Source organism: Nuphar pumila, chromosome 4, assembly GCF_984573655.1.
Source record: "Nuphar pumila chromosome 4, dmNupPumi1.hap1.1, whole genome shotgun sequence".
NCBI lineage: Eukaryota > Viridiplantae > Streptophyta > Magnoliopsida > Nymphaeales > Nymphaeaceae > Nuphar > Nuphar pumila.
This window is the reverse complement of record NC_143252.1, coordinates 37162191-37223138: the sequence shown is the minus strand read 5'-3', so window position 1 is coordinate 37223138 and position 60948 is coordinate 37162191. Positions and strand designations below refer to the sequence as shown.

General features: G+C 38.1%; 3 protein-coding genes across 3 annotated transcripts in view; 2 read left to right on the top strand and 1 right to left on the bottom strand.

Annotated features, from left to right (window-relative positions):
* The first annotated feature begins 739 nt into the window (after positions 1-739).
* On the top strand, positions 740-5265 carry LOC149840019 (auxin transporter-like protein 2). Its single transcript, XM_090002976.1, has 9 exons — positions 740-1252; positions 1381-1570; positions 1788-1973; positions 2136-2248; positions 2387-2570; positions 2674-2771; positions 3473-3680; positions 3788-4045; positions 4471-5265. Exons 2-9 carry the CDS (start codon positions 1400-1402, stop codon positions 4696-4698), a joined length of 1446 nt encoding a protein of 481 aa, XP_089859102.1. The 5' UTR covers positions 740-1252; positions 1381-1399; the 3' UTR covers positions 4699-5265.
* Positions 5266-9689: 4424 nt separating this feature from the next.
* NRPB12 (DNA directed RNA polymerase, 7 kDa subunit) lies at positions 9690-32255 on the bottom strand. The gene is made up of 4 exons (XM_090002979.1): positions 32153-32255; positions 13736-13800; positions 13539-13631; positions 9690-9956 (listed from the first exon to the last, which is right to left on the bottom strand). The coding sequence occupies exons 2-4, from the start codon at positions 13776-13778 to the stop codon at positions 9934-9936; spliced, it is 159 nt and encodes a 52-aa protein (XP_089859105.1). The 5' UTR covers positions 13779-13800; positions 32153-32255; the 3' UTR covers positions 9690-9933.
* A 21891-nt stretch (positions 32256-54146) lies between these two features.
* The window catches only part of LOC149840017 (large ribosomal subunit protein uL10), a 9735-nt gene continuing 2933 nt past the window's right edge, over positions 54147-60948 (top strand). The window contains exons 1-2 of the mRNA XM_090002978.1: positions 54147-54538; positions 54713-54781. Of these exons, the coding sequence (XP_089859104.1) occupies positions 54281-54538; positions 54713-54781 (327 nt within the window). The 5' untranslated portion in view covers positions 54147-54280. The remainder of the gene's footprint in view (positions 54539-54712; positions 54782-60948) is intronic.

Below are 60948 nucleotides of genomic sequence, written 5' to 3'. Positions count from 1 at the left end.
CCCTGCATGGAACTAAAGTGACAGAACACTTCCCTTTTCCTCTCTCTCTCTCTCTCTCTCTTAGATTTTTTTTCCTTTTTGGTAATGCATAAAAGGTCCTCCTCGTCAGGGCAGCCCTTGGTCATTCCACTAATTTCATCGATTTGTGGTCATTTGTTTATAATACGGATTTTCACCAACTCTCTCTCTCTCTCTTTTCTCTCGAGGTTTTTTGAGAATTTAAGAGTGCATTAGTCATGATTTTGGGGGTGGTAGGGTTTGTGGAAAAGCATCCTAAGTACAGTATTTTAATTTAAAAAAAAAAAGCCAATCACGAGATTACGAGTTTAGATCGAAAGATTATAGCTTTAAAAAGCTGACACCCAAAGATTCTTCTTTGTGATTTGATCACCGATTTGCCGAGGACGCTACCACTGTGGGCCCCATCCCCACAACACGCTGGGCCCCGCAAGATAACGAGCCGGCGAAGCCAATCGGCGCGGCCATCGCCGCTTGAATAACAACGTTTCACGGCGTGGCTTGAGCCGGCATCTACTCCCCACGAGCCGTTATGGCGGGTCCCGCTTACCATACAGCACCGAAACGCCGGAAAAAAAAACCAAAAAAAAAAAAGGCACCAGAATTCATGTGAAAAACGCAAGTAAAATGGAAAAAAAGAAAAAGAGGAAAGAGAATTATTTGAATGGGACGGGTGAAAAACGGATCCAAAAGCGAAGCTGTCTTTCCATTTATTTATAAAAAGGAGAAGGGAGAGAAGTAAGGAGAAAGAGAAGAGACCCCCAACTTAAACTGTTCATCTCCTTTTGCTGCCGTAATCTGAAGCTCGCCCTTGTTTCTTTCCCAAAAGAAAAGCCTCCGAAACAACTGCCTCACATCTCCTCCACTTTCCATCCCTCAGAACAGAACTCTCTCCGGGCCCAGAGGCATAAGGAGCTGGTACGGGGCTAGAGAAAGAGAGAGAGAGATCGGAGGCCGTTTCAGTACTGATCCCAGCTAGCGAGAGGGAGAAGGGAATCATAGGTTCCTTTGTTTGGGAAAGGCTCGTTTAAGAAACCGGACCCTCTTTGGGAAGTGGGGAGTCCGAAATTGGCAAATGACACTCTTACCATTGATTCCTAAAGATACGTTACGAGTATCTTGAGAGAGTAAGAGAAAAAGGGAAGTCGAGACAAAAGGGAAGGAGCTCGGACATCTCTCTTGTTTTGTTTGAGATCTATTATCGTTGTGGCTTTTCCGTCCTTCTCAGAAACAGGCGAGTCTGGAGGAGCTTTCGCTTTCGACCTCTCTCTTCGTTTATAGGATTTATGGCTTTTTGTTTTTTGTCTCGTTGAGGTTTTTGACTAGTTATTTCTCTTTCCATTTGTATTTTTCTTTTTACAGGGAGAAAGAGGACAGAGAGATGGTGCTGCACAAGCAGGCGGAGGAGGCGATCGTGGCCAACTACAACGAGACGGAGGGAGATGGGAAGCAGGAAGCAGAGAGGGACGAGAGCTCCATGGCCAGCGTCAAGAGCTTCCTTTGGCATGGTGGCTCCGTTTACGATGCTTGGTTCAGTTGCTCTTCCAACCAGGTAAGAACAGAAAAAAGAAAGAAAAGAAATCTCTCTCTCTCTCTCTCTCTCTCTCTCTCTCTCTCTCTCTCTCTCTCTCTCTATATATATATATATATATATATATATATATATATATATATATATATATATATACACTGTGAGTGATGCCGCTGGATTTTTCGTTAACTAATTGGGGTTCTTCCTTTTTGTGTTTTTAAATTTGGTGGGGACGCAGGTAGCTCAGGTGTTGCTGACGCTGCCATATTCCTTCTCCCAGATGGGGATGCTCTCCGGGGTCCTCCTCCAGATCTTCTACGGCCTCATGGGAAGTTGGACGGCCTACCTCATCAGCGTTCTCTATGTGGAGTACCGAGCCAGAAAGGAGAAGGAGAACGTCAGCTTCAAGAACCATGTCATCCAGGTGACTTCTAAGAGGATAGAAGGAAAAACCAAGTTATTATTATTTTTGTTCTATTCCTTTCATTCTGAAGAAAATCTCGATGATACCCAATTGATGGTTTTGCTTCTGATGAATTAAATATAATGTTTCTACGTTTTGTTGTGTTATGTTGGGGATCGTTAGTGGTTCGAAGTTCTGGACGGATTACTCGGACCCAAGTGGAAAGCAATCGGACTCGCATTCAACTGCACCTTTCTGCTTTTCGGATCGGTTATTCAACTCATCGCATGCGCTAGGTGAGTAATGAGTATAGGCATCATCACCATGATAACTCTCTCTCTCTCTCTCTCTCTCCGTGGTTCGGAGATGGATTTCTGATACAATTTACTTACCCATGTATTTTTTGGGGGGGTTGGTTTCGTTCATTGACGCAGTAACATTTACTACATCAATGACCACTTGGACAAAAGAACATGGACGTACATCTTCGGCGCATGTTGTGCTACCACCGTTTTCATCCCTTCGTTTCACAATTACCGCATTTGGTCATTTTTGGGTCTAGGCATGACTACCTACACTGCTTGGTACTTAACTGTCGCCTCTCTCGTTCACGGCCAGGTAAAAATACTTGAAAAAAAAAATAGAAAGAAGTCCTTGATTGTGATTTTTTCTTGTCATGGTTCTCTCTCTCATTGTTTTTATTGGTTCATTTCAATGACAGATTGATGGCGTCCAACATACGGCCCCCGCCAAACTGGTACTGTATTTCACCGGCGCCACCAATATCTTGTATACTTTCGGCGGTCACGCCGTCACAGTGTGAGTTTTCTTCTGTCTTGGTGGTGGTTTTGATACCTGCCTTTTTCCTTTCTGGGCTTTTTTGTTGGGTGTGTGTGTTGCTTTTTTAGCTTCCTGATTTGCTGTCTTGAGGGATCAGACGGTTGTGTGCTGTCAAGTGACCAAAATGGCTCCCCAACTTTCTGCAGACGCCATTAATGGAAACAAATATCATTGGGGGTGGTTTTCTTTTCCCCTTTTGAGATACCCATCGAAATTCCCGTTAGAGGGATTCGCCATTAATGAGATTTAATCATCTTGGTGTGGGCATTTCCTTCTCTCGGCCCCCTATCCACATCTTGAATTTAATGGAGAAGTACAAATTAAAAAAGAAATCTCTGCAAGCCACACATGGCCAACTCTTTTGCCTTTACCTTGGAACTTGTCTTGGTAGTGTGATTGAAAGATGGGCATCTCGTTCGGTGCTTCTTTACTGCAGTTGTATTTTTCATCACCATCATTTGGATAAAAAATTTTCATGTGGGTGTTTGTTTCTTCTTCTTGGTTGTCACCATATTTCAGAAAGAGAGAGAGAGAGAGTACTTTTTAGTGCTTAATTATTGAATTAAGGAGGGACGGATTATGGTCCATGGAGTAGTGTAGATTATAGGTGTTTACATTGGGTACCGATCGTTCCACTGATGGAGCTAAACTTCATTAGCCTGTTGTCTTTATGGGCACAGTGAGATCATGCACGCAATGTGGAAGCCTCAGAAGTTCAAGTACATCTATCTGCTGGCCACACTGTACGTGTTCACTTTAACCCTGCCATCGGCTGCCTCCGTCTACTGGGCCTTCGGGGACCTCCTCCTCAATCACTCCAACGCCTTCTCTCTCCTCCCCAAGTCGGGCTTCCGAGATGCTGCCGTTATCCTCATGCTTATCCACCAGGTTTATAGTTTTACCATCATTTTTTCCTCTCCTCCCACCTTTTCCTTTTCTTTGAATCCTCTGCCTAACCACAATACATCAACCACTCTGTTTCTTGTGCATTGCAGTTTATCACATTCGGATTTGCATGCACTCCTCTGTATTTCGTGTGGGAGAAGGTCTTAGGTATGCACGACACCAAGAGCATGTGCCTGAGGGCGCTGGTGAGGCTGCCCGTGGTCATACCCATTTGGTTCCTCGCCATTATTTTCCCATTCTTTGGCCCCATCAACTCTGCCGTCGGTGCCCTGCTGGTTAGCTTTACCGTCTACATCATCCCCTCCCTTGCCCACATTATGACCTTCAGGAAGGCTGCTGCTCGGCAGGTAACTGTCTATTTCCGTCCCCCACCCTTCCTTCAAAGCACCAAAGTAAACCTCGATTCTTACCTGTACTGTTTTCTACGCATGCGCCAAATTCTTTTTGGGAAATATGGGATGGTGACCAACAACCGTCTTTCATTTTGAAAATTCCCCACTTTTTTTATTACACTCTTTCAAGTTTTAACAGATCTGATTTGAATAAATTATTGAGGATTAAAGTATCAACTCCATGCAGTTCATTATTGGTCTTTTATTGATTACTTTGCTACGTGGGTGACACCGGATTTGGTACACTTGTTTTAAGGGTAACTTGGTCATTGTTTGTGTCTTCCAGCAAACTCCTGTTTTCATGAACAGATCTTGGGTTTGACAATCGATTTTGTGGGTATTTAATTACCCCATTTTTTTCTTTGGATGTTTTTGCTCAGAACGCAGCAGAAAAACCACCATTCTTCCTACCGAGCTGGACGGCGATGTACGCGGTCAACACATTCGTGGCGGTCTGGGTCCTGGTCGTGGGGTTCGGGTTCGGTGGGTGGGCTAGCATGACCAACTTTGTCAAGCAGGTCGACACATTCGGTTTGTTCGCAAAGTGCTACCAATGCCCCCCCAAGACCCATCTTGTGGCTGCTGCTCCTCCCCCGCATGCTCACTAGTCTCTTCCACGAAAAAGTCCCATCCTCAATACAGCTCATGCACCTTTTTTTCTTTCTAATCTATGTAAAAATACTCGACTCTCTCATAGGGAAAATTTAGCTAGTATTCCTATACTTGCTGTGCTCCTCTCTCTGTGTTTGCAAAGGCGATGCAGTGCAGTGGTGATGGAGAATGACTGCCTTAGCTTGAAAAGGATCAGTAGATGTTTTCTCTTCTCTTCTTTCTTTTGCTTGCTTTTCATCTTGGGCTTCTTTCTTTGATTTCGTGGCGGCATATCATGTCTTGAAGAGTACAAGAAAGATTAGGGTAGGCTTTGGTGGGATACTTTGTCAACACATGGGAAATGGGAAGATGGGGTTGCGGGATGCTCTTTTTCTTTTCTTTCTGTTCTTTTAACTTGATTTCTGAGGGTGATTGTTGTATAATATAATATTTTTTTTTCTTTTTAAACGCTTAGTTTAATTGTGTTGTTCTTGTTAATGGATGGATGCACATGGTGTCATGTGCATTGGCTTTATGCTGTTTACAAATTACAATTCCTGTGTTCAACGTTCCAATTTCAATTAGTAGTCAAGATGGGATTTTATTTTTTTTGTTTTTTAAAATTATACAGCATGTGTATGGTATTTGTTGGCATCCTGTATATTTTTTTTCTTTTATTTTGGGGTCCTTGAATTATAGTGAGGGTATTTTGTAGGTTAGCAAGCAACCATGGTGGCTTTCGTGCGCTTTTGTTTATTCTAACTTGCCTTCTTTTTCTATTGGTAAATGGTATTGCGAATCTTCCAATTAAAGGGGAAATATGTCTTGTATTTTTTTTTTCACCAGAAAAGACTTAAGGATAAGAGAATCCACTTCAGGTGTAGGGATGTTAGTAGCTGACTGACCTCAGATCTTGATCTCTAAACATTAAATAAGGAGGGTATCCAAATTCAAATAATGAGTGTATGACAATTGAAAAGTTCTTTATTTGACCATAATTTTGAAATTTAGCAGCTAACAAATTGTGTATAAAAAACCCACAAGAGCTCCATTATTTGGTACGGGTGACTTGTGAACTTCACCAAGTTAGCGGGACATCACGAGTTCCAAACTCACTTGGGTATCCCTTGCCGCGAGGCCAAACTTTGGGGTTCTCCCTAGTGGGCAGGAGGGTCCTTAACAGTTTTAGGCTATGTCAGTATAGGTATAGGCCCTGAATCGTTTGGCCAATGATTCAGGTGTATCAGTTGATACCGATACCCAAGTGCATCGTTCTGAATCGGCCAAAAATAATTAAAACAATATTACATTGTCAATCAGAACGTGACACATGTTAAAATTATTAAAATAATGCTAAAAGTATTTTTAAGCTATTTTTACATTTATTAAAAAATAACCAATTCAGTTCAGTATCGTATCGATTTTCTTGCGATACGATACGTAGCCGATACAAACCGTTACTAACAACATACTTTTAGGAACTGGAGGCCTGCCAATGTGCGGTAGGTGATGGATTGGTGGGTTTCCCTTGACCAAGCCCAAAAAATGTTGTGTACAAAAAGGAACTGATAATTGAAAGGGTTGTTCTGATGTGTGTGCACATGTAGCATATGTATATCATTCCCTCTTGATCTAGGATGGATTGACAGAACTGTTTTAGGTTCCTTTTATTCTGTTTTGTGAGTTGTATCACCCCTTTGTGCGTAAATGGGTTAATTTATTAGCATTTTATTGTTATTATATTATCATAATCTAATTTGTTATGCAAAGAAAACGGGACAGTACATGAGTCAATCAAGTACTTGTCCGGGTTGCTCAAGTCAATGTGTAGCATAGGTCCCGGGGGTAGGGGTCCTAGCCTCAGAGTTTATGGTGGGCTGAACCAGTGCGACCAGGGTGCGGTTTCTTCAGGTTATAAATTCAAAAAAAAAAAAAAAGTACTTGCCTGGGTTTGAGCTGTTCTTAACCCTTACGCTCTTGAATCCCTTTATTTTCTGCTAGGAGACCAGATTACGATTACAATTCCCCCCACTAGGTGTGCATTATACCTTAAGGATTTGCACAGGCTAGGTTAAAACCATCGAATATATCTCCAGTGGTTCAAAATTTTGAAAAAAGATGCTGCCAGTCTTGTGAGTATGACACTAATTGATGCTTATCTATCTAAAAAGATGGAATGGGGAATAATCAGCTCCGGGTTTCAAGATTCAAACCTAGCAAAGATTTTGGAATATAATAATAAAAGAAAGGAAGTGGGCCATGCAATTATCCATTCCAATCTATGTAGGCAAAAAAGATAAACTTTCTTAAACCCCAATTTTCATTTTAAGGTATAGATTGAAATATATATGAATCTTGGTCAAGCAAGCAAACATTCTACATTTTTAATATCATGAACATAAAGGCAAGAAACTTTGTGAATGGTATCCATATTCATGAATGAAAAGTCCTTTTTGGAGTTATTTATTTATTTATTTAGCATGAAGAAACCACAGCTAATGGTTTGGATGTCCTGCTATGGGCCGAGAGGTGTCATCTTGACCATGAACCTGAGTTGGTGTCCAAAGTGTAAAATTTAATGTTCATTTTGGGTACACGGTGGTTTAGAAATTAGAAAAAGAATACACAGTTTCATTTTTGTTCCACCGTTGTGAAAGGGTTGCATTATTGACAAGTGGTTAACATAGTGAAAGGAGCAGCTAGTTACTGTGAAGGCAACTCTTGGTAATGGTCCATGCCCTATTTAATATACGATTTGACAAACAACTTGTAACTTTTTTATAATGTTTGGGTGGGAGTGATGCAGGGATAACTTGGTCCCCACATGTGTTCATTGATGAAGGAATTCTGCATTCATTATGACCAAGCATCCATTCGATTATTTATAGACATCAGTATCATACCATGAACTGCATTTAAACCTTAAACCAACTTTTTGGTTTCTCATTTTCCCCCTTAATATTAGCTGAATGATTATTATCTGTAAAGTATCGTATGTTTAATGGCGACATTGACGTAACCTTGAGAACCTGCATTATTGGCATATTCATGTACTCATTAAAGTTCACACATGCTTTGGATCAGCTTTATCAAATGTAAGAATCATTCACACAGCACTACTTAACTTGACTGACGCTATGTACACATCAAAGGCTAAAGTTTTTTATTTTTTTTTGAAAGGCAAGCTGGGGTTAGGCAGACCCCTACAAGATTTCATTGAATGAAAATAGGAACATCAGAACAATAAGATCATATATCTCCCTTAAAAGGGAACCAATCTGGGGCGTGATCCTTCCAAGATTTTTTTATTCCCCCAGCCAATTTCTCTAGGTGTCTAGATATAAAGTTAGAATTATATTGTGGTGTCATCATGTACAACTATCCTGTTACATCTATAAAAAAAAAAATGCTACCTCATGGTACTTCCTTGATTGTTTCCATTAAAAAATTTGTGGATTTTATGTACGAGGTCAACCCTGCCCGATTCCAAAATTACCTTCGATCCCGGGTTGACCATCTCTAGAATACCTATCCACCCACACAAATCCTTTGTCCTCTGGGTTGTCACTAACTGTGATACTCCCTGTTGTCAAGAACTGACCAGTGTGGTTGGTTCCTAATGGAAAATCCAACCTTGTTACCTTCGTTAGCAAACTGCTGCAGTTTCCCCTCTGTTACCTTAGTTTTCAGTAGGAAAGCCAGGTCTATCTTGTGGCTCCTAAGAACTTTCATGATCTGTCGACGGGCCCATTGACAGCCTAGCCCCTGTATATTCCATGTAAGAAGCTTCATTGGGGGAATGTAAGAGGGTATGAGAATCGCACCGGGGGATCCGATCTCTGTTCCCCGTACTGTTCTGACTGCCGATTCTAACATGTCCCCTTTTCTTGGCGATGATTTTAAGTTCCTCCTAATCCTTTGTTCTTCGTTTCATCGTGAAATCTTCGAAAACTCTTTTTGTTCACTGTCCCCGTTCTTGACACTTCGAAAGGTCGAGGACCCCTTTCGGTTGAATAGGGCGTGGAAGGCACGGCCGGGTACAAAGTTTTCTTTTCCCAGAATTCCCTTCGTGAAAACCCGTTAGCATTTTAAGAAAGTGATTTGGCATCCTCACCATCTACCATGGGATCCTTGTGAGACGAATCAATGGACGGTGAAGATGAAATGATTTGACATATCACCCCTAATAATGAGCTGGCAAATCACATTTAGAAAAGTGATTTGGCATCCTCGCCGTCTAAAATATGCACAAAGACCATGAGGTCATTGTGAGATGAATCAATGGACGTCTAGATGTCAAATCAAAGTAATTTGACCGATCACCTGATATGATCTCCCCAATAAGAGATTGTCCATTTTTTAGCCTATTCAAAATTTCTCATTTTCCTGGATTCCTCCTTCTAATCAGAGATCAAAATATCTTAATCTTTTTTTTATCTAATATTGGGTAAATTTTGTTTAAAAATCTTTTCAGACTTCTTTAAACGGATGGCCTTTTCTTTTTTAGGCTCTACCATTTGAAAGCCGGTGTTGGAGGGGAGATGAGAAGGGAGAAGAAAATGGGTGACGAGTGGGAGGGGACAAAATGTACCCCACCGGTGCACGGTTTCTTTCATCTTTTTTTTGACATGCAAGGATCAGATTGGGGCCGGTCCGACTCTTGCGTCCCACCCACGGTCACATCTGACAATACAGACGCGCCCTTAGTGATTCATACAACTCAATTCTAGGGTCAAAACAAGTTATCAAGGTTTAATTGCGCCATAACTTACCTAATAAATATGCATAACTAGAAAATGACACTAATAATGATTTCAACAACTTGGATCCGAAGGGCCCCGTGAAGATTAACCCAACCAAAAATAATTTATGAAACAAACCAAATAGGAAAAAAAAACAGCAACTGACCTTCATGGAGAGAGAGAGAGAGCAGTGGTAGTCTAGTAGATGACAATGTCTGTCAATATTTGGCAAACAGCAACTAGTCCCCCAATTATGAGCAGGTTAATAAAAAAGAAACGACCTTTACTGCAAATTTTCCATTTCACACTATCACCGAGACCAGATGCCACATTTCAAATCAGCCAGCACACACAAGCAATTTGTCCAAAACCTTCCCGACAGCCTAACAATCCTTCATAGGGTCTCTTGTACACACTATACCTATCGCATATACAACAATCTCTAAGGACTCAAAAAACACTTAGACCCATACTAGGTTCACACTGATATACTGATCTTCTGCCCGATCCTTAGCGTGCCTCATATTGAACAACTGCAACAGATTCAACAGGAGAGATCAGCTAAAAACCCAAACAGGAAAACTTAGGACTTGAGACGCACATCCATGTGCATAAACAGTTGTAAAATATGTGAGGCAAAGAAAAATAAAATCAATTATAAAAAAAAGTCGAATTTATACACCTAATGAAACAGTAGAATTCATTTATTTCATGGAGATGGAAAACAGGCAAGAGAACAAAAAAGCTAAACTAAATGATATATTTTAACCCATCAGGTCACAATGGCTTCAATTAACTACGTGAAATAATGCTGTTGGCATGTTACTCGAATAAAAAGATACATAAAAGAAAGTCATGCCACCGTCATGAAACTGGCTGCCCTTCCGTCCAGTTGAGTAGTTCTCTTCTCCTATATCCGAAAGTCAAGCAGCTTGAAAATGTGCCTCTAGCACCGATCTAAGAATTTAGATCAAACTTAAATATGATATAAATTATAATGATGTTCTGAAACACGATACTAAAAGGCATCAGCTCAAGGAAATACATGTGTTACACTATTGTATTGCACTTTTTAGCAGAAACTCATAGGTGTAAAATTTATCTGATCAAATCTATTGCGTCCAACACGGATCACTTATTCGGCTCGAACCACTTTTGTCTATTTTCTCAAAAAAGTGATTGGATTGATGGGATTTGGTAGGATACTTATGAGATAGATCATATTGATGAGATTGATAATTAAATCTTTCTTAAAACATATTGATTTGACCCCATAAATGGGACCATCACCTAATAGAATGTAGCCATCAAATGCTGAACTTCGTATTTCTTATGGAGAATCTAATAATTGGTCCAGAGCAACTAGAAAGAGATTCTTTAACCAGCGACAATTCAGTTCAGGTGGAATCCATAAGTTTTAATAACTCAACCATGTATGATGGAATCATCAAAGAATTGATCCCTTCTAACTCTCAGAAATTCACTGGAGATTAGAGAAATAAAGAGAAGATGTGTACAAGCGAGATACCCAGCAACAAGAAGAAGCAAAAGTATTGAATAGGGGAACTCCTGAGCATTTGGTGATCTCATATGTGTTCATTTCAACCGAATGGATGACTCATTATTTCGATGAATTGTTTATTCAGGCAGAAGATCCCGTAAACACTTACTTCAAATCTCACTTATTAGACACATTGTGGAAGAATGTCCTACAATGAAATCTGAAGAATGGTCCATGATATATCTGATCAATGCATAATATCATAAAAAAAGGATACAAATTTGTGATTGCTACTTGGTATCTATAATGTGTCTGAAAAAGTATCTAAAAGGATGAAATTTTTATATTTGCACCCTGCCGAAATAATGATGTGAATTTTGGTGCACTATTGATCATTGATTAATGAAACTCTTAGAAAACCAGCCGAAATAATGATGTGAATTTTGGTGCACTATTGATCGTTGATTAATGAAACTCTTAGAAAACCAGATCGATCAACACAATTGGACCATCCAAAATATTTTTTCAGTTAAACAAACCATATAGACAATATAAACAGGGTTTAGAGTATAATACCATGTAGACAATATACATAATGCTTAATCAGATATGGTCAATTATTCCACAATGGAATCTGATGAGTAGATTTAGAGTATATATATTCCTTTCAATAACATTTTCTTTGTTGGGGGTTTCCCAACTCCATATTCCAATTCTAATATTCTCAGTAATATAATTCTTAATGCTAAGAAAAAGAATCAAGTTCCTCTTAAGTAAGCCATGGTTGTACTTGCCCTCATCACAATGCACCCCCTCCCTTTCTTTGCCTCTCACCCACCATTTGTTTCATGGGCCACAAGTTCACCAAAAGAGCGTTGGAGGGATGTAGCATTTACTGGACAGCGCCTTTATGACAACATTTTGGCACCTGAGTAGAAGAGAATGTCTACTAAAAAGGATGTGCCAAACCCTAGAGGTTTGGGCTGGAGTTCTCCAGCAATAGTGTGACTATGATATAACCAGGAACGGCCGCACAATGCTGCCATAGGTGGTTAGAATCTGCCTTGTAACTCTTTTTTCTTTTTCTTTTTTCACCCCTTACATTAAAGACCATCCTGCAGCAATGGGTGCCCAAAAGTTGTACTTGCCCTCATCACAATGCACCCCCTCCCTTTCTTTGCCTCTCACCCACCATTTGTTTCATGGGCCACAAGTTCACCAAAAGAGCGTTGGAGGGATGTAGCATTTACTGGACAGCGCCTTTATGACAACATTTTGGCACCTGAGTAGAAGAGAATGTCTACTAAAAAGGATGTGCCAAACCCTAGAGGTTTGGGTTGGAGTTCTCCAGCAATAGTGTGACTATGATATAACCAGGAACGGCCGCACAATGCTGCCATAGGTGGTTAGAATCTGCCTTGTAACTCTTTTTTCTTTTTCTTTTTTCACCCCTTACATTAAAGACCATCCTGCAGCAATGGGTGCCCAAAAGTTGGAAGCTAGCAGCATCTTCCAGACAGTTTGTGTCTACTCTCAACCAGATGATGGCTTGGAAAACTTAAGCCTTTGTATGGTTTTCAGGAGACAATGATGACAACAAAGGCAAAAACGATCAGCAGAATGTTGTTGACAACGATGATGATGGTGATGTTTGTACCTTGTAGTGATAATAATGATATTTTTCTCATGAAGAAGACCATGATGATCACAATGTGCAAAAAAAAATAAAGAATATATTAATCATCAATGTTGATAATGTTGATGATGAAGATGATGAAGACAAATAAGGTACTAGATGAAAGATATGATGAGATATTAATGACAAAGTTAGGTCAGTCACGTCTGGGAAATAGGTTTGAGCCAGGGTCAATAAGATCTAATCTGAGCAAACTACTATTTTTTGTTGTCCATGATAATTAAAGAACAAAATGATTGATTATGGCAGTATAATGAGTCAATGACTATGAAGAAGAAGAAGATGATGAAAACAATGATGTACACCTATAAGGGCAAAATGGATCCCAATCTTCACAAATGAACCAAAATGAAGGAATCAATTTTTTTTTCTAATTCTACACTGAATCCAAGAGGACTTGGAATGTTTTTGCATTTCAATTCTAGAATGGAGTCTAGAATCTGATTCTACTTGATTCCACAAATCCAAATACCACCTATGGGTGTCAATCTATTGTTGGGCATTGTATAGACTTATTCCATCATTGAAGAACTTCAAGAAAACTTTTAACCCTCTAACATCATCCTATACCACCAACGAATACAAGATCATGACATCTGTGTTGGCGCATAAATCGATCACTCGCCATAGTGCTAATATTGTAGTATTCACAACAGAAAGGTCCACTACATCAAACCCAAGTAAATGGCACGTCAGCTACTAATTTCACATGAGATGCAATAAGAACAAGTGTGTCATGCATCATATCCTAGAGAAATGAAGCCTAATCGAAATAAACATCCACTATAACCCCTGTGCAAGAACAAACAACAACAACCACGACCATGATAGCAAGAACAACAATGATGGAACATTCTTAAGGAAATCATGTATCAAGGAAACAACTACTTTCATATACGATGAAGAAGATACACGTACTCCGGCGTGTGCGCTTCTTGTACAAGATGCGGTACCCACATTCTCGACACTGAATCACATCCCCGGGCTTCAATGTATTCTCAGCCCCACAATCTACAGGCAAAAGTCATCCCGAACAGGAATATAATTCAACAAATTCCGAAGGACACCAAGAACAATAACATAGAGACCTCTCACAAGGATTATATTGGACTTACCTCCACATATGTAGCTCACTGGTTCAGGCTGCTGTGGGTCCATCTCCTTTCCGACTATTCCTTACCTATAAATACAAGAAACACTATAATTTCATTAAGGCATTTACACAGATTCATGCATTCAATGATAACTGTGGTCATTAGTGGCACTAAGAGTGCAGATACTTATTTTCTCATTTTGGTGGTTAATAACTATGTAATCAAAAGACTAGGCGCCCAGTCGCCCTAGGCGCAAGTCTAGCACTTAGTCTAGGGTGTCTAGGCAGTGGACCTGCAAGTGTAACAAAAATCCTGACTAGGCTGCCCTCACCTAGGCGGGAGAGCAACCTAGTAATTTAAGATTTTATTTCATTTTTATATATAATGATTATACAAGATTTTAAGATTTTATTTTAATAAAGGGGTACATGAAAAAGGTGGACCCGATCCACGTCGATCCATGGATTGTGTACAGCCATGTACACATATCCATAGTTATGTATTATAACCCACTTAGACCATCGGGTCTGGATACACCAGACCCGGATCCATATCACTGTGTTGTAACATTATAAGACATCTTTTAGGTCACGATTTTAAGTGATGAGAAAAACAGAAAGTGTAACAGCTGAAAAAAAACTTGCGTTTCTTCTTCGTCTCCCTCTCTCTTCCTCTCTCTCTTTTCTCTACAGGTGAAAAACTTTCATGGTTTCAGAGCATAGATCCGACTGAGGCTGAGAAGGATTCGGGCAAGAGCGAGTTCGGAAAATCGAGGTTCTTCTTTCCCCTTCTTCCTTTTTTTTTTGTTCCCTCTTTTCCTCTTTCTTTCTTCTCTTTTGTTCTTCCCCATTTCCTCCCCTCTTTCTGAAATCTACTGTGTACCCACACCTCACGTGGGTTTTTCTTTTGTTCTTCCCCATTTCCTCCCCTCTTTCTGAAATTTACTGTGTACCCACGCCTCACGTGGGTTTCTTCCCTTGGTGACACCGTGATCCACGTGACCTCTATTCACGTGGGTTTCATTTTTTGTGAATCTGTGATTCACGTTTACGTGAACACAGACACCCACAGTCTCTCCTTAATTTCAATCTGTGATTCACGTTTACGTGAACACAGACACCCACAGCCTCAGTGTTGTCTTTGCACATTTGTTTGATCTGCCTTACCTAATCTCCTCTAAGTCTGTCTTTGCATATTCATTTTTTTATTCTTTACTGCTATACTGTGAAACTTATCCTTTGATTATCGATTTCTATTCTTATAAAAAAAAGGGGTTTCTCTAACGTGTGAAGGCATCCTTCATCTCATCAATCTCAGTTTCTGGACTGCACAAAAAAAAGGTTCAGAAACCGAGTTCCCTGCATCCGACAACCTGCGATTCTAAAAAAAAAAGGCCTGAACTTTTTGTGAACATTCTGGTCAACATTCTCGTTGTTTCTTTTCAAATGGACCCTTATCACTCTCAATCAAATCTTTCTTCAAGCTTCCTCAACCAACTCGTCTCTGAAAAGTTGAATACCTCAAATTTCTTGATTTGGAAGAGACAAATTATTCCTTTTATAAGGAGTCAAGGTCTCTTAGGTCATCTGAACGGAACCACTCTTGTTCCACCAGAATTTGTCCCGAGAGAAAAGAAAGATGATCAAGGGGTGAGTTCGATCGTGTATGTCAAAAATGTTGAATTTCTCAATTGGGAAAGGAAAGATCAATCAGTTGTTGCATACATCACCTCAACACTGTCTCAAGAAGTTCTAGTTGTCATTCCCGACAATTGTACAGCGCTACAACTCTGGGAGCGACTGGTTCAGGCGTATTCGCAGGTTTCTCAAGCAAGGATGGTTTTCCTTAAAAGGGAATTTCAGTTGTTAAGAAAAGAATCCATGACCATCATGGAATATTTGAACAAGATAAAGACCATCACAGATCAGCTTGCAGTTATAGGATGTACCGTAGGCGACAACGACATGGTGCAGCAAACTCTGAGTGGATTGGGATCTGACTACAATATGATAGTCACTTTACTATTGTGCCTTCCTGCTCTTCCTTCCTTCGATGCGTTACGGGCGAAATTGATTCAGTATGAAATGACTCTGAAGGAATTCTCTGAAGAAACTCACATCTACACAAATTCTCAAGAAGTTTTTGCCACAGGAGTGACTTATGGTAGAGGACGAGGACGAGGAGGACAAGGGCGAAATGGATACGGAGGACGTGGTTTGCTTCCCACTCCAAATATGTTTGCCCATGCGCAGGGATCAAGATCCGTCCCCACTTGCTTCTTTTGTAACAAAAAGGGGCATATCAAGGCGAATTGTTGGCACAATCCAGAGAATAAAGGAAAAGGCCCACAGACAGAAATGAAAAGAAAGTTCACAAATACCAGAGATAGTGGAGACATCAAAGATCTACTAATATCTGTCTTGTCAGAGTTGAAATTGAAACAGAGTGATGAAGGCACTTGGTTTGTTGACTCAGGAGCTGCGACTCATGTGACAGGTGATGCAGGTAAGATTTCCAATCCTATTCCTTATTTTGGAAAAAGTAAGATTGTTACTGGAGATGGATCCCACCATCCTGTTACTCATGTTGAAAAACTGTCATTCCCATGTCACATTCCACTCTTACTCTTTTTTATGTTCATCATGCTCCTGACATTAAGAAAAACATCGTCTCTGTCTCCAAGCATATTGATGATAATAATGCTTCAGTTGAATTTACTCCCTTCTCTGTGCAGGTCAAGGACGTATGCACGAGGGAAACATTCGCTGAAAGAAAAAGACGAGGCAATATGTATGTCTTTGAAGAAGCTCCATGTCATGTTGTCCGCCCTGCTCATCTAAATTCAAAGCCTTCGTTAGAGTTGTGTTCATCTTCTTCTGCCAGTGTTTTTAGTATTTCTGAATGTAATAAGTCGTTCTTATGGCATAGTCGGTTAGGACATTGTGGGAGTCATTTCATTAAGAAACTTGTTTCTAATAATCTCATTCCAAAAGAAAGTCTTAACGGGAATGAGAGCAGTCATAAGTGTTCCAGTTGTCTTTCATGTAAGAGTCATGTATTGCCTTTCCATTCCATTAATAAAATAGATTCAAAACCTTTTGAGATTATTTGTTCTGATATATGGGGACCCGCCCCAATTGTCTCTGGATCTGGGAGCAGATACTATCTAATCTTTGTTGATAGTTATTCTCGATATACTTGGATATATTTTATAAAGAATAAGTCAGAAGTCTTCTTTTTGTTTCAAAATTTTCTTTCCTTGGTCAAAAATCAATTTTCTGAGTCCATTCAATTTTTCCAATGTGATGGAGGTGGGGAATTCTCATCCCGTGATTTTGTTTCTTTTCTTCGAAATAATGGAATAGGAAGAAGGTTGTCCTGCCCCCACACCCCTCAACAAAATGGGATTGCTGAACGAAAACATAGACATATTGTTGAAAGTGCCATGAGTATGCTTCATGACAGTCATCTCCCTATCAGCCTATGGACAGAAGTCTTTCATTCTGCCGTGCATGTGATAAATAGGCTGCCAATGGTTGTTCTGGAAAATAAGTCTCCTTATCACTGTCTTTTTGGAGCTCATCCTAGTTATCATGATTTGCGTGTCTTTGGTTGTGTTTGCTATGTGCATATTGATCAGTCCCTGAGAAACAAGTTTCAGGACAAAACCCAGAAATGTAGGTTTGTGGGATATGCAGATGACTACAAAGGATATAGGTGTTATGATCCCATCAGCAAACGTATCAGAATCTCAAGAAATGTTGTCTTTGATGAACAAAATTTTGATGACGGAGCTGATGCAACGATTATGCCAATTGAAGTTTATTATCCGTGGTTGAGTTCAGAACTTTTTGTTGACTCCAACGAAGCATGCTCCTCAGATTGTGTGTAGCAAGAAGAAGAGAGTTTTGAAGATACTGGGACGTCGAGATCACATAATACAGAAGAAGTACCAGGCAGATACAAAGGCATTGTCTATTCTAGACAGAGACCGACAACATCAAGTCATTCAGATCATGTTTTAGACGGCAATTCGACTCGTTCTCGTACTCTTGAGGTCAGAAAATCAAACCGCATACGACATCCCATTGACAGTTGGGTCAGCTATAACAACTTCTCATTGGATTTTCAACTCTTCTTAACTGCTCTCAATAAGGAAGAAGAGCCCACTATGTACTACCAGGCAGCCACTTTTACCAAGTGGGTAGAAGCCATGAATGATGAAATGCAAGCCTTGTATGAATGTGGAACCTGGGAAGTTGTTCCCAGACCACCTGACAAAATTGGATGTAAATGGGTCTACAAAATAAAGCACAAGCCAGATGGAACTATTGAACGGTACAAGGCAAGGCTTGTGGCAAAAGGATTCACTCAAGAAGCAGGACAAGATTATGATGAGACTTTTAGTCCGATTGTAAAAATGGGAACAATCCGAATTATTATTTCCCTGTCTGTTGAACATGGATGGAAGTTGGGTCAGCTTGATGTAAAAAATGCATTCTTACATGGGGACTTAAAGGAGGAAGTATACATGGAGCAACCCCCTGGGTATCAAGAACAAAATTGTAAAACTCATGTGTGCAGGTTAAAAAGAGCCATCTATGGTCTGAAGCAAGCATCTCGCTCATGGTTTGATAGCTTCTCGCTAGAGATTCAGAAACATGGATTTTCACGTTCCATGCTGGACCACTCATTATTTATCTTTAGAAGTCAGATTGTGAGCACTCTGTTATTAATTTATGTTGATGATATTGTCATCACAGGAAACTCTACGACCCACATCCAAGAAGTAAAAGATTTACTAGGTCAGAGGTTCAAAATGAAGGATCTTGGAGTTCTACGTTACTTTCTTGGCGTAGAAGTTGATAACCAGGCTCATGGCTTGACACTCACTCAGCACAAGTACACCGTAGACGTTCTCAGCAAGGCAGGCATGCAAGACTGCAAACCTCTGGGAACTCCGAGTGTGCTTCATCAAAAACTTAGCTCTCAGGATGAAGATCTGTGTGATGACCCCACCAGGTATCGAAGCATAATAGGAATGTTACAGTACCTCACATTCACCAGACCTGATATTGTTTATTCAGTCAATCAAGTGTCTCAATTTATGCATGCGCCACGTACTGGACATATGGAAGCGGTCAAGAGGATCCTTAGATATCTGAAAGGGACTATTGAAGATGGATTGATATATTCACCACAGTCATATGACAAAGATGAGCACGAACTCACTGTATATTGTGATGCAGACTGGGCAAGAGATCCTGATGAACGAAGATCTACATCAGGATATTGCGTCTTCATCGGAAAAAATTTAGTCTCTTGGAGCAGTAGAAAACAAAAGGCCATCGCTAGATCAAGCACTGAAGCTGAGTATAGATCTATGGTTGTTGCCACTGCCGAAATCACATAGATCAGGCACCTACTAACCGAAGTAGGAGAAAAGATTTCTCATACTACTTTGCTATGTGACAACCAAAGTGCTATCAACATGTCATTCAATCCAATACATCATAGTCGTGCCAAGCACATTGAGATCGACCAACACTTTGTGAGACAGAAGGTTGAAGAAAAAGAGATTGAACCTGAGTTCGTCAATACTGAGAGACAAGTTGCAGATCTATTTACCAAAGGGTTAACAAAGGATCGTTTTTGAATGCTTAAAGGCAAGTTGTTCATGGTCCAAAACCATGATCAACTTGAGGGGGGGTGAAAAAGGTGGACCCGATCCACGTCGATCCATGGATTGTGTACAGCCATGTACACATATCCATAGTTATGTATTATAACCCACTTAGACCATCGGGTCTGGATACACCAGACCCGGATCCATATCACAGTGTTGTAACATTATAAGACATCTTTTAGGTCACGATTTTAAGTGATGAGAAAAACAGAAAGCGTAACTGGAAAAAAACTTGTGTTTCTTCTTCGTCTCCCTCTCTCTTCCTCTCTCTCTTTTCTCTACAGGTGAAAAACTTTCAGTACAGAGGGGGTTTATAAACCCTAACCGTACCCCTCTCTCTCTCTCTCTGACAACGAAGAAGATGAAGAAGCACAACTGGCAGCTGAACCCCAGATACACCTCTTTCTCTCTCTATATATATATATATATATATCTTGTTCTTCTTTTCCTCCCATCTCCCCTCTTCTTCTTCTTCTTTTCCTCCCATCTCTCCTCCTATTCTTCTTCTTCCCTTCTCCATTGTTCTTCTTCCTCCCGCTTCCCCTCTTCTTCTTTTCCTTCCCTTCTTCCTCTTCTTCTATATTTTTTTTTTCGGCTGAACGGGAGTCTGTATTTTTCTGTTTTTCTGAATGCATGTTTTGAAAGCATGCTCGCATTAAGGTGTGTTCTAAATTTTGTGTTAGTATATGTCTTTTTTCTGTAAATGTATGAAGCATGATTTTTTTCTGATTTTATGGTTCTATCAAAGCATGTTATGTATTTTGCATTAGTATATGATTTTTTCCATTTTTAATTTTTTATATATCATGTTTCTGAAATGTTTCTTTGAATGCACATGATTCTGTTAAAGTATTTGTTGCTTACTTGCTTTAGTTGATGTATTATGTATACTATATATATTAATAAGATAATCTTGTTATTTACATATATGTAATATGTTTGATTCTTTTATATATATTCTGATTTCTGAAATGTTTCTTTGAATGCATGATTCTGTTAAAGTATGATTTTATGTTGCTTACTTGCATTAGTTGCTTGGCTGAATGAAAACACATTTACTTATTTGATGTATTATGTATACATCTTAATGAGATGAACTAGCTAATTACATTAACATATATGCATTATGTTTGATTATTTTATATATATTCTGAAATGTTTCTTTGAATGCATGATTCTGTTAAAGTATGATTTTCTGTTGCTTACTTTTACTAGCTTTAGTTGCTTGGCTGAATGAAAGCATGCATACTTATTTGATGCATATATAATATATATATATATATACTATGTCACCTGGGTACGGGTACGGGTGCGGGTGCGGGTGCGGGTGCGGGTGCGGGTGTGAGTGTGGGTGTTGGTGTGGGTGTGGGTGCGGGTGCGGGTAGGGGGTACGGTACGGCACGGCAATTCCAAAAAATGTGGGTACACGGCTAAATATATACTGAAAAATATATATAGTATCTATCTAAAATATGCATTATATATTGAAAATATAATATATAATATAATATAATGTAGGACACAGCAAATGTTGTGTCCAGGTGCCGTACCCATGACGTATATAATATAATATAATGTAGGACATGGCAAATGCCGTGTCCAGGTACCAGTACCCGTGTCAACATGGGTACGGCACCCAAAAAATGTGTGTGTAACGTTACTAATATATACATTTACATATACACATGTAGAGTCACTAGAATATGAAAACTGGAAATATAAGAACTAATGTGTGAACAGCAATTTGTATGAATTTTTTTATTCTTTTCTCTTGAATTTAACCATACGGATGTGATCTACATGCTTGGTTTCATACAGTGTTGTGAAAAGCGTTGAGGCGTAGCGAGGCGTAAGCCTCGAGGCATAAAGCGTAAGCCTCAAAATAATTTTTTTGAAAACTTTAAAAAAATTATAAAAAATATCTAAAAATATAAATAAATAAAGAAATGCTTTATTGATGAAATAACAATCAATAAGAAGTAGAAAATCTCAAATCACTACTAAAAAATAGGAGATTAACATATAAAAGTAACTAAAAACCTATGTCACATGGGTGCGGGTGCGGGTGCGACACGGGTGCGGCGCAATTTCAAAAATTTTGGACACGGGGACTCGGCTATATATATATATATATATATATATATATATAAGCAATAACATAGCAACAGAAAAAATTTATTAGCAATTTCATTGTCATTTATCAGTACATGAATATATAAAAATATCAAGTTTTTCAGTAGAGAAAATATGACTTGCATGTGAAAATATACATCTTACAGGAAGAGGGCACATTCATGTTTCAGTTACCTTTGCTCTGGCTAAATCCTGGTTGTATTGTATTTATATTCCTTTAAATTGATAAATTGAAAGATATTTCAAAGTATTGGTCCTGAACACTGAGAAGCAACTTTCTAGTAGGCAGCTCACCCTTCGTTGGAGGAATCACGCTTCCCCTTAAAGATCACACATCCCCAATCAAATGGACTGCAGTTGCATAGACTGTGCAATGCAGTCTGTGACTGTGCACAGTCACAGACTGTGCAGTTGCAGTTGCATAGACTGTGCACAGTCACTGCACAGTCAGACTGTGCAGTTGCAGGCAACTGCATTGCAGTCTGGTTATATATATATATTTTTAAAAAAAAGTTATATAAAAATTGATTTTTTTTTGTTTTTCGTCTTAAAAATGGACATTTTTGGACTCGGTCAAAGTTGACCGAGTCCAAAATGTGGACGCACTTGGCCTCGACTCTTTGACCGAGTCCGACTCGGCGTTGACCGAGTCCGACTCGGCGTTGACCGAGTCTGGGCCGAGTCCGAAGCCGCACCCGTGTCGGGTGCGGCGCCTCCCTAGCCGAGTCCGTGTGACATAGCTAAAAACTGATTACATAACTGGAAAATATATGAGATTAACCAAAAAAAGTTAAAATATACTAAGAAACTGATTACATAACTGAAATAACTGGAAAATATATGAGATTAACCTACAAAAGTTAAAATATATGAGATTATTCTAAAAAATATGAGATTAACATATAAAAGTAACTAAAAAATGATTACATAACTGGAAAATATATGAGATTAACCAACAAAAGATAAAATATACTAAGAAACCGATTACATAACTGGAAAATATATGAGATTAACGGACAAAAGTTAAAATATATGAGATTATTCTAAAAAATATGAGATTAACATATAAAAGTAACTAAAAACTGATTACATAACTGGAAAATACATGAGATTAACCAAAAAAAGTTAAAATATACTAAGAAACTGATTACATAACTGAAATAACTGAAAAATATATGAGATTAACCTACAAAAGTTAAAATATATGAGATAATTCTAAAAAACATGAGATTAACATATAAAAGTAACTAAATAAATGATTACATAACTAGAAAATATATGAGATTAACCAACAAAAGTTAAAATACATGAGATTATTCTAAAAAACATGAGATTAACATATAAAAGTAACTAAAAAACTGATTACATAACTGGAAAATATATGAGATTAACCAACAAAAGTTAAAATATACTAAGAAACTGATTATATAACTGAAATAACTAGAAAATATATGAGATTAACCTACAAAAGTTAAAATATATGAGATTATTCTAAAAAATATGAGATTAACATATAAAAGTAACTAAAAAAATGATTACATAACTGGAAAATATATGAGATTAACCAACAAAAAGATAAAATATACTAAAAAACTGATTACATAACTGGAAAATATATGAGATTAACCAACAAAAGTTAAAATATATGAGATTATTCTAAAAAATATGAGATTAACATATAAAAGTAACTAAAAACTGATTAGTTTCATAAGAACACACCCTTGAATCATCCGATTTTGATGCATAAATGAAATTTTTTTAAGGCTTTAAAATCAATGGCTCATATTCTTCATAAATAGTCAAGCATTCAAAAATGATATTTTTTAATCGAAAATAAACGATCCAATGTCTGATTCCTAGCAAATTCAACATGCCAAGCACATCCACATGGTTAGATTTGCAAAAAAAGTCTTGGAAATGCTCATATTTTCATTTCTCATATTTTGGTTTTCATATTTCAGTTCTCATATTCTAGTGATTCTACACATGTCTACATTTGGGTGAGCGAAAAAAGAGAAAAAAACAAACACAAATAAAAAAAATTAAAAAAAAAATTGGGGGAAGCACGCTTTCCATAAAAGGGAAACATGCTTCCCATAAAAAATTGCGCTTCCCAGTGCGTTTCGGAAGCGCGAAACACCCAGTGCGTTTCGGAAGCGCGATGTTTCGCGCTTTCGAAACGCATTTCGGGGAAGCGCGCTTCCCCACTTACCTAGGCGTTTTCGATAACTCTAGTTTAAACAATTTTTAGAAAACGAAGAATTTTTACATCAAAAATCGTGTCTTAGAACCTCATAACAAAACAGAATTTCAGAAAGAAAACACATACATATTATGAAAACTACAAGAACACTTCTTATTGCCAGAAATAAAAGTCCCTCATAAACCGCATTATATCTCATAAACAAGATGTCTTAAAAAACTTTGTCAAATGAAAGTTCCTTTGAAAAATTATTCAAATATCAACCTGACTATCAAAGACGAAGAATCTTTGGTTGTAAATGTTATGTCTTAAATGATAAAGGAGATAAACTATCCTCTAAAGCTATCCCATGTGCGTTCATTGGTTACTCTGACATACAAAAAGGATTTAAATGTTATGATATCAAACATGATAAACTTCTTGTCTCAAGAAATGTCAATTTTGTTGAAAATAAAAGTGGATTTGAAGGAAACACGTCACAAGACATAAATTCTGATTATTCTTTCTTGTTTAAATTGTTGTCTAATGATGAAAATAGTTATGTAGAACCTCCTATTGAAGATAGAACAACAGTTGAACCAATAGTATACACTAGAAAAAATCAAAATGCAACCAATGAAAGTGTAAATCAAAGTAACCATGAAGCATTAGAAATTCTTTCAGAACAAACCATCATTCTTAGATTTGAATGAACCTCAAGAATTCCAAATAAATTTGTATCTTATGACTTATTCTCCCCTAATCCCCTAAACATAGAGCATGTCTTATAGCTATTCATTCATATTTTGAACCCTCATGTTACAATGAAGCAAAAAATTTACCCGAATACGAATGGATAAAAGCTATGAATATAAAATTAGACGCTCTTAAAGAAGCTAACACTTGAAAAATTCTAAATTTACCCATTAGAAAGAAGACCATAGGATGTAGATGAGTTTTTAAAGTAAAAACCAAAACTGATGGATCATTGAAAAGGCATAAAGCCAGGCTAACTGCCAAAGGATATTCTCAAGAATACGGAGTGTTACGAAGAAACTTTTGCTCTTGTTGCTAGAATGACCATTGTTCAAATGCTTGTAGCTATTTCAGCTATTAAAAACTAGAATATATTTCAAATGGATGTTAAAAATGCCTTTTTAAATGGGAATCTTAATGTAGAATTATACATGGATGTTCCGCCTGGATTGATAATACCTTCAGGAAAAATGCTTAAATTAAAAAAAGCACTGTATGGTCTCAAACAAGCACCTAAAGCTTGGTTTGATACTTTTAACAATGTTATTACAATATATGGTTTTAAACCATGCTACACTAATACAGCTTTATTTATCAAGAATTCTTCTGCAGGTATTATAATTTTACTTTTATACGTTGATGATATATTATTATAGGGAGTGACAAAGAAGGAATCAAGAAAGTAAAACAGTTTTTTAAAAATTCTTTTGAAATGACAGACCTTGGGTTCCTAACATACTTTCTTGGTATAGAAATATCATACTCTAAGAGAGGGTACCTATTGCAAAAACAAAGTTTGCTTCAGATATTATTGACAGATCAGGACTATCAGATGATAAAGTTGTGGACACCCCAGAGACTGTTGGAATGAAGATATGAGCCAATGATGGAGTTTCTTTAGACAATCCAACCCCCTTCAGACATCTCGTGGGATCTCTACGTATTTAAGTATTACAAGACCAGACATAGCTCATGTTGTACATACGAGTGTAGTGATGAGGATTATCAAATACATTAGAGGCACAATAAATAAGGAAGTTTTTTTATCATCTTCTACATCCTTAGATCCTATTGCATACTCTAATGTTGATTGGGGAGGGGATCCAAATAATAGGCGCTCAACAACTGATTTTGTGTATTTCTAGGTGAATCGTTGATTTCATGGAGGTGCAAGAAACAACGGAAGGTGTCACTATCATCTAAAGAAACTGAATATAGAGCAATGACGACTACTACCATGAAAATCGTGTGGCTCAAACAACTAATTTTAGATATGGGAATTCATCTTCAGAATCCTATAATATTATATTGTGACAATAAGAGCTTCGTATACATTGCTCGAAATCATACGTTTCATGAAAGAACTAAGCATATAGAGATGGATTGTCATTTTGTTCGAGAAGAATATTTAAAGAAGACTATTGGTCTTCCCTATGTGACATCAAAATATCAACTTGCGGATTTCTTCACCAAGGCACTGTGCTCACCAAGATTCAACTTTTTACTTGACAAACTTTCGATGATTTCACCATAAGTTTGAGGGAGACTGTTAGAAAATAATACATATATGTATATACTTGAATATATATATATATATATATATATATATACATACTCTTCGTAATACAAGAGTATGTATATGTATAAGTATATGTATATAAATAAATATTTAAAGTATATACGTATATTCTTGTATTTTTTATTTTATTTATTTTCACTTTTTGTGTACTCTTTCTATACATTGACTTAGTCTAGTGTACAACAGTCAGCCACTGACTGTTGTACACAATAATTAAAATAAGAGTCGTCGGGCTATTCCAACGGCTCTAATTAGAATCGTTGGGAATAGCCCAACGACTCTTTAAGGGTTGTAATGCTTTATAAATAAGGGTTGTGAGCCCATTGTAATTGTAATAACAGCAAGAGGGGTTTTGTCCCCTTATGTTTATCAATATTGTGCATTTGACGCACTTCTCTTCTTTTGTGGTGTAAAGCATTTGAATGCTAATCATATGTTTTGAGTATTTGAAGTATCAAGTTATTTGAAAACTTGATTGTTTGTAAGGTTTTTCCACATTCATGTGCAGCACATTGTATAGATTTGATGTTGAAGGACATAGGGGAATAGATTGAATTGCAAGGTGTTTTCAAAAAATTAAAGGAGCCGGTAGTGTTCATATATATTCATACTCTGTCATTGCACATGATGAAAGCATATACAAAAAGGGAGCTACATAGGCCAGCAGTGATTCGTTTGGCCACGAGATTTTTTACTCTTTAGAGCATACATGAATAAAAAAAAGTTTGAGATCTATGTTTATTGGGGATGAGAGTAGCAACTCTAACTTGGCAAATACGGTTGGTGGAAAGAGATCTAAAAGAATAGTTTTACAAACTAGATTTGGAAGAGTGTGAGACATGCTTGCAGAGTAATGGGCCCTTTGGTTAGTGTGTTTCGCTTGGTTGATAGTGATGAAAAGCCAACCATGGGTTACACATATAAAGGCAATGGACCGTGCAAACGAGCAAATAAAGGTATGTTTTATAATTTATAAGTTCTAATCAATTTACTAAATAATTACTTTTATCGATTTTATTATATATATATTAACTTGTGTTGCTTACTTGATAGTTGACCATGAAAAATATTGAAGCACGATATGGTCCTATTTGGAAGATAATTGATAGATGGGAAAATCAACTGCATTGGTCGTTCCATGCAACTGGATTATACCTAAATCCAACAAATATACTCTGAGTACAAGGGAATAGAAGCAAATGCTGAAATTAAAGATGGATTGTATGAATGCATTGATTGTCTTGTACCAAAAAATGAAGATTGAAGCGCTATACACGATCAATTGCAGAAATATAGATCTATTGGAGATTTTGGCTTGGAGGTGGCAATAAGAGAAAAGACTATTTACCAAGTAATTTAGCATACAATTTTAATTTTACATATACTTTTTATATAATCATTTATTTAATGATTTGATTACTTACCTATTTCATGTTATTATCTTTATCTCATATAGTCGAGTGGTGGAATGCATATGGCTCTGGATGTGAGCAGTTGCAGAACTTCGCTATTCGAGTCCTTGGCATCACTTGTAGTGCTTCGAGTTGCGAGAATAACTGGAGTGCTTTCGAAGGGGTAATTAAAGTTTTTTAATTACTATTATTAATCTTTTTATATTAGACATTTTTATTGATATGGATTTTACTTTATGCAAATACATACAAAGAATCGAAATAAATTATTGCACATAAAGTTGAATGATTTAGTGTTTCTACAATATAATAAAAATTTGAGGCAAAGGTACAAAGAAAGAAAAAGCAAAGGAAAGATCAACACAATCATATTGAGGGAAGTAGATGAAAATGACGAATGGCCAAGTGATGATGACATGAATTCTTGGGTACTACACCAGGCAAACCCTATACACTACCAACCAACGTATAAATGAATGGGAGTGGTGATAAAAGGATTATAAGGAGAGAGATGAAGTTTCATATGTGGTTTGATTTCACTGCTGATTTTCACCACTATGCCATTCTTTGGAATCCAAGAGATAATGTGAGTTACTGTTGTTTCAATTATCGTCGTCGCTACTGTTTGGCCAACGTTACTTTTTGCTGACTGCTCTCTGCCTGTGTGAAGAGTGTGAGTGTCCTTTTGTGAATGGCTAGCCTATCACTTCTTTATCAGAATTAGGGGTGTCAAGGGGTTTGGTTTGGTTCGGACCCAGGTGACTTAGAAAAAAGAAAAAAGTCATGAGTTATAGAAATAGAAGAAGAAGAAGCTAGTTCAACAGAAAGTGAAGAAGAGGATCAATATGTTGATGAAGATGATTCTGATGATGATGTGCATGCATCTTCATCATCTCACGACTAGCTTTCTTCTTTTTTTATCCTATTTTGGGCATGTAATACATTATGATATATTAGAGTCTTTGACTCTCTGGAGTTTGACATGTATTGGCTATGGACCTGACTTTTTTGTTATTTGAATTATGACTAGCTTTCTTTTTTTATCTTATTTTGGGCATGTAATACATTATGATATATTAGTCTTTGACTCTTTGGACATGTATTGACTATACTTTTTTGTAAATTGAATTATGTGCATGTGTTGCTTGTTTTTTTTTTCTTTTTTGTCAAGTTTGTTATGTGTGTATATGTGTTGTTGAATATGTGTGTGCATGTATTTTTATTTGACGGTTAATTGGTTATGTTTTATTTTAAATTTTTTAATGTTGTCTTCGTGTTGTAGAGATGATCCTGCATACTAATACTGTAGAAACATTGATAATGAAGCAAGACTATTGAGATGAGTGTTTTGTAATGCTATTATTAGAAGTGGACTGCATATATTTAAGCAACATATTATAGGCCTCCGTCGGTTTGTACATGCATGTCATTCTCCATCTATTCCCACAACTTTCATGTTGATGTTCTTGTTGAGCTAGAAGGAATTGAAAGAAGAAGAAGAATGCAGCAATGCAAAGAACTACCAAACATTATTCCAGATTCTAAATATGATGATGATGACCCACCATGGAAAAATCGATTATCTTTAGATGTCAAAAATAGGTGCAAGTATAAAGGGATGGTGGCAGAACAATTGGATGCAATAATGAAGATTTTTTATCCTAATTCTTGGCCTATATAGTTTAGTTTTAGGATCTTTACAGTTTAGATATGAAGATTAGCATATGAGACCTTGGTTAAATGTGATGTTTTTAGTTATCATGAACTATCAATACTTCAGTTATGACATTTTAGTATGAGTTGGATGTGAATTTAAAATATTGTTAAGGCTTTAATTGTGTTTAAATTATTTAGCTGCCATTTATTCACATTGTTAGTTGTGTGGTTTGTTCATTCAATTATTCATTTTTTCTTATTTTTTGAGCAGGTTATGCAATATAATTGTTTTACATTGTTCAACAATGTTATTTTGTGTCTATTGCTTATTGTTAATTGAATGGGTTGTATAAATGTTATTAATTTGTTGTCTATTGCTTATTTTGTCTATTGCTTATTCACATTGTCAGTTCTATTGTCTGTTTATTCAATTGTTCATTGATTCCTAATTTTTTGAGCAGGTTATGTAATATAATTGTTTCGCAATGTTTAACGGCATGTTATTTTTTGTCTATTGCTTATTGTTGATTGATTTTATATTGTATACATGCTTGTTATTAATTTTAATAGTTTGTTTACATATTTTTTGTATTTTTATATTTTTCTAATTGGTGTACAGACTAGGCACCACCTACCGCTTTTGACTACATATGTTAATAATGATAGCTATCTTGGTTTTTCCTCTTCAAAAAAGAATGATACTATTATTCAAACAAAAAAGAGGTGATCAATCATTTGATAAATCACCAATATCATTTATGATGCCAAGAAATCGATGTAATCATTGAGTTAGGAAAAGACTATCATGTTCACTTCTATCATCATGTTCCCCTCCACTTGGATTATAGATTTATGTTGTAAATATTCAGTGCCTACCACCATGAATTGGCTCTACAGATTCAAGTATGTATTTGGAGCCTCCTAATGGATGTTGAGGCTTTATTGAAATGACAAATCACTTCAAAGTATAGGGCTTGTCAGTCAGTGTTGAACCTTTAGGCTTATGGTTATGAACAAGATCTCTGGAGATTCAGAACTGTTTATTTTGAATTCAAGGTGAGTCCTAACCTTAAGGGCTATGGTACCCGGACACTCTATTTTGCCCTCCGTACACGTGCACCCGGACATGCCATTTTACCCTTCATACATACAATTTTGTATTTAATTTAGAATTTATAATTATATTTTCAGTTTATAATATTATATTTCTAGTATATAATATATATTTTAGATATAGCATATATATTTAGATTATATTGAGTTTATTTTAAATTTATTTTGTATACATGTGATATTTAATATATATATATATATATAGCTGTGTCCCTATACCCACAGATTTTAAAATTGCCTTGTCATACCCTCCATATGCGTGCCCAGATGACATAGCTTAAGGGTTGTTTGAGGGATTGAATGAACTTACAACTTATGTGGGAATCCGATTAATAAGCTAAGGGTTGCATCACCTGTAAGAGAATGGGGCAAGCTTTACTCGTTTGCTATCCAACAGTGGGAGGTGATGACCAGGGTCACCAAAAGCGCCATATAGCATGGGGGAAGTGTGCTTCTCCAAAGTGCATTTCGGAAGCGTGAAATGTGGCACTTCTAAAACATGCTGGGAAATGCCAAAAATTGGGGAGTGTGCTTCGCTTCCCCTTCTTTTTCATTTTTTTGTGTTTTCATTTTTTCATTTTTTCGGTTCTCCCTCGATTCCTAGTTTGCTTCCGAGACGATTCCTGCTTCGCTTCTAAGTTGTCCCACACTTCTCGCTTCCTAAATTTTTGGAAGTGCCTCGCTTCCCATTTCCGCTTCCTGCTTCCTCGACTGGTAACTATGGTGATGACAGATGGTGGACTTGGATTCTATAATGGGTGTTTCTGCCAAAGTCTAGAGTGTTTATCTTGGCCCTAGCTTGTGTATGAACCTTTTTTGTGCATACTTTTTCTCTTTTTGTGTGTGTGCAAGCAGGTGCGTGCCAGCAAAGCAAACACGTATCCCATCCACATATTATCCATCGTTGGGGTATGTGTGTGGGTCTTTTTCTGTTTTCAATTTTCCAAAAAAGAGTTGTGATTTCTTTTGCTTTGGTAAGGTGTTCTTTCCTGTTGCAGAGGTTGTGATTTCATTTGCTTTGGTGAGGTGTTCTTTCCTGTTGCAGAGGCCTGCTTGCATTAAATAAATTTTTATGCCTAAGAATGAAATTCCTGTTTCCTGATGGAGAAAAGTAGGACTCAAGTCCATGTGTCGATCCTGTATGATGTGGAAGTGTAATATTCTTCTGACGGCAGCTATGATTCTGTGCTTCAAGCTGCAAACCAGTTATCCTCTTCCTCACAAACACTCCTAAGTGGATTTCTCGCTCATACCTGTGAATTTCTCCATTGGAATTTGCATTTTCATGGCCATACATAAGGATATGTAGTCAAAATCACTAGGCGGTACACCCCTAAAAAGACTATCCAGTACCGCAATTATATATAACCTACTAAAATTTTTAAGAGCAATTGAATAAACGAACCAAACTGACAATATGAATGAAAGCTAGATAATTTAAACACAAATTAAAGCCTTAACAATATTAAGTTCACATCCAAGTACTAAAATGTCAAAGAAACATTGTGTGTACACGAATTAATCAATAAAATAAACAATTATATCATGCATTCAAAGCAACATGGAATAGGAGGAGGAGGAGGAAGAAGAAAAAGGGGCGAGAAGAAGAGGGAAGGTGAGGGAGGTGAAAAGGGAGAAGAATAAGCAGGGGGCAGAGAAAAAGAAGAAGAAGAAAGGGCGGGGGAGGAAGAATAAGGGAAAATAAAAGAGAAAAGGAATAATAAGCAAAGGGCAGAGATGAAGAAGAGGAGAGCGGAAGGGTGGAAGATGAGGGGAAAAGAAGAACAGAAGAGAGGAAAAGATGAAGCGAAGATGAAGAAGAAGAAGGGAAGAAAGAAAACGTGGGCGAGAAGAAGAGGTGAGGAAGAAGAAAAGGAGGAGAGAAAGAAGAAGAAGAAATTTAGTGGAGAGAGATGCGTACCAGTGAGAGGATACCGAGAAAGAAAGGGCTGCTCCCTTCTTCTTCTTCTTCTTCTTCTTGTCGATAGAAAGAGGTTAGGGTTTCAACTTTCAACCCTTGCCTCTCCCGGTTCTTAACATTTATTTAGTAAAAAAAAAATACACTGTCAGTTCCTGCGCCTAAGTGGGGACAGCCTAGTCGGCAAAAATAAGCCATCAGGTAGGACGGTCAGACGAGCCAAGCCGAGCCAGTCCGTTATGGACCGGGTTTGGGTTTGGGTTTGGGTTAAGGTTTTAGACTCGAGCCCGTTAGGTAACGAATCGAGACTGGGTCAGTTATATTCGTGGGTGGGATCTGGGGCACTTCGATGGACTTGAGTCATTTATTAATTTTTAATAATATAAAATTTTAAAAACAACTATTGTATAATACTTGATAACTATTGTTATTTATCTAGTTATATTAATTTTATAGCAACTAAAAAGATAATTAATTGATTGCACAAAAAGTTGAAAACTTATTAATTATTATTATTTACAAGTGAATTTGAGTTGGGTCAGCACAAACCCGACCCGCTTCACATTGATCTGTTGGGCCGGCACATGGGAATGGGATGTTCTTTAAATATGAGCTCGTTAGTAAACAGGACAAAACCCGACCCATTAGTTAACCGGACCACACTTAAAGACCAGTGGGCCGAACTCTAAACAGGTCGGGGTTAGGGTAGGAAGATGCCCACCCTACCCTCCACATGTCATTTTGAATACAAGAGAAGCAACTTCACAATTTTGTCAAGTTTTTTAGATGTTTTTTTAAGTTTTTCAATCTATGAGAAAATGAATTTTGGATGAACGCATGGTCAGATTTTCCTATTTTAATCTTTTAGGCCCTGCTTGGATGACACACAAAACCCGATTTTTAAAATGATTTTGCGTGAAAATTCAGTTTAATAGCTAAAACCAAGTTTCAATTCTGTTTGGATGCCAAAGACACAAAACTTACACTTTTGTAAACCAGGTTTTCAACTGAACCCCGTTGAATCAGGGGTAAGGATAGGGATGGCAGTGGATCGGGGCGAATGCGGGATAAGGTCTCTACCCACGCCTCGTATCAAAATTCTGCCCTCCATCCCTGCTTTCATCCTCGCATGGGTTTTGATTTTAACCTCCATCCTCGTTTCATGTCCTCCATCCCTGATGCAAACGAGGCAAGGTGGAGCGGGGCCCCGTTTTCCCCTGGTCCACTGCCATCCATGAAGAAGGAAGTCGAATCGTCAGAGGGTATTTTAGTTGTTTTAGTAATGAGGATCGAGGACGAGGCAGGGCAGGAGAATGTGCAAGTCCATCTCTGGCTCGTTTCCCACATGAGTTTTGATTTTAACCTTCAGCCCCACCCCCATCCTCACTTCATGTCTTCTATCTTTGGTCCAAATGGGGCGGGGCCCGTTTCCCCTTTATCTATTGCATCCCTATATAAGGACTCTTAACTACCTCCACATGAGAGCGGATCCTATAAAATGCAACACGAAATTAGCAATCTCATCCAGCGTTTATGACCACAAACCCCACCACTTGTATTGTAGCTGCGTTCAAGAGGTAGGGTTTATGGTTGTAAACATTGGGTGAGATTGCTTCTAGGATCCATAATTTTTTTAAAAATTTAATCAAACTAAATAGAATTTTTTTATGACAATTTCAATCTATGAAATATTGATAAATTAGGTGATTTAATATTTATCCTGATTAATTAAGATTTATTAGCATTTATTGAATTAAAAAATTAAGCATTTAATTATTAAGTATACTTAATTAGTATTCATTTGGTAATTAATACAGAGTTAATTATAAACTATGCCTAAGTAATATTAAGTGAATAATTACACTTGAATTATGCATTAATTTATAAATTTAAGATAAGAAAAATTTGTTAAAATATTAATAAAAATTTTATTAGTTAAAAGAGGTCGGGGTAGGCCTAGGAAGACATGGATGGAGGTGATAGGAAAGGATATGAATGCTTTGAACCTCACCGAGGACATGGCATTGGATATAAATGATTGGAGGAGAAGGATTCATGTGGAAGACCCAGAATGGTTTTCTTTTTTGGTTCATATCGCCGACCCCAATTGTTTTGGGATGAAGGCATAGTTGTTGTTGTTGTTGTATTAATAAAAAATTCAATATTTCTTCTAGAGATTATATCTAACTTGGATTTGGATCAGATTCAATTGGAGTCAGGTCCAACTAGAAGATCCAATGTGGAAATTTCATAATTTAGAGTTTAAACAAATAATAATAATATAAGACTTAATGTGAAAAAATCATAAATTAGAGTTTCTAACAGTAATAAAAAAACTCAAAATTTGTAAATAATATATCATTTCAAAAAGATAACTAGAGGTTGACCTAGTTGGAATGAAACCAACTAGTGACCAACCAAGGGGAGGGCAATTTTGATTTAGTTCATACATTGAAAAGTGTGAGGGGGTGAGAACCAACGAGACTCCACATGGATCTTAATGTAGAATCTCTACAAATCCTAAGAAAAATAAACATGAAAAAAACTAAAAATGATAACATTTTGTAGCTTACCAAATATGTGCGAGCCATCACATGACTATAAAGAGTCAAGGGTTAACCTTAAAAACATTTCTTTAGATGAGGTTTAGACTTCATCTCAACGCTCAATCTCCCTTCATGTAAGTTCAACAATACATCTCACCTACACATGAGCATTTGTCAATAAATACCACTCAAAAAGTATAAGAGACATTCTTGAGCTCTTTCTTTCTTTTTCTCTCTCCTCCAACATTTTTTGAGGTTCTTCATTTCTCTCCACTCAAGTGTATTATAGGGTGCTTTATAGAGATTCCATCCTACACAAGTTGTGGTAGCAGAATACATTTTTTGAAACATCAAGCACCACTATAACAAAGAAAAAAAATATAAGTTAATTTGTATCCATTATATATTGAGCTTTATTTTAAAGCTTCTCTACTTTCAATCCATACAAACGTGCATTCTTTTTGTGCATATGGGTATGAACAAGGATTTTCATTAATGAAACCATGAATATATATATATATTCTATGTGATTTTCTTTATTCTTTGTATAAATGCATGGTTGATGGAGATGTACACGAATACTAATGGTGTTTGATCATTTTGACCCATGATTCATATTAGAAACATGGTTCATATGTGATTCATGTTGCTTTATCATATTAAAAATATTTTTTGTGTATAATATATGGTGTGCTGTCATTTTTTGAAACACATTCATCGTTGAATACCATGTTTATGCAAAACGTATATTGTGTTGTCATTTTTGACACAAAACTAAGGTTAAATACCATGTTTATGCAAAACCTATAGTGTGCCATCGTTTTTAAAATACATTCATGGTTGAATACCATGTTTATGCAAAATATATAATGTGTTGTCATTTTTTAAACATATTCATAGTTAAATATCTTGTTTATGCATTATGGATAATGTGTTGTCATTTTTTAAACACATTCATAGTCAAATATCTTGTTTATGCATTATGAATAATATGTTATCATCTTTTAAATACATTCATGGTTAAATATCATGTTTATGAATTATGAATAGTGTGTTATCATTTTCTAAACACATTCATGATTAAATATTTTGTATATGCAGTATAGATGATTAAATATCTTGTTTATGCATTATGAATAATATGTTATCATTTTTGAAACACATTTATGATTACATATCATGTTTATACATTATGTATAGTGTGTTATCATTTTTTAAAAATATTCATAGCTAAATATTTTGCTTATGCATTACAGATTGTGTGTTGTCATTTTTTAAACACATTTATGGTTAAATATCATGTTTATGCATTATGAATAATGTGTTATCATTTTTCAAACACATTCATGGTTGAATATCTTGTTTATGCATTATGGATAATGTTTTATCATTTTCGAAATACATTCACGATTAAATATCATGTTTATGCATTATAAATGGTGTATTATCATTTTTTTGAAACACATTCATGGTTGAATGTCTTGTTTATGCATCACTACAAGAAAATAGGTTATTAGCGACGAAATTATTCTATCGCTAGTTAGCGATGGATTAACGAGAGAAACACATATGTCGCTATAATCAATGAAATTTACGAAAATAGCGATGGAATATATCCCCTCGCAATAGTCGCTAATTAGCGACGGATTTTGTGAGGTAATATTTTGTCACAATTTAGCGACAAAATTGGTGACAAAATATATTTCGTCGCCATTTTTGTGTTTTGATTTACGTCGGCTTAGCGACGAAATTAATTCGTCACGAAGCCGTCGCTAAATGTCGCATAACCCCTAATCTCAGCCCTTTTTTTCTTTTCTTCTTTCGCTGCTCCCGCTCTCGCCCGCCGCCCTCTCCCTCCCGCCGCCCTATCCGTCGACCTCTCTCCAACCCCCACCGTCCATCGTCGCCGACTACCGATCCTCGTCAGCCTTCCGCCGCCGCCGCCAGGTAAATTTTAAAATTGTTGTTCCAGCAGGGGGGTTGACCCCCTGTTGTTCCGGCAGGGGGGTCGACCCCCTACTGTTCCGACAGGGGGGTCGACCCCCTACTGTTCCTCCGACTGATTTTTCCAGCCTCGTGAGTAGTAGTCGTGGAGAGCGTTGTTGCACGAGAAGACGATAGGAGATTGCCCCCACAAGGAGGCTTGTCCGTGTGTTGTGGGAATGAGAATTTGTTTGAGATCTTCGAATGTTAACAATTGAAATTAAATGTCATATTTTGTTGGTTAAAACTGAAATATCGCTGCTTAGAAATCTGTACTGAATCGTGCTTAATGTGTGAATATGGTGTTTCTGACAGAATCCTGTTTGATACAGTGTGTGTGGGGTTTCAGTTCATAAGACCCTGTTGTAGGAGTCTTATATACGTTTAATATTGCTTATTCATATGGGATTGATATGCTTATGATTGTTTATTTCATTATTGCTAGATTAAATCAGAAAACTGCATGTTAATTGTTCAGTATTTGTTTTATATGATATATCTTGTTGTTTTCACGATTTATCGTGTTGAGAATTGCAAGAAAATTCATGCCAAAATTCTGTTTCGAGGCACACACCACGTGTTTGATGAAATGGCTCAATGAACTAAAATTTGTCTTGCTGATATGAATTTTGTCGTGTGTTTGCAGATTCATATTCATATATGTTGCATGCATTCAGGGATTAAAATTTTGTGCTCAATTATATGCTTAATTAATTTGTTTCCAAAACTCCCACGTATAGTTAATTTGTGGTTGATAGTGCTTCTTGTTGGGTTGGTAGTTTGTTAAGTGTGCGTTTGTGAGTATTCATTGTTTGGGAACAAGGTCATTTAGTGTAAGGTCTTCACAATAGGATCGTTTCTTCAATGATATCATAATCCACTAGTGTAACACCCTGATTTTTATAACCCGAAATTGGTGGATTTTTTTTTTTGAAATACATTTAAATCTTTTAGCAGTTAACAGCGGAAAAACACATTGGGCATAAAACTTGGCGTGCTACTTCAGATGAATGCTTGCAACCATATAATTATGAAATTTAAACTTTAACAACTAATTAACCATGCATGAAATAAAATCAAGTTCCATAATATCCAAAATTTATCACACTTGTCATTGAATTGAATTAAAGTAAAATCAGAGTTCAGAATTCATGAAGCAGAGGAAAGGTAGGCTCAGTCCCCATCACAAGCTTCCGCCTTCGCACGTAAGTACCTACTCATTACCTGAAAAATTTAAAACCATATAGGGTCAGACAACACGTCTCAGTAGAGTAATTATGCTAAACTTGTAAGACAGAATAACAAGACAAGGATTTCAATAGAAATTTCATGGTTTAACATTTAATTTAACTTAAACGATCATACAACAAATCATGCATGTTTAGATTTTTCATATTTAACAGAAAAACATAAATCCATACATTCAAAATACAAAATGCATCAACCATTAAAATGCACGACTTACCATATGCAGAAGTTCTTTCAATGCATGCATATTTTCTTATATTTAGTTACATTTTCTAAATTAGATGATGCATGCGATGCCAAATTAATGCACACACTATTTAAGTTACCACTTCTTAGCCATGCTGATACGACACAGGCATACATTCTCAGATCAGGACCATGACACAGGACGTGTTTTACATACAGGGGTGACTTTAGCCTGGCCAGGTCCATTCACCAAGACGGGGTGATGGACGTTAATACGAGAGAGATTTCCAACACCTTTCAACCCGATGCATTAGTTTTTCCTCATGAGTACTATAACCTCTACGCTGCAGTCTAATGCAGAGGTTTTCCCCCTAAAAACGTAGGAGGGGAGGAGCAACCTTCCGTGCCCGTAACAGAACTTGCCCCACAAAGTTTTGTATCACCTGCTACTCTCCAAACAAGTATCTTGAGTTTAATGTCACATGATTACTTGATTACAGCCATATTGTAAAACTCCGTTTAAAAAAAAATGGACCCGGGCCCCTTTTTTTTATTAGGGTTTTAAGTAACCCGAGCTCACCCGAGCTTTCGGGCGCCGCAACCCCCCCCCCCCCCCCTTTTATTTCCCTTTAGTTTTCGGGTGGATTAGGGAAACCCACCGAGGTTTCCCCTTTCATCACCCCTGGTGCCTTTAAGTGAGGCGTTGGAGGGCGAAGGGAGTCACGCCTCCCTCTCGCAGCCCTCGCCCCCCCCCCCTCGCGCCGGTCTCCTCCCCTGCTGCGCACGTCGCCGACGCCGGCCACCGCTCCCAGGTACGCCATCCTCCCTCTTCTCTTCCTCCCCCCCCCCCCCCCCTCTCTCTGTCACCTCGTCGGGAGGCCGACAGGCAGCACATGACCCCTGTCGCGCCCTCCCACGTCCCCTGTGCCCTTCGGAGGGTCGACAGGGAGACCTCAGGCCCCTGTCACCTTTCTTCCCCCCCCCCCCCCTTTTTCTTGTGGGGCTGTCGAAGGGCCGGCAGGGGTCCAGTCACCCCTGCGGCACCTTTTTGCTTGTCGTCATTTTGGGGTCGCCGTGACTCGGTCTGGCAGGGGCTGAGGCCCCTGCCATTCGTTGACTCTACCAGGCAGGGGCCAAGGCCCTGCCACCTCACCGCCATCGGCAAGGGCCGGGCCCCTGTCGTCTCGTGTCTGTCGGCAGGGGCTCAACCCCTGCCACTTGACGTTGCTGGCAGGGGCTCAACCCCTGCCACTTTTCTATTGTCGACAGGGGCTCAGCCTCTGCCACGTAATTGTTGCTGGCAGGGGCTCAGCCCCTGCCACATTCATTTTGCCGGCAGGGGCTCAGCCCCTGCCACTTTCATTTTGCCGGTAGGGGCCCAGCCCTGCCACCTTTTATTGCAGGCAGGGGCTCAGCCCCTGCCACATAATCGTTTCTGGCAGGGGCTCAGCCCCTGCCACTTGGCTGTTGCTGGAAGGGGCTCAGCCCTTCCCACTTGATTGTTTTTGGCAGAGGCTCAGCTCTGCCACTTTAGCATTTCTGGCAGGGGCTCAGCCTCTGCCACATTTATTTTGCCGGCAGAGGCTCAGCCCCTACCGCTTCTTTGCGATTGGCAGGGGCTGACCCCCCTGCCGCCTCGGTATTTTTTTGACAGAGGGCTCAACCCCTGTCACCCCGCGGCTATCTGCAGGCAAGGGCTCGCCCCTTTTCGTTTTTCTGATTTCGGCCAGCAGAGGCACACCCCTGCTGCCTCTCTCTTTTCCTATAGGCAGGCTTGCTTTTATATTTCTCCGCATAATAATTAACGTAGCACTGTTGCAGACCTCGCATCGGACTCCCGCTTTGGCTCCACGGCCTGAGCCTCGTATCATCTACACGCGTAGACGCACTCAGCTGCACGACATTCCGAGGTAGGGGAAAGTCGCACGAAAAGTTTGTATGAACAAAATAAAATAAGACTTCTGAGATATAATAGTTATTTTACATACCTGCTTATCTGAAAAAGTATTGGCTGATCAGAGGTTACTCATTTTGATTCTTTTGAAATTGCATGCTTAATGTAAATTTTGTGGTTAGACTCATTCTAGAAAGAATCAAGTAGTTTAATTGGCATACCTGTTTACGTGTAGGATTACTTAACTCATGATTTTCTGTTCGGCATGCTTATACTTTTGAAACTGCATACTTAAGGTAGACTTTGTGAATAGACTCATTTCTGGAAAGAAAACCACTGCAATTACTGTTATAACCAAACCTTAAGGCAGGTATGGTATAAATTTGACAAGAGATCATGGAGAACCTTGAATTAGGAACTCAACACTTTATATAGATGAGTTAATGTTGGCCACCACAGGCCAATTTTTTCGAAAGAGCAATACATGTCATTTATGAACCAAAAGAATCATAAAACTTTACATGTTGCCCTCTCATCGTAGTCATACCTCTAGGGAGGTACAATCGTACTTTTGGACAAGTACGTCCCATGTGGGTTACGATGGTTAAAGGATGAGGTTGTAACAACCTCGATGAGTGCAATTAGCACAATGCTGAGATCACATAAATGGTGACCATTCGCCTTCACAGGCAAGATGTTCGAGTGGGTCTAATGGACTAGAGCATGTAGGATGGGGTGACGGTTAAGAAACCCCCGTCGTACCCATCCGATCTTCACGGTTCATCAAGGAAGAGGATGGATGGTATAAAGACTCCGATGGACAGGTTGTTAACAACCACCCCACGGGCAAAAGACTCGGTTTTCCCCAGTCATCGGAGTTAGGGGAATTGGGATTACCATAAATTATCCTAGGTGGTAACTCTCAGCCACTTCTGCAGAAGTTGGATGCATCCATGGGCCACGAATGCCTTTAGGGATTTACTCTCTTGGTCACTGACCATCCCCTTAGGAGCAGACTCAATCAGCTATCCGGGTTCATGAAAACACCTGACATAATAAACCCCCGGATCGGTCTCGGTTGTTTCTACATTTCGCGTCTGTGCGTACCCACAGGCCAGTTAATATCAGAACTTAAGGAATATCTTCATGAATAGTTATAGATGACTGAGACTTACACTGCTTCAACTAACAGCTCTTTGCACTTATTACATTTGTTAGAATAGACTACAATTGTTTTAATTGCTTAAATATCATAATTGCTTATCTCATGAATGTTCTGTTTTATTTTCATTCTACTTATCTGTTCGTGCACCTACCGGTTTGTTATGAAACTGACCCATTTCATGGGCAGGTGAGGAGTAGGACTTTACTGGCGGTCGATGGCGTGGTGCAACATAGATCAAGATTTATCTTCTTTCTGCTGGCGGCTTGGCTCTGAGTCTTTTTTTATTTTTCTTTAGCTTTATTGAACTTTGGGACAAAATGCTCACTTTGTAATAAACGACAAATTTTTAATCTATTGCCTTATTTCTTAAATTCCTTTAAGTTGTTGTACATGTGAATGATGGGTTTTCAGCTAACGTACCCAGGATTGTTGACTTGTGTCCCTTTCTAAATGTCTTCCGCTGTCGTTTTTAAAAGTTAAAACTTAAAATCTTTGAAAGGTTTTTCGATAAGGTTTTCGAAATCACAAGTCAAAATTTTGGGGCGTTACACATACCTTTTATGCAACATCAAACTCAAACCACTTTATGGTCATGGATGCATTCTTATAAAGCATTGGACAAAGTCATATAATTAAACTTATAACAGACATTTGAGCACATGCGTAGCATAAACATCTTATTCATTTTCACACATCATAATGCATATGCATGTACATGGCCAATGCAACAAGGAAAATATATATGAACATCCATATCAATGAAACAATCATATCATCACGATATCATGGACATACATGTAATCAACATATTTTTAGAATTTAAAACATAAACTTGTATTCATTGGACCTTTTGATCATAAATCTTTAATGTGTAACCTTCCATTTATAATTCATGCCATAATCATATAAGATTGCATAAAATCATATCTGCATAATCATTCACATAATGCATACTAATTCTATAAAGAAATTGAATAAAAACATATATACTATGCACCCTTTGAGCCTTTATTTATGAATTTGCCCTAATTTTTCCAATTTCATAACTATGTCTGACTGGTACAGAGCTCACTGAAAATTTTTGGCTCCATGAACAGAGCTGAAATTTTTACAGTATATAGGAACTGTTGTCAGCTATCCATAGCTGCAAGCCGTTTATAAAAACCTTTTCGTATGAGAGAGTTATGCATGTTTTACTACAGACCTATCAGTTTTTGTTTCGACTGTCACAGAGACGTGCTCGATCTATGAACAGAGCCTAAATTTCTACAGTAGATGCACAATGGAGTTAGCTTTCCAATACAAAAATCTGTTTGTCAAAACTTTTTTGTACGAGGGAGAAACAACCATTTTACTGAACGGAGGTCAAGTGGAAAACCTGGAATTCCGAGATTTGCATTTGGGTGAATCAAACTGAGTCACCCGAATCCCAAGAAAAATTAAAAAAAAATAGGGAATACGCATGAAATAAAATTCCGAAAATTCTAAAATATTCACAGTAGATGAAGCACTTCATAATCTATCAATCTAAACTAATATTTGCATAAAAATCATGGAATAAATCAAATACAAATATATTTTACGAATCTATTTCTAAGAAACCGATTTTTATGATAAACCTAATTTCAAAAATGGTTTTCTTTAAAGAAAAACATGTTTTTGCCATGGATCATTAGATCTGAGTTAAATCCACGGTTAAGAGAGTTTGATCATGATCTACACTCATGAAAAAGCATCAAAATCCATGCCAAGAACTCCGTTCTTGCAAGAAAAGCATAGAAACCCTACATTTTGTTGAAAAAATGTATTTTCTTGATGGATGAACGACCCTTTTTGCTCGATCCACCGATCAGCTCCTCCTTCCAGCAAGGTGAGGACCTTAGATCTCCTCGCCACACCCCTTGAGGTATGGATCTTGCACTCAAGAACCAAAAGAAACCCTAAAAGAAGAGAATAGGGAAGGGAAAGAGAGGAGAGAGAAAAGAGGGTTTTGGGGGGAGAGAGAAGCTCTCCTTTTTTTTCCAGCACAAATGAGGGGGGCATGGGCTATGGGAGGGTTTTATAACCCTTCTTAAATTAGGTTATGGGCTGGAATTAATTCCAGCCCTTGATCTCATTAATTAAATTCATTTGGAGCCCTTGATCTCCACTTTGACTTTTCAAACTTTAAATAACCTTGAAAATCACTATACCTTTATTTTCAATTTGAATTTGAAGTAAGATTCCACATAGGATGAGACGACCCACCTATGGGCTCCTACTAAACTAATAAAAAATGGATTTTAATTTATAAAAAAAAACTATTATATTAAACTATTATTGAATAATCATGAAATTCCAATTAAAAATCGTTTTTGTTTTATATAACCACAACTCATGTGAAAATGTAAAGACATTAATTATCCACTAATTACAACTTATTAAGCATATTAATATGTATATGTTCACAACCTACTTTTGTTAATCCACATTATTTAATTAACTTTACTTAAAGAAAATTCAACATTTTCTTTTTAAGAGAGACATTTTCAATTAGGCATCACTTAGGGTTTTCTCAATTATTCAAACCGTGTAGGGTTTATATTTACTACAATTCAACCTTATTAAACCCCCTAAGCCTTACAAATATACTCGAGCATTAATTTTTAAAGAAATTAGGGTTCTATATTGGCACGAAATTCAAGACATTTCACAATGCTATAGAAAAGAACTTAAAATTTTTTGGATATTACAACTAGAGTTCGGTAATAGGGCCAACATACCCACTTTGTCACATTCTTACATAGTTTAATTTAGGTATTGCTTGCATGTTTTAGCATAGATTGTTTACATTTACTGATTTAGGACAGGTGGGCTTTATTGACTTCAGTATTAATCTCTAGTTCTGGGTATAATTAGTATACATTTGTCTAATTAGGCATCGTTAGTTTGGGGCATATATGTTATTTATGTACACTTGTGTCGTTTAGCTTTCATGTTCCGTGTCTTAATTATAGATTTTGCTGCCATCACTTACTCACTCTCATCTCTTGCCGACAGGTACTCTCTCTTGTTTGTCTCTCTCTATGCCTCTCATCTCTCTCTTTGTCCATACTTGATGTGAATTATTTGAATGTATTGTATGACATATGTTATTTGTTAGAATATGGTTCGTGGAGGTTACAGTGGTCACTCATCCAGTAGTAGCCAGACCCAACCTTCATCTTCACGGGCTCCTATGATAGGTATAACATTTAACTAATTGGATGCTTGATTAGTTCAAATGCGCATTCTGAGAATTTCCAACGTATTTTTTTACAGATGATGTTTCGCCTGTACACAACCCACCTACACCAGTTGATCACACAAGTCAAAAAACACATATAATTTATGATAGAATCCCATATATAACTTTTTGCCTGCCTTAGAGCATATATGAGCATGATAGAATCACATATAGAGTTTTTTGCCTGTCTTAGAGCACATATGAGCATGCTATAATCACATATAAAGTTTTTTGCTTGCCTTAAAGCACATATGAGCATGATAGAATCACATATAAAGTTTTTTTATTGCCTTAGAACACATATGAGCACATGATAGAATCACATATAGTGTGTAATTTATTTTATTATATTTTGTTTATCAATACTGACTGTTCTTTTCTTGTGTAAGCTGCTAGCGATAATCAGCGTAGCGGAGCTGAAGGAACAGATAAAGGCAATGAACAAGAAGACGCACAAAATCTTGGCAATGATTAGAGAACTGTGTTGAAGAAGTTCTATTTTTTTTGTTTCCTAATTGTAATTGTTGAATTGTAAATAATTAAACTTGTTAATTTTAAGGTGGAACGATTAATTGTTGTAGTTTCATTTTATATGGATTTTTTTTAGTGTAGTTTGTTTTTTATTTACAGGAAATATAAATTGTAAAAAAAATATAAATTGTACCGTTCTCGGTATTTAATTTTCAAATAATTTTTTTTTTCGTGTTTGCGACGGAAACATCCGTCGCTATGCAAATAAATCTAGCGACGGCTTAGCGACGAACGTAAATCCGTCTCCAAGCCGAGGTTGCCATTTAGTATCGGCGGATTGGCGACGGAATACATCGCTCGTTATTCCATCGCAATTAGTGCCGGACCTAGCGACGAATTTATTACGTCGTCAGTTAGCGTCGAAAAATTCGCGACGTAAACATACCGTCGCCTCGTCGTCGCTAAGCCTGTTAGCGAGGGATCAACGACGGAATATGGTCGTCGCTAATCCACTGCTTTGTTGTGGTGCATTATGGATAATGTGCTATCTTTTTTTTGAAAAACATCCATGGTTGAATATCTTATTTGTGCATTATGGACAATGTTTTATTATTTTAGAAACATATTCATGGTTGAATATATTGTCTATGCATTATGGATAATGTGTTGTCATTTTTTAAACACATTCATCTTTAAAAACCTTGCTTATGTATTATACATAAAATGTTACCATTTTTTAAACTCATTCGTAGTTCAAAACATGATTTATACATGAAAGACACTTTTGAAACCCATTCATGGTTAAAAAATTTGCTTCATACATAAGACATAGTTTTAATACTCATTCATATGTGAGTTATAATCTTTAGAAATAAATAATTTCCAAAACAAAATCTCAACTATGATTTAGAGACAAAGAAAACTTAAAAAAAAAAAACAAGTTTTAAATATGAAGCAAGGGCTCACCTTGCTGGCCAGCCTGCTTGAACCATGCCACGGTTCAAACATGTTCTAGTCAGACCTGACTGGATCTGAACCATGTCATGGTTCAAACCAAGGCCTGAACCGATAGACTCAGTTCAATCTAGGCCTGCCCCTGACTTTATGGACTGGTTTTTCCAAGACTAGGCCAATACTTGGCTAGGACTAACAACCTGTCAACCATACACCTGAAAAAGGAAAAAAGAGGTTAATGTTTATAACTATGCATTTAAGATAATTTCAGTCTATGCAATGAAATGAAAATGTTTATGACAATGCATATCATATATGTTTACAAATAATTTCAAATGATGCATAATGTTTATGAATATGCATATGCTTTCAAATAATTTTAGTATATGCAAACCATGAAAAAATGTTTATAGAAAATGCATATCATATGAATATGCAATCAAGTGACTCTAGCATACGCAAACCATGAAGAAATGTTTATGAAAAATGTAACTTCTGTGCACACAATTGCGACCACCTGCGACAATGCCTTGGAAGGCACCACCCTTTGCACAGTTGGTTCTTGCATCAGAGTGCACAACGGACTTGGCGCACACCACAGACGGTGTGCCTTAGCCTAGTGCGCATAACTAAAGATGTGGGTGCTCACACAACAACAACAAGAAGAGCCATATATGCCTAGGCTTGTGTAGGGTTGGCAATCGTGTCGGGTTGCCGGGTCAATCCGATGGGTTGGAGGGTCAGCATACCTCAACTCGAACGCGACCCGTTTATTAAACGGGTTGGTTGTGGCAAACACGAACCCGACCCGTTTAATAAACGGGTAACCCGACACGACCCGCCAACCCATTTAATAAATGTGTTGGGTCGGGTAAACGGGTTCTCAGGTTGGCGGGTTGACGAGTCGGGTTGGCAGACGGGTTGGCGGGTTGACTTGGCATACCCCCAACCCGAACCCAACCAGTTTAATAAACGGGTTACGCGGGTCTACCCATTTATTAAACGAGTTGGCTTAAGCCCAACCCGAACCTGCCTAAGAGGCGGGTTGGCGGGTCGTGTCAGGTTTTGCCACCCCTAGGCTTGTGACAGGGTCAACCACGTCACATTGGAGGCATGCCTTTGCAGATTCACCTATGCATTTGGAGATCTTTCTCGTGGACTTTGCTGGGCTTTACGTGAGCCCCTTTGTGCACAATAGAAGTGCGTAAAGAAGGAGCTGAACCCCTTGAAACACTAGACACCTGTGATGCGGACCCTACTGAGAACTTAGCCAATGAAAGGAGAGAATCTAGTCACGGCAGTGATAGGGCGAGCAGGTCAGCATAGCCTCGCATGAGCAACAGCCGGGTCAGAGCAGCCGCAGGGATTGAGTGTGCGCACATTGGGTCAGTCATCTAGTCGGGTGAGCCTAAGTGCGAAATAGGGTGGACAACACCGAATCAAAGTAAGGGCAGCACGATTTCAGCTTAGAGGATAGGGTTGTCAGCACCAGGATTTGAAGCTTGGGCTGCCCCAAATCATGGTGCCAAAGTTGAGGTCAACGCTATAAATATTGTAGCTTTTGTAAACTTGAGATATCTTGTGATTTGTAATCTTGAGACTTTAGAGAAATAAAATTAGATTTTTCGTGGCTCCTTTTGGGAGATTGGCCTCCACATGAGGACAGATTCTTGCTAGCTCAATTCACGATCTAGTGAGAGATCCACTCCATTCCTTCAACCTCTCATCTTCGATTCATCCTCAAATCCACCGTTTGAAAGTCATCCGATCATCAAGAAGCAAGTCACTAGCCACGCATACCGGGCGATCTTCGATTAGCAGCCGCACTTGCTTAACTGTGCATAGTGACATGATTCCTTGAGCAATTCAGCTCAAGAACGTCTTGATCATCCTGCAGATGAGTGCAATCACATTTCTTTCTTTGCTAGCGTCAATTTAGTTCATAACGCGCAACTGATTTATAGCTGCAGAATCGCTGTCGTCTAAGTTCCAAGTTCGACAGGTTGATGCGACCGATCGGCATGTGCTAACTGTCCTTCAAAGATATTGTGCTTCCGACGAGTGATGAACCATCCGCTCATATCATCGATCATCTGATTCAAGCTAAGTGCAAGATCACTGTCTTGAGTTTAAAGTTCTTCACGATGTACTTTCGTTTGCCGTGTGGATGCAGGACTGGAGCGCAATAAGCTTATGAGGGTCGATCTTGCAGCTGAGGCTCGAACATCGTTAGATCCATAGTGTCGATGCAATATGCAGGTTATTTGTGCGTCAGTGCACTCTAACTAGCCGAGCGCATGCGTGCGCACTCTAACTCACACACGCGTATGTGTGTGTCTTCTTTCACGCGCTTGCGAGCGCCTTCCATTGCGCGCCTGCGTGCACCTTCTTTTGTGCACCTTCCTTTGCGTGCCTGGTTCCACCTTCTTTTGTGCGCCTTGCGCACCTGCGAATGAGCGCCTGTGAGCGCTGAGCGGTCAAGTGCCTACGTGCACCTCGTAGAAGTGCTTAGTGTGGTAGGAATCAGTGGCGGAGCCAGAAGTTTTTCCTTGGGTGGGCAGACTTCGGGTCTCGGGGACAATGCTATGGTCTTGAAGGACGATCCATTTATTCGGACTAGTGGTGGAGCCAAAAAATTTCGCTAGTGGAACAGTCATTCGTGGAGAGATAAAACTTAAATAAGCCTTTGAATCAAAATAACAATTGTTACAAACACAAACAACTAAATTTAAACATAATAAGATAAAACCTTAAATTGTACTTTTAAACTAAAATAAAATTTGTTCACTTAAGAAATACAAACAACTAAATTCATGAAAATTTTACAATTGGCATCTTCTATTTTTCATATTTTGAAAACAATTCATAATTGCATCATCACTGATGGTATCAAATGTCTCCTTCTCTATGTAAGTAACCAAAGCATCATTGATTCATTCATCTCCCATTCTATTACGTAGACGACTTTTGATATTGTTCATAGCTGAAAATGCTCTTTCAACACTTGTTGTTGCAACTGGCAAAGTTAATGCCAACTTAATCAATAGATACACATGAGAAAATACAATGTGCTTTTGAGTTGCTACCATCATCTCTGCTAGCTCTGCTAAAGATTTTAAACTTGAAAACTGATCACTGTTTCGCATGTATGCAATATATATATCCAATTGATTTTCCAGTCTAATTATGTTTACTTTAGAAAAGTCCTTAGGGTAAAGCTCAGCAAGACGAATCAACTTGTCTTTATCAAAAGCAGAAAAAGAATTCTTTGGACTCAAGCATGCCATTGAAAGGAGGAACTCTGTATTTGCTTCAGTGAAACGATCATTCAACTCTTGAAGTTGCAAATTAATAATAACATAAAACACATCAATACGATAATGATGCAATGTGGTGATCTTTTCAACCTTACGTCTTGGTCGTCCTTGAGGTGTATATGAGTCCCCTAGATCAGGAATCAGAATATCAAATCTCTTACAAAATATGAACACTTTGTTTATAAGAGAGTCTCATCCATTGTCTCTCAGACCTTGAAGGCACTGTTTTGATATAGTGACTAAACTCATAGCATTCACAATGTCTTGATCTTTTCGCTGAAGTGCTTGTGAAAGATCATCAGTTATTCCCAAAACTTTACACATCAAATGTAAGCAAAACACAAATTCAAAATATTGCAACTGATGATATAAAATAATTGCATCTGAACTTTTTCCTGAATATGTATCTTCTGCAATGAAATCTAACACTTGAATAACAGAAGAATACATACTGAGTAAATTAACCAAAGCATCGTAATGAGAACCCCACTGAGTATCACCAGATCGTTTGGAACTTATTTCTTGTTTTAATCCTCGTCCTGTTTTAAGTTCACCCAATGCAAGTGCTTCGGCAATTCACATAAATTATGCTTCTCGAATAAGCTCAGATCTCTTGCATAAAGTGGAGAAAAAAGTTGACAACCTACCTAATATATTGAAAAACACATTAAGAAATGATTTTTTTTTAGCTACACCAACTAGTGCCAATTGAAGTTGATGTGCAAAACAATGAATATAATATGCAGATGCATTTTCATGTAATATAAGACTTTTCAATCCATTAAACTCCCCTCTCATATTACTTGCTCCATCATAACCCTGTCCACGCAAACTTGATATGCTTAATTTATTCTTACTGAATGCTTCTTCAACTGCTTGTTTGAGTGACAGAGAACTTGTTTTAAGAACATGCACAAGAGTAAGAAATCGCTCAACCACTCGACCTTTTTCATTAACAAACCGTAAAACAATAGCCATTTGTTCTTTAGTTGATACATCACAAGAATCATCAAGTAAAATAGAAAAAAAGGTATCTCCAAGTTCCATGATAATAGCATTTGTGGTTTGTATAGAAGCAGCCTTGACAATATCCTTTTGTATATCAGGAGATATCAATTTGTTATTTTCTAGAGCACTTTTCAATACAACTTTATTTATGTCATCATTGATCTTTGCAAATATCTTCAACAACTCAATAAAATTTCCTCTATTAAGAGATTCTTCAGCTTCATCATGCTCTCGAAATGTCAATCCTTGACTTAACAAGTATCTGAATGCATTAACAGTTGCCCAAATGCGAAGTCTATATTCATCTTTCTGTCGAACACTTTGTTGATAAAATATAGAATCAATATGTTGTTTTTGTTGCATCAAATTTTGACACTTCATTCGTGCTGAATTGTGAAAACTATCAGAGCTTCCAACATGTTTATCAAACTTCTTCTTGTCTTTCCAGTTATCAAATCCTTCAGATACGAATGCCTCTACACTAATCTTCTTTGTGCTTTTCGGCCTGAAAAGATAACACTGCAAACAATATGCTTTATGCTTACTTGTACTATACTCCAACCAATCCTTATACTCATCATACCAAGCTGAAATGAACCTTTGTTTTTGGTGGTTTAGTTGAAACATACAATCTCGAGGTTGACAAGGACCTCAGATCATATATGCTCTACGAACATTATCTTGGATATTAGGATGATAACTAAAAATAGAATGACGAAGTGCAGGGTCTGCAGGTAACTCTGATTCATCATTTTCTGTTTTGCATATTTTCTGACTTGGTTCTCCTTCTCGAGTTACAAAAGATTTATCAAAGATTGACCTTTTCGTTATAAACTTATCCATTCCTACGCAACGAAAAAAATTATAACAATGTTATATAAGCCAAATCTCATTGCAAAAAATGATCGAGTAAAATGAAATGACAACAAGAACAAGAACAAGGCAGGGGGCAAAGCCCCCTATTGGCAATCAGAGGAGGCAGTGGAAGCAAAGTCCAGTGTCAGTCCAAAAAATCAAGTTCTTGATGAATGATAATTCATTTAGCCAACTCATAACACATCTTAACTTTTAATAACTTTTTTTCATAAAAGTAAATAAGGCTGAGCCTAAAACTAGAGAAACAAAATAATGAAATATTAGGTACATAAGCTTGCTAGCCAATACTTGTTTACTTAATTAAAAGGAATTAGGCTGAGGGCCCTAATTCCTCCACATCGGCTATGACCAATTACAAATATGTTCCCAACCTCTACTTAGAATGAAATCATCAAACATGAAGAAAAGGGCAGTCACTATGATGAAAAGAAGAAGCAATTAATAGCGGGAGAAGAACAAAAGGTCCTTACCTCGAGAGTATTCACAGCAAATTCAAGGGATGCGTTAGTTTCAGATGGCCCGCTCTGCAGAAAACCAGAATATTCAATAAAAATTCAATATATGAGAATATCTATTCATAAACTGATGCCTTAGGTATAAGGTATTGCAATTTAGAAGAAAAGAATAAATATCTGTCAGAATCCTATAACCACCAAGCAAACAGAGTACCTCAAATGGGGGGATCAAATTGGCAACATTTCGGATGGTAAATGCTTCACCAGGCTAAATTCCTAAGATCTTGGAAGGACAGACTCTGGAGTCCGCACATGCAATTACCATAAAGTGCATCCAACCTTGTCATCTCAAAACGAATCCCCAACATTGTTCAGGTGATAAAATGAATAAAAACACCCATCGAGAATGATTGATTATTAGTGCGATGGAAAACATGGCCAGTGCTTAAAATTAGAATGTATCATCACCTTCGGAGCTTGGGCTTCGGCAAGGTTTCCAAAATGGTCCAAGTTTTTCCTGTCCAAATATGCACATTTGGGTGGAAGTTAACTGATAAACCAAAGATCTCTTGAAACTCTCCTGAACTTTTTCTCACTACCACTTACATAAATTGCTGGTTTTTGAAGGTTAGAAACCTATGCTTCATCTCCTCAAACAAATCAAACCCATCATGGTCGCGCTTTTGGGTTCAGAAACTGCAACTTCTTGGGTCAATACAGAAACCTCTCAATTGTATAAAATCAAAGACAAAAAAAATCTTGGTCATTGAGAAATGGTAACTTCTGATTCTTCTGAACAAGTTAAAATCATTTCAGCTTTGACACAATACAACTTGTCAAGGAATCAGAAATTGCAAAATATAGGATCTCGAAAAACATATAAAATAAAAGTTTCTTTGCATAAACAGACCGTTCAAGATGATCCCTTTGAAGGCACATGCACCACATTGGGAACCAATTTCTCATTTCACCGGTTATTTACAAAGTTAACCAATTTCACAAACCAATTAGATCTGCATCAAACAAGCTTCAATGTTGCTAAGGATCACAGGCAGATTAGACAAAACTCCATCCACGCAATCACAAATATGTGGATTTCATCGAGCTCAAAACCATGTTCTGTGGGTACGCCCACAGAAGTTCCTATATCAAATGGGAAATGCCCCATCTTTGAGCGGCAATTTGAACCACAAATTGACTGAAGTAACCAATTAGGTAACGTAACGGGAAGAAATGAAACAAGAAATTGAAGTGTATGACTACACAGGCAGGGGGGAGCGAAGCCGACGGCTAGCGATGGGGGTAGGGAGGTTACCTGCGGCAGTGCGACGGCCAACGGCTAGCGATGGTCGCCGGCGCGAAAGGAATATGACGGAGGAGGAAGGTTCGGCTGCGACACCGGTGGCTTGCGTCGCCTGAGCTTACAACAGAGAGGGAGAAGCTCAGAGGGGGCACCGGCACCGTGGGTTCACCGAAGGGAGGTCGGCGGCACAATCGACGGTGGCTGCAGAGCACAGGGGAGGAGCAGTGGCGGAGCACAGGGGCAAAGCACAGAGGAGAGGAAAAGTGGCGAGGGTTTTACCCCTCGCCCTTTCAGCCTGCGTCTTTAAAGTGCAGGCTCTAGACTTATCGAGAGCCCGGGTCTCGAGTCGACTCGGTTTCTCGAGTCCCGAGTCAACTCAGTTTTCTGACTCACGGGTCGACTCCGTTTCAAATGTTAGGGTGGGCGACCACCCACCCATGCCCACCCCTGGCTCCGCCACTGGTAGGAATCCTGGTGCTGCCGCAACACCTGTGCACGCGCGATGCTTTGCACAACAAGGTGCCTATGAACCTCCCTTGGCTCTCAAGTAGATCCTATTTTGGACAAACTTAAGAAGGCTATCTTCCTCCTTCGAAAGAGTTTTTGGGCTTTGGTTGGCGCATTGGAAAGTTGGTCTGGATGAGCATCTCTGGTCCAATTTGCGCACATGGAATGTTTGTAAAGCTTGAGTTGAGACTTAAAGAAGCAAGCCGTGTACTTTAGAGCTAGCAGAACCGCGTGCGTTGGCCTTGTTATCGATTGTGTGTTTTAAGCCATTCATGTACTCCAAGATCTTGTCCCACTTGTATCTTGAGCATGGCTGAAGCTTGGGTGGTCTCTAGAAGGTCGGTCAAGTGTTGGTGCCTAGGTCCCTAGCCAACTCAAGATCCAAAATGAGCTTTGAAAATTGGTTCCCATCACGTGAAATTCCATCCTATCAAATCTTCGTAATAAACCAAACGAGCAATGAACTTGAAACCAGTTCCGATCCGAAACAATTATACTCACGATCCAACTGTAGAGTAGATTAAAAAACGACCCGACCCAACTAAACCAAATGAAGGCGTAACGTGAACTATACTGTTGGATCGTAGCCTCTTCTTACTTTAAATGAGGCGGACCTCACAGTATCGTCTGTCTTTTTAACTCATGGGACATCCTCGTCATTTCTATTTCATAAAAGGAGCACTCAGTAAGCTTCTCATATTCCCAGGCTAGGGTTTCGCTACCCTATTTAAGGTCAAGAACGACTGAAAGTATGTAAAAAATTAGGGTTTTCCGTCTCGCTTCTTAGGGTTTGATCGTTAAGAGAGGGGTTCGATTTGGGGTTAAAGAGACTGCGTTTTTCTGTCCACCTCGACGAGTAGTTCGCTATTCCTCTTGGTCCTCTGCGTTTTCCGGTTTCTTTAGGGTTCCTAATCTCTTTTAGGGTTTGCAGTTGTTTTCCTTCGTAGGAGACTATGGCAGTGAAGTACACCAAGGCAGAGAAGAAGGTCATCTACGACAAGAAGCTGTGCCAGTTGCTGGACCAGTACAGCCAGGTGCTCATCGCCGTGGCGGACAATGTGGGGTCGAACCAGCTACAGAGCATCCGCAGGGGGCTCAGGGGCGACTCCGTCGTCCTCATGGGGAAGAACACGATGATGAAGCGGACGATCCGCCTCCACGCCGAGAGGACCGGAAACAAGGCCTTCCTCAACCTGATCCCCCTGCTCGTTGTGAGTCGTCTTTCTTTTACCTTTTGTTTTCCCCCTTCGTCTTCTTCTCCTCTTCCTCTTGCTTTTGGTATCGCTGGAGTTACTCTGCTTTGAATGGCGGTGAAAGGATTTTCTCTTAGAATGCTTTGGATCGTTTGCTTTTTTCTTTTTTTTTTTCTTTTTTTCGTAAATTAGGGAAATGTTGGGCTTATCTTCACCAAAGGAGATCTGAAGGAGGTCAGCGAAGAGGTTGCCAAGTACAAGGTGAGTTTTTGCATTAAGACCATATCACTCCCGTCGTTCTTCTTTCTTCCCTTGGCACGTTGTCGCTGTGCACTGTAGTGTGTTACATGCTTTCTTTAATTGCGTGTTGAGAAATTCATGAGGTCGTCTATATATGGTAGTTAGTGACTAGAGAAAAAAGTTTGTTTTTTGCTCTGGATCGAACGTAAAGATAAAAAATTACATGCCTCATCTGCAGGCCGAGCATTTCTTTAGCAAATCACATTGTAGATTGCTGTTTCAAGGGTATCTTATGTTAATAACGATAGTCCTGAAATGTTATGATCTGGTGATTGGAGCTGCTGAACGTGACTAGATGAAAAATACTTACACTTCGATTATGTCTTCTGGCTAGGGCCTTTAACAGCCTGGTTGGCACCATTTGGTTGCAAAAGAGATGTCAATCTGAGATCTTGTTTCTGTTTGATACGTCTACCTAAGAGACTAACCTTTGGCTTTCGTCACGCTGGGTGTATTGTTCTACATTTTTTCAAAAGGACATTCATTCATTTCTTTCTTCCCCGTCGACCATACACGACAAACCAACTCTTCTTTACTCTGGGGGGGGATTTTGTGGTTTTTACCATCATGAAATGATACAGTTTCTGATTCAAATTGCCCAACTTGATAAGGTTAATCCAAACGAACTGGTTGAGTGATATGATATGATCATTTCCTTAGCCATTTATCAGTGTAATTCGTGGTAAATGAAAACCATGCTCTATCATTCATTTAAATATACAATAATAGTCATGCTTTATTATTCCTTTAGGTGTACCTGCTTGGTTGCTAGAGTTGGAAACATACAAAGAAATTGATTACGATGTTTGGGTAGTCTGGTGTGAGTTGGAAACAAACTGAGATCTTGTTTCTGTTTGATACGTCTACCTACGAGACTAACCTTTGGCTTTGGTCTCGCTGGGTGTATTGTTCTACATTTTTTCAAAAGGACATTCATTCATTTCTTTCTTCCCCGTCGACCATACACGACAAACCAACTCTTCTTTACTCTCCGGGGGGGGATTTTGTGGTTTTTACCATCATGAAATGATACAGTTTCTGATTCAAATTGCCCAAATTGATAAGGTTAGTCCAAACAGACTGGTTGAGTGATATGATATGATCATTTCCTTAGCCATTTATCAGTGTAATTCATGGTAAATGAAAACCATGCTCTATCATTCATTTGAATATACAATAAAAGCCATGCTTTATTATTCCTTTAAGTGTAGCTGCTTGGTTGCTAGAGTTGGAAACATACGAAGAAATTGATTACGATGTTTGGGTAGTCTGGTGTGAGTTTTATGAAAACGCTTTTTAAAACAATATTTTTAATTAAAATCAAGTGAAAGCCAGACACCAAAAATATAAAAACCGGCTCGCATGAGTGGTGGAGTTCGGGTTGATCTCAGGGAACGGAAAATACTTTCTATTCAAACACACAATCTAAACTATGCTTTATTGCTTTGAAAAATAAAAACTTAATTAACTAAATAAACAAAAGAGTGCCGCCCCTGTAGAGGGATTAAACAAATAAATAAAGTTCCTTATTACAAACCCACTTGAATTAAATAGATGAAAGAAATAAAATCCTAATCTAAAAATAAAAGAAAAAGGTCTTCAGCGTTTTAGTCTTTAGTCCTTTCTTGAATTGATTTGCTTCCCTTTGTCCTTCCCTCTTTGTCTTGTTGTTGGTGTTTTCGCTATTCTCTCGATTTGAGGGCTCCCTGGGGGCACTTTCGAAGGCCTGATGGGACCTCTGAGGGCACTTTGAGGGTACAAAAAGGGGTTCACTGCACGTCCAAACACCTCTCTGCAAAAATAAAAAACACGAAACAAAGCAGTACAAATAGAACTAAACAATAATTAATTAATTAATGACTAAATAAATAAGCAAAAACAAGTTTCAATTAATTTGAAACAAACTAAAAACATGAACTAACTATGAACCACTAATAACAACCTAACACTAAAAGACAATAGTAAAACAACCTAACTAACTATAATTCAATATACTAATTTGCAACAAACTCCTAACAATCTAACTACAAAAACAATAAAGTAGAGTAATTGAATATCAAGAATCAATCAAAACTAACATATTAACTAAAATAACTAGCTAACAACTTGTTGTACGATATCTAACTAATTAACTAAATCTGGAACAAAATTAACTAAACTATATAATCTAAACTAATAAAAACAATACTAGCTGAATTAACGAGAATCAATTAGTTGCTACTTTGCTAACTCACAAGCTAACTAAAGACAAAAGAAAACCATAACCAACTACAAGAATTGACTTAAATTTGATATGCTCACTAACAACCCAATAACAACCCAATGACAAAGGTGCTCTACGACACTTCAACCTGACTATCAAAACATAAAACAAAAAAAAGACTAGTTAACGTATAATGAGTAAAAAGAATAAAACAAAACCGGCTGATGGTATTTGATTAATCTAAGCAAGGTAAACACTGAAACTATTCTAATAATGAACCAACGTGAATTAAGTTAACACTGGACTAACTAACATCATAAACTAAACTAATATGTAACTACTATGATTGAAGGCAACCGATGATAACTAACTAGTTTATGAAAAAAAGAAAAAAATGATAAGTAAAACAATGACATAATTCGATTACTATTAATTTGCAACTAAATTAATTATAAAATATTTTAATCTAAACTAATATCCTTAGGTCAAAACTAACACTAATTTAATTGCTGCAAAAATAAAATCTGACGTAAATTAAAACTGCACATAAACAATAAATAAACGCCAACTATCTATTCTAAAAAAACACTATTGATGAAACTAACCAAAATTGGCTAAAAACAAAAACTTTATCTAATTGATATAAAAACACCAAAATAAAAAAAACGTGAAACAAGCTATTCTAAACTAGATCTAACCTAAATTAATCTAAAACTAATCAAGAAACAAGAAAATATACGAAAACCCTATGTTAGACCTATCAATTTACCTAAATCACAATTATCTAATGTTTAAATCAAGAAACGGCTAAACTATCAAAACAAAATCTATTTTTCTTTTCTTTTTATTTTTTAGATGCAAAACATGCACTAAACTATATTAACATGCAGATGATATGATGATCTAATAAAACTACATGCGATGCTATGCTTTATGAGATGTTAAACGTAAAACTACGGTGAAACAAAGGAGAAAGAAGCAAACCGTTGTGGATTGCCTTTGACAGATTGGATGAGAATAGAAGGTGGCTAATACCAGTTGCAAACCAGTACCTCCCGACGAAAAGACTGTATTGTCGACGACGAGAAGGGCTAGAAGCAAGAAGAATAAGAGGAGGAAGAAGAACAGGAAGAAGAAGAAGAGACAAAGAAATCGGCATGGAGAGAAAGGAAGGGAGTAAGAAGAAGAGAAGAGAAGGGGAAAGAGGGAGGAGCGCTTGAGGCTGCTGGAAAAAATGTATTTTCAGCACTCAATAAATCTATTTATACTAAAATATTAGGGCTACACGTTTTTCTTAGAAAAGCTCATCTTAATTTTCAAAAATTCCAAATACTTCTTATGAGAAAAACATGTTTTACAAAAAAAGGGGTTTTTCTAAACTAATTACAAATTAATTTAGCAAGTCCTAATCTAACTGAGCTACAATTAAGAATACTCTAATTACTAAAAACACTGAAAAACGTAGGGTAGGCTCTGGAAATGTGTTTTTTTTTCTTCAAAAAATTCAATTTAAACCAATTTCTCGAAAACAACGATAAAGATGGGTTGCAGCGAGAGCCTCAAAGCTTCACGTTAATGGGTGCCGATGTTTTGTTGCTCTTTGAAACAACGAGGGAATCAATGCAGTCACAGTATGGGTGGACGTTGATGTGGGTCTTCCAATGCATAGCCATTCGAGTAGCCACAAGTATTCACAGGAAACGTGAAACCAGAAAATCGGATCAATCAATCCGAGCGACACTTTATTATGAGATCGGTAAGGGAGCACAATGAATATGACAGGTAATAAGTAAAACTGAAACTTGCGGCTGGAATACCAAATAAACAAAGTGAAGAAAGGCTGCAAAGACTGACGTGAAACTGAAAAGAAATAATGGAAATAATAAACAATAGGGAAGAAAGGAAGTAATGACAAAAAGAAATAAAGGACGGCTGCAAAAGTGACGTGACAGAGGAAAATCAAAACAGGAGGAAAGTAAAAGGCTGCTGCAATCTGAATATTTTTTTTCTTCTCTTCGAAGCCCTAGAAGAGGGCTTTTAAAGACGTTTGATGGATTCGGGTCTCGGGTCCAGTTTGGGATCCAGATCGTTTTTCATGCTGTTGTTGGGTTTGTGACGTCTAGGATGTTTCGGACCTGCTTTGCATCATTCTCCCTTAGTTAGGAGGAAGTCGACTTTGACGACTTGTTGTCACCACGATATGCATATAAATCAGACACATTGATGATATGCAACATGTATCGATATTCCTGGACGACTCCAAATCAAGGCCTGTAGATTGTTTTTGAAATTGACCGTCTATACCATATGTTATGGCATCCCATGGAAGCACAAGCTGAATTTCTGTCCCTCCAGCACACGGTCTTAAGGGTTTGACTAGAATACCAACAATACAAGCATACTTACCAAAAACTGGACCACCTTATGAAAACTTCACTATATTTGCCTCGGATGCATAGTGTCTTTGCTCACCGTCCATAGAGAAATCCCCGCTCAGGATCTTGTTCCCCAAAACACTGTAGGCTATTGTGGTATACCAGCGACCAAGTGCGTCATGATCAATTCTAGAACCCATGTTGTCATACAACCATGCCTTGATCTCCCTATCAAGAGCAATGGACAAGATAAACTGAACACGGTCCTTATCATGAGGACATATTGAATAGACATGAGCTTCATGACCCTCAAATGTAAACTGTTTAGCACCAACAGCTGCTTCCCACACCTTGATAATCTTGTTATCCCCACAAGTGATTATACTGAGCTGTTTGTTAGGGTGAGCAAAAGCAATTTTATTAGCACCTCCAACATGAGCGTCAATCTTCAAGTGATGATCCGTCGAACAACTCTAACCGACGACAGAGGTCCCATCGTCGATCGCCCCCTTCGGGAGGTGGCCATCATCAATGGGATTTGGTGTCGAAAATGGAGGCTGACCAGCCGACACAGAGACTGTCTGTCTTAGAAGGATAGGTGGGCCAGCATCCCTATGCAGGCTCACTTTGATGCCATCCAGTTGCACGGCAGGTCGGTGGAAGGTTGGTCGGATTGGATCGGTTGCTCTTACATCCGCGAGACCAACAACATCGACGCCTAATCCACCACTCATTTTCAGCATGGACGTTGCGTGTGTCTTCCTGGACGACTCGATGGCCTCGAGCCGTTCTTCACATCCAGCCATACGCTTCGACAAACCGGCTACCTCATTTTCTAGGCGTAGCATATTTTCTTGCATCTCCGTCACCATGTCGAGTATCCGCTTCATGATTTCCTCTCGCGCCTTTCCGCTCGTAGAACCGTTCCTCGCTTCTTGCGTCATGTCGATCAAGGAGGAGGAGCTGTGCTCTGATACCATTTTGATGCAGCGAGAGCCTCAGAGCTTCACGTTAATGGGTGTCGATGTTTTGCTGCTCTTTGAAACAACGAGGGAATCAATGCAGTCACGGTATGGATGGACGTTGATGTTGTTCTTCCAATGCATAGCCAGTTGAGTAGCCACGAGTATTCACAGGAAACGTGAAACCAGAAAATCAGATCAATCAATTCGAGTGACACTTTATTATGAGACCGGTAAGGGAGCACAATGAATATGACAGGTAATAAGTAAAACTGAAACTTGCGGCTGGAATACCAAATAAACAAAGTGAAGAAAGGCTGCAAAGACTGACGTGAAACTGAAAAGAAACAATGGAAATAATAAACAATAGGGAAGAAAGGAAGTAATGACAAAAAGAAATAAAGGACTGCTGCAAAACTGACGTGACAGAGGAAAATCAAAACAGGAGGAAAGTAAAAGGCTGCTGCAATCTGGATATTTTTTTTCTTCTCTTCGAAGCCCTAGAAGAGGGCTTTTAAAGACGTCTGATGGATTCGGGTCTCGGGTCCAGTTTGGGACCCGGATCGTTCTTCATGCTGTTGTTGGGTC

Excerpts from the sequence above, each read along its gene's own strand:
- LOC149840019 (XM_090002976.1), top strand. The coding sequence starts at position 1,400 with ATGGTGCTGCACAAGCAGGCGGAGGAGGCGATCGTGGCCAACTACAAC. Across the intron at positions 1,571-1,787 it reads TCAGTTGCTCTTCCAACCAG|GTAGCTCAGGTGTTGCTGAC; the intron begins GTAAGAACAGAA and ends GTGGGGACGCAG. Across the intron at positions 1,974-2,135 it reads TCAAGAACCATGTCATCCAG|TGGTTCGAAGTTCTGGACGG; the intron begins GTGACTTCTAAG and ends GGGGATCGTTAG.
- NRPB12 (XM_090002979.1), bottom strand. The coding sequence starts at position 13,778 with ATGGACCCACAGCAGCCTGAACCAGTGAGCTACATATGTGGAG. Across the intron at positions 13,632-13,735 it reads AGTGAGCTACATATGTGGAG|ATTGTGGGGCTGAGAATACA; the intron begins GTAAGTCCAATA and ends TTTTGCCTGTAG. Across the intron at positions 9,957-13,538 it reads CAAGAAGCGCACACGCCGGA|TTGTTCAATATGAGGCACGC; the intron begins GTACGTGTATCT and ends AATCTGTTGCAG.